The following is a 51,623-nucleotide window of genomic DNA, read 5'->3' as shown; positions in this document are numbered from 1 at the left end:
TGTTCCATCATCATTGTTGCTATCACTGTTTTTTTCATCATCACACACCATCTCAACTCCTTTCTTACAGGATGCATGTATTTTTGCTCGATGTGTGTTTGCATTTTTAACTGATATAAATGGTACTAAGAGATTTGTTTTCTTTTCTTCAATGTTGTGTTTTAAATATGTACCTGTGACATCCTATAAACATCAAGTTAATGCTTCAGAATTCATCCTGATATTCCATTATAATCCTCCACTGCATTCATTTATTTATTCTCTGGTGTTGGATACCTAGTTACCTCCAACTCTCTACTCCCACAAGCACTTGGTAGGGATCTCTATTTCCCCATATATTTCAACAAATTTGCTATTCCTCTACTTTCTAATTTTTGCCCATCTGATAGACATGAAGTAGTATTTCATTGCTGCTTTAATGTGTATTTCTTGAGCATCTATTCCTATTTACATGTTAACAATTTGGATTTCCCCTTCTGCAAATTGCCTGTTATATTAGCCAAGATATACTAGATTATGCTGTTCTAGCAGACAACCCAAAACACTGTTGGCTTATAAGAAGAAATGTTTATTTCTTGTTCTTGTTAGTGGTCGGAGAGGTTCTAGTCCTCAGCCACTAGGGGACCCAGGATGGTGGAGCAGCCATAATCTTAGAGATTGCCAATCATTATCCCAGAGGAAAAGAAAACTTGGTTAATCGTGTATTGACTCTGGAGCTTCCATTTGGCAATGACACACTTTATTTCTACTCACATTTCATTGCCGTAGCTAGTGACAGGGCCATGTTGAACTTTAAGGGTATGGTAAAGTACAAGCGTACTATGTGTCTAGAAGGAGGAGAACTGGAAATATTTAGTGAACGTCCCTAATGACAACACTGGTCTGTCCTTCTGGTCAAAAAAAGTATTCAACTTGTTTGTTTCCACTCATAAAAACTACACTCCCTCCCCACCTAAGGCAGTTGTCTAAACATCTGGAGGGAAGGAAAATTTTTTTCTTTCTACCCTCTGGGGGACCCCTATAACAAAAGACAGATTAACAAGAGAAAAATAAAGAAAAGGTTATTAACACTTATATTTCATATACACATGGGAGAAACTCAGGAAAATAAGTCAAAGAGGTGGCTTACAATGCAGGTTTATATAGCATCTTCAGCAAAGAACAATACGTTTGTAGACAAATGATGGGACCAAAAACACCCCACACATTTTTAGGCTTCCAAGGGTGACAAATGGGGGAAGGCAAATATATGGGAAACTAATGGGGGCTAGTTCGTAAAGTTCATATGTAGATTCCAGGCTCATAGGGTCTAAAGTTACCTCTGGTGATTAACTTTCATTTTTTCTGGTAGAGAGGGAAAACTTATGTCCTACTTTTAAGCAAATAGGAGAAGGACAGGGAGATTTTCTTGTATTTGCTTTTTCTCAATTGCCTTCAGCTCAATACATTCCTTATGCCAAAGTGGCATATTTCGGGGTGCGTATTCTGGTTTCTTTCACATTCCACCCAGTCATCCACACTCTGTATCCCAGGAATGCATATGTTCCTTGTTTCAGCCCCAATTCCCTGCTCTGGGAGTAGCTTCTCTGTCCTTTGTTCTCCATAACCCTTGGCTGTACCTTGTGGAAGTTTCTTTTTTTCCCACCATCCTCTTTGGCCTAATCTAACATAGACATTAGCACATTTCCTGCCCACTGATGGTGGGGGCTCTAGCATCATTTTAAGGCTTTAAAAGTCAGAACATTTATGCTCATAATTTCTTTGGCCATACAATGCTTCCTAAAACCTTAGTAGCCTTCTTATTTATTTTATTCTCATTGATTCTGTGTGACAGAGCTCATCCACAGCCATTTTCTAGATGTACTTCTTGGATTTGCTAGGTTCCTTTCTCACCCTATTCCCCACCCTTTCCTTTTTACATAATTGCCTGGTAAGGTATTGAGTTTATCAGGCTGTTGTGGAAGAACGGCACGTTTAGTCTCTTAGAGCCATTTGGTCAAATTTAAAGGAATTACTGATACCTCACCTTTAGTTGAACCCTCGCCCTGAGACATCTTTATCCATTCAAAGGTTTTTATCGATGGATAAAACAGTTACAGACTTGACACGATCCATCAAGAGGCTGAGATTTTAATCAGCCTTGTCCTTCCAAGCCCTTAGCATTTTTTCCTTTTACTTGTGAGAGTTGAGAAACAGTTACCTCTTCCAACTGTGCAAGACCCCAATTTTCTGGTCCCTCTCAATCTCCTTCCATTCCTGCTTGGAAATGTGCCAATAACTTTCTGCTTATTTCCAATGCAGTCAACAGAAACTAATGCTCACTACTCTCTTCCTTCCCTCTAGGGTTAAAAGTTTATTAGGTATAAGACCTACCTTCCAAGTTATTGCAGACGACAGTTTTATCCAATATTCTGCCACTACATAACATAAAATGCTATCTCTCCAACATCTGCTCACAGGTTCCTTGCCACCTGGTGACCAGCTCCTAAGCCATTGCCACATATTTTAGATTATGTTGCTATGGTGGAACCCCCTTTCTATATCAGATAGGATAGATTAAATTAGGCTTGGTGACGGACAACCATAAAATCTTAATGGCTTGAAACCACGAAGGAGTACTTCTGGGTCACTGCAAGTCAACAGGGGCTCCACTTATCACAGCCACTCAGAGACGCAGGTTAATGGAGTGACTACCATCTCTAACGTTGCTTGTCATCAGGCCAAAGGGAAAGAAAATATGGTAAACTGCACAATGATTCTTAAGCTTCTGCTTAGAAGCAATACTTGTCACTTCCACTGAAATTTCATCTACTGATCAAGCTACAATGGCCACGCCTAACTTTAAGGAAACGGGAAAATGTAATTCTACCATGCATCTGGGAGGAAAACCAGAAATATTTGATGGAACAAATAAGGTCACAAGATGTGATCATATACTTTCTTCTACTATGTCTATCTTATACTTTCCACATTTAGATTTTTAATGCATCTAGAGTTCCCTTTTTTAAAGAGTTATGCAGAACTAATTTATTTTTCTCAATATTATCAACTATAAAATTCATTATTTCTCCTCTGACTTATGATTCCATCTTCACCAATTTCAAATTCATGACATCTATTTTTGTTCCATTGACCTACTTGTTTGTTTCAATTCTGCTTCTACATTATTTTTAGTACTATGGCTTTGTAGACTGTGTTAATATGTATTAGGAAAAATCTTTGCTCTTCTTCAAAGTTGTCTTAATTATCTGTGAACTAGTCTTCCCTATAAATTTCAGAATCAATGTAATGTTTCTAATTTATTCTTTTAATGTTTATTTATTTTTGAGAGAGAGAGAGAGAGCATGAGTGGATGAGGGGCAGAGAGAGAGGGAGACAACAGAATCGGAAGCAGACTCCAGGCTCTGAGCCATCAGCACAGAGCCCGATGTGGGGCTCGAACTCGCAGACTGCAAGATCATGACCTGAACTGAAGTTGGGTGCTTACCCAGCTGAGCCACCCAGGTGCCCCAAGTTTGATAAGTTCTTTATAGAGTTTGGATATCCCCTTTATCAGATATGTTGTTTACACATATCCTCTCCCATTCTATAGGCTACCTTTTCATTTTGTTGATTGTTTCCTTCGCTGTGCAGAAGCTTTTTATCTTGATGAAGTCCCAATAGTTTATGTTTGTTTTCATTTCCCTTGCCTTCAGCGACATGTCTAGTAAGAAGTTGCTCTGGCCAAGGTCAAAGAGATTGCTGCCTGTGTTCTCTATGATTCTGATGGCTTCCTGTCTCACATTTAGGTCTTTCATCCATTTTGAATTTATTTTTGTGTATGGTGTAAGAAAGTGATCCACTTTCATTCTTCTGCATGTCTCTGTCCAGTTTTCCCAACACCATTTGTTGAAGAGACTATCTTTTCTCCATTGGATATTCTTTCCTGCTTTGTCAAAGATTAGTTGACCATATAGTTGTGGGTCCTGGATTTTCTATTCTGTTCCATTGATCTATGTGTCTGTTTTTGTGCCAGTACCATACTGTCTTGATGACTACAGCTGTGTAGTATAGCTTGAAGTCTGGAATCATGATGCCTCCAGTTTTGTTTTTCTTTTTTAGGATTGCTTTGGCTGTTTAGGGTCTTTTGTGGTTCCTGTATTTTTTTTTCTTTTAGCCCCTTAAACTTGTCATTCCATTTCCTTCTAGTTTCTATAGTTTTGGTGCAAAATTATCAAATCTTACTGTTGCTTCATTCTCTGGATGCTTTTAAGATTTGCTACTTTGCTTGCTTTTCAGCTATTTGACCATTAAGTGCTTAGATGTGGCTTTTTTTTTTTTTTTTTTGGTATTTATTCTACTTGGGTTTCAACAAGTGTCTTAAATCTGTACATTGATATCCTCTGTCAGTTTTGGAAAGTTCTTGATCTTTCTATCTTCCAATTTACTTCTTTTTTTAAAACTTTGTTTATTGAAAGAGAGAGCATGAGCAAAGGAGAGGAGCAGAGAAAGGAAAAGACAATCTTACGCAGGCTCCACACTCAGTGCAGAGCCTGACATGGGCTCAATCCCACAACCCTGGGATCATGACCTGAGCCAAAATCAGGAGTTGGAAGCTCAACCGACTGAGCCACCCAGGCATCCCCTGAATTTTACTTCTGTTTCATTCTCTCTATCCTTTAAGATTCTAATTGCACATATGTTTGAGCTTTTGATTGTGTCCCACATGTCTCTTGTGCTCTGTTCTTTTCATTCTTGTTTCTCTGTGGGCTTCAGTTTGGATAATTTATATTGATATTTGAGTTCACTACATCTGTCTATTGCTGTTAAACCCAACCAGTGAATTTGTAATTACAGATATTATATTTTGTAGTTTCAGAAAGTCCACTTGATATTTTTATAGGTTACAATTCTCCATTGAAAGTATTCTTTTTTAACGATTTTTTTCAAACTTTCCATTTTCCTCTTTGACATATTTGTAATGGTTATTTAAAATGTCTTATCTATAAAATAAAATAAGATAAAATAAAATAAAATAAAATAAAATAAAAGTTTCTTGTCTGCTAACCACAAAATCCGGGTCATCTGTAGATCTTCTCTTATTATTATTTTTTGTCCTGAGGATGTGTGATCACATTTTCCTGCCTTTTCACATGCCTTATAACTCTTTATTGTCCACTGGAGATTGTATATACATGAATTGAAGCTGAAGAAGATGATATTTTCCCCCAATAGGTTTTACCCTTACTTCATTAGGCAGATAAGGTAAGGGGACAATCACAATATAGTTTGGTTAGTTTCTACCTCTTTGGCTATAAGACACTGTGGGAAATTCCTTGATGCCTTTCAGAGGTTTGAACTTAGCTCTTTAGCCTCCAACCAACACAGCTTCAAAATTTGGCAAATACCATAAGAGAGAGCTGTATATTTGACAACCTCCCCCTTTCTCTAGCAGGACTTTGTGTCCTAAGCACTGTGAGCCTGTGGGAAATTTCAGTTTGTTATTCCACACCCTCTCGCCCCGACCACCATGCCCCCAGCTTCCTGTGCCACTCAAGCACTCAGCAAATGTTCTGTGGGAGAAAACTGAGGGTCACATTGATTTCCCATCTCTCATCCTTATTACTCCATTGTCGCCTCCTTCCCTCCAGCCCCAGGAAGGGATGCCTCCCCCCAGGCTCTGAATCCTGTCCCTTTCTGCTTTCTCAGAAATCTTTATGTACCATATATCATACCCCTTCTCCCCGTGCAACTTGTCTTCTTTCTTTCTTGGTACCTTACCATGAGCACATAAGCTCAGGTCTCTCATATCTTGAAAAAAAGCACTGCAACCTTATTTCATCTGTGTGCTCTTCAGCTACTGGTCCTTCCGTTCACCCATCCACTTATTCGGCAAACTTTGACTGAATACCTACTACGTGCCAGGCAGTATTCTAGGTGGAATATACAGCATGAACAAAAGAAAGTCCTGATTCTTACGGAAATTATATTCCGTGGAGGGATACAGAAAATAAATGCATAAGCGAGTAACATAGTCAGAAGGTTAATAGGTTTTAAGGGGGAAAATCAGGCAGAATAAAAGAGTTGGAGATGACTGGGGATGGGGGCTAGGTGCCTATCACTTTATATAGGGTGGTCAGGGAAGCCTGCCATGATAAGGTAACATCTGAACAGAGATATGGAAAAAAGTAAAGGAAGTTGCTGTATGGACACCTGGAGGAAGAGTGTCCCAGTCAGGGGGAATAGCAAATGCAGAGGTCCTGAGGCAAATGTGCCTGGTGTATTCAAAGAACAACAAGGAAGGGAGCATGGAGAGGAAGCAAGGAGGAGAGTGGCAGATGGGGTCATATGAAGAGCAGAGGGTCAGGTCATGTAGGACTTTGTGAGCCCACATAAGGACTCAGCTTGTACCTTGGAGAAATCTGGGAGGAACCAAAATTTACCCATATTTGAAAGGACCATCTAGCTGTTGTGTAGAAAGTAAACCACAGACAGAAAAGGAAGCAAAGGGACCGCGTAGGATGCTATTGCACGTGACAAAGATGGCTTGCACCAGGGTGGTAGCAGTGGAGATGGAAAAGGGTCATCTGGTTCTGAATGTATTTCGAAAGTAGATACAGTAGGATTGCCAATATGGGATTTGCAAGGAAGAAAAATCAAGGATGACTGCAAGACTTTTGGCCTGAGCTACCAGAAGAACAGAGTTGTCGTTACCTGAGATGGGGAAGGCTGCAGGAGAAAAGGGTTTTTTTTTTTTGGGGGGGGGGGTATTTTATTTTATTTCCATAATGAGGGGTGGAGGTGAGTAGAAATGATAAGCTTGATTGGAGACAAGTGGAGATGTTGAGAAGGCAGACAGATACACAGAATTCAAGGGCACATCCCAAGCTAGGGATTTAAATTTGAGAGTTACCATCGCATAGATAATATTTAAAGCGATTGGAAGATGAGAGGATGAAGGGAGTGGGCATAGAGCCGAAGAAAAGAGTTCTGGGTACTAAGTCCTGGTGTTCCCCATCACGAAGGGGTCAAGGGGAAGAGAACCACCCAGCCCAGGATATTAGAAGGAGCAACCAGTGAAGGGAGATGAAAAGCAAGGGACGGAATGTTCTAGAAGTAGAAGTGCTTCAAGAAAGAGAGTGAATAAATCAGGGGAGAGAGTGAAAAGACGGATGATGCAAGAGAGAGGGAGCGTGACTGGAGTAATGTCCTCAAGTAGGTGAGAGGACACATGTGGGGGCCGGCCTCCGTAGAGCACCCAGTCTCACCCACAGCACCAGGGGCAGGCAGAGCACGTGGGCCCAGTTGTTCTTTCTCCTCTTCTAGCTCTGCTGTCCTCAAGGGTGGCTTTCCCCTTCTGCCTCCACCACCTGACCCTTTTCTTGGTCTCAGATCCATGAGGCACACCCCTGGGGTAGTCAGATCAGGGTCTTCCCACCCTGTGCAGTGGGAGACCAGTGCCAGACCCGGACAGCCCCTGGTGTTATTCACTTGTCAAATTCTTCCCATTCTTCAAAGTCATCTAGAAGCCCATCTCCTCCTGGTACCCTTGCCTAACCTTTGCAGCCCCAGCCCACACTGCTTCCCCCTCCCCAGCCCTCCCACTTCCTCCTCCAACCTCAAAGCTGGCATCGAGGAGCATCCTTGGAGACCCAGGGTGGAGGGAGGATGGATGCCCCTTCGTGTGCATTTCAACGTTATCACCAGGAGGGGGCTCAGTGTAGCAAGTGCAGTTGTCAACCACAGTGGGGAGAACTTGCAAAAGCGTGGTGAAGCTGGGGGCCATCTGTGAGTCCCTTCCTGACTTTGCAGACGGCTTGGACAAGTGCTAGCCTGTTTCATCAGTCCTGCCGGCTTCAGGGTCCCCGGGGGACATCCTTCAGGTGCTCTCAGTGAGAAACGATCAGGTGACTCAGCACACCCTGGAGGGGACTGGGCAAGACCCTTTCAGAGGAAAATGAGGCAGACACCCAGAACAGCTAACCCATTTAGCCTGGTCACAGTCCTCAGCAGGGCTGGGAGGGGGGCCCTGGTGTCCTGGTTTCCAGCCTACTGTCCTGTCTGCACCCCGTTCCTCCTAGCCTGGGTTAAGGCTTTCACTCCAGAGTTCGAGCTTTCTTTCAACTACAACATGAGAAGGGGTGGGGGTGGGGGAGGGGAGCCTGGCTGAGGAGCCTGGAGGGGAATGAGCTGGGGTCCGGCCTTGAGGAAGTCTCCTCGAAATTACGTGGGCCATGCAGAGAACACGGGGCAGCTGGGCACGTGCTTCTTGAAGGAGGGAGGGAAGTTAAGTGGATTTGTCCAGCTTGAGAGGCCTACCTCTGATAGGCTCCTTTTCCCTGAGGGACACTGAGGGAACTGAGCTGTGCGGGTATTTACGGAGGCACGGAGGGTGTGAAGGATGATAAAGTGAGACCACATTTTGACAGCAATGCTGCCCCCAACAGAATGGTGAAGGGCTGACCAGGGAGTTTCTAGGGTGAGTGGAGACCCCCCCTGGGGGTGGTTGGGGTCATTCCTCAGAGGTGGCCATGCATCTTCCTGAGTGGATAAAGTCAGTGCTGTGGCTAAAGGCCCGGTTTGGAAAGCCAAGGCCCGGCACGGGTTTGTCTGTGGAGGTGTCGGGTTTCCTCTGAAAGTCTGGTTGTAGAGATTTCTTTAGAAGTTATATTTGTGATGATCTCATCGTGGGAAACGAGGAAAGAAGAGATGCCAAATATGTTATTGTGCTGAAAATCCTGTTTTAAGAAAACAATCGCAAGATTGTATTCATTAACAACTGCTAACCACAAAAGTGGAAAAAGCAGTTAGGCCAATAAGAAATAATCCCCACATCTGATGAAGTGAGTGTCCTTGGGGACTGGGCCAGGGGGAGAGAGCCCACTTCTGGTGGCAGAAGCTGGGTGGGAGGGCTGACTGGGGACACTGCAGCTCATACAGCCTGCTTGCCTCGGACTGGGCTTTTCCCCAGGATCAGTGACCTGAGTGGCCACCGAGCCACAGCCAAGGCATGGTCCAAGAGGGGCCACTTCCATCAAATAACACGTATCTCCAGATGAGAGGGAGAGCGGCAGGGGGGAAGCCAGCAAGAGAAAGGGGCTGGGTTTGACTGTCGTCCTGCCTCAGAAATGAGGGATTGGCATGAAAAACCGGCAGATGGGGGCGCCTGGGTGGCTCAGTCGGTTGAGCAACCAACTCTTGGTTTGGGCTCAGGTCATGCCCTCTCAGTTCGTGACTTTGAGCCACACGTCACATGGGGGCTCTGTGCTGACAGCGCAGAACCTGCTTGGGACTCTCTCTCTCCCTCTCTCTCTGCCCCTCCCCTGCTCTCTCTCTTTCTCTCTCAAAAACAAAAACAAACAAACAAAAAACCTGGCAGAAGAAAAAAAAAAAAACAACAAACACAACTCCCAAATGTTACGGAAAATGTCTCCTGGCACCACAGTGCCCTTTTACTCTTGTTGCTTTGTTTCTTAACTCCATTCCAGCCCTGCCGTTCAGAGAACCTCCCCGACCCTCCAGCAGCAGGACAGGCTCCAAGATGGATTCCTGGTAATGGGAGCGCTGTAAGCCTGGGATGGAGAAGGAAGAGGAGAGGGGGAGGAGGCTGAATGGCTCCACCAGGGTTAGGGGAGGAGGACAAACACTGGAGATGGTGATCAGAAAAGAAGAGGGGACCGCGGGTCAGACGGGGGCACAAGCTGGTTACACAAGCTTGGTTAGAAGATGTGCTGTTATTTTGCGGTGTGTATGTTGGATGGGGGGGGGTGGGGGCGGATAATCTTGAAGGATCAGTTCCATGCTTTTTTGCAGGCTGCTCCTGTTATTTTGCCGGCCAGATGCTTCCAGCTGGAAGTATTTGGATCTAGACACCTGAAATCTACTCCAACACTCAAGAGCCAGGAATAAGAGAGCAGAGAGCAGGAGAGCTGTGACCATCTTCAACCCGATACTGGATCCAGTCATTTAGGGGAAACCTGGTTGCCTTAGACAGTCTGGGCTGGCTGGCTGGCTGGCTGGCTCCAGATGGCAGCCCTTTCAGCCCTAAATGAGTGGGTGGGGCTGGGTAGGGTGGTAGCCTTTGCCAAAACATCAGGGACGGGAGGCCTGAAAACGCAAACAATTCTGGAGGTAATGTGCAGCCTGAGCAGGGGGAGGCCAAGGCCAAGATACTGGTAAGCTTCACAGAGAACTTTGAAAAAATGCCCCAATGGGGCCTTCAGTCCCCAGCATTGCCTAGACTGGATTTTTCTTTCTTATGGAAATGAATAGTTCTGGGTATTGTTCTTAGGTGAGGCATGCCAATGTCCCTGAGCTGCTTTCTGAAAGATGGGCTGCTAGGCTGCTCCAAGGGGCCAAAAAGCCCCTACCTTAATTAATGCTGGGTTAAGGAATCCAGTTTGCTTGATTTAAAAGTGGATTGAAATAGACGAGGAAAATTCTTGTCCCTTTGTATGTTAAAGGAGGCAAAAGGAAGTTGTCTCTGAATTTTACCAGCAACTCAGAATTTCTGTTCTGAGGAAAGTAAGAAGAGGGTCAGATCACCCCGTCCCTTCACCAGAATGATGGTCCTTACAGAAAGCCTGGGGAGGACAGGACTGTTGAGGGTCACCATTCATCGCTCAGTCAATACTGAATGAGCAATGGGGGCAGGCCAAAGGCTGGAGGCAATCCAGCCTGGGGTGACAGCTCCACAATGCCTTCAGGAACCAGACTTTTTCTGGCTTTCTCCACGGCCACCCTTAGCTTTTGTCTTCATAGTTGCAAGATGGCTGCTTTACAAATGGTTTTGTGTCTGCACTTTAGGCACAAAGAAAAAGAAGAACACAGGCAAAAGGCAGAAGCACATGCCAGCTAAGCCTGCTCCTTTTTATCATTTTTTAAAATATTTAATTGTTGGGGGCGCCTGTGTGGCTCAGTCGGTTCAGCGTCCCAGTCTTGATTTAGGCTCATGTCATGATCTCATGGGTCATGGGTTTGAGCCCTACGTCGGACTGTGTGCTGATAGTGCAGAGTGTACTTGGGATTCTCTGTCTCTCCCTCTCTCTCTCTGCCCCTCCCCTACTCATGGGCACGCGCTCTCTCTCTCTCTCTCTCTCTCTCAAAAATAAATAAATAAACATTAAAAAAATTAATTGTAGGGCACCTGGGTGGTTCAGTCGAGTCAGTTAAGTGTTCAACTTTTTTTTTTAAAAAAATTTTTTTTTTTAACGTGTATTTATTTTTGAGACAGAGAGAGACAGAGCATGAACGGGGGAGGGTCAGAGAGAGAGGGACACACAGAATCTGAAACAGGCTCCAGGCTCTGAGCTGTCAGCACAGAGCCCGACGCGGGGCTCGAACTCAGGGACCGCGAGATCATGACCTGAGCCGAAGTCGGACGCTTAACCGACTGAGCCACCCAGGTGCCCCTCAACTCTTGATTTAGGCTCAGGTCATGACCTCACGGTTCATGAGAGGGAGCCCTGAGTCAGGTTCTGTGTTGACAGTGAAGAGCCTTGGGCTTCTCTTTCTCCTCTCTCTCTCTCTCTCTCTCTCTCTCTCTGCTTCTCCCCTGTGCACATGCGTGCTCTCTCTCTCAAAATAAACTTAAAATATATATATTTAATTGTGGTAAAATATACAGGAGAGAAAACGCATCATCTTAATCATTTCTAAGTGCACAGTTCAGTAGTGTAATGTACATTCACATTATTGTGCAACTAATCTCCAGAACTCTTTTCATCTTGTAAAACTGAAACTCTGTATCCACTAAACAGTAACTCCCCATCCCCTCCTCCCCCAGCTCTTGGCAGCCACCCTTCTACTCTCTGTCTCTATGAATTTGACTACATTGGGTGGGTATTTCATGTAAGTGGAATCATACAGTATTTGTCTTTTTTGTTTATTTATTTATTTTTGAAAGAGAGAGAACACAAACAGTGAAGGGGCAGAGAGAGAGAGAGAGAGAGAGAGAGAGAGAGAGAATCCAAAGCAGGCTCCAGGCTCTGAGCTGTCAGCACAGAGCCCAAAGGGGGGCTTGAACCACAAACTGTGAGATCTTTACCTGAGCCAAAGTCTGAAGCTTAGCTGACTGAGCCACCCAGGTGCCCCTGTCTTCATGTGACTGGCTTAGTTGGCTTAGTATAATGCCCTCAAGGTTCATCCACATTGTAGTTTGTATCAGAATTTCCTTCCTTGCCAAGGCTGAATAATTTTCCATTATACATGTTGCCACATTTTATTTATCCACTCATTTATTCATTTATCCACTCAAACAACTTGAGTTGTTTCTACTTTCTGGTTATTGTGAATAATGCTGCTATGGTTATACAAATATCTCTTTGAGACCTTGCTTTCAATTCTTTTGGGTTTATACCCAGAAGTGAGATTGTTGGATCCCACAGTGATTCTATTTTTAGTTTCTTGAGGAACCACCATGCTGTTTTCTATAGTAGAAGCCTGTTCCTTTAACAAGTTTTTCCCCAAACCCCAACCAGTGAGTTTTACTTCCATCTCATTGGCTGCAATGGGTCACGTGGCTACTCCTAGCTGCAAGGGAGTCTGGGAAATGATGTATTTTTGAGTAGACATAGAATAAACATTCTCTCTGCACTGAGGAGATTGCTGTATACTGGGATAGTCACACTGGCTGTTTGTGTCAAGGCCAGGTGTCTGAGTCTCAGCTGAGCCTGTCCTGCAGACACTCTGTCTATTCCCTGCCCTAGCTGTTTCCCCTTTCAAGGGGATCAGCATCCTCTCAAGCCACTGCTTCCAGTAATGAGAGGCAATACTCATTTCCTTCCCATTTGACCTGATCTCTGAAACAATTAAGGTAAAAGTCTCCCCCCTGCTCCATGCCAATATAAATTGCCCTGTGCTGTTCCTTCACTGTCCATCATGGCTGAGTCATATGTCTGCAAATTATGAGTTCTCTGGGACAGGACCTGTGTCGCCCCTGCAGGGCACAAGGCACAGGGTTGAATCTTGGTAGAGGGAAGGAGAGTACCTTCTAGATTCGTTCAAATGCCACCTCCAGGGTCCTGCTGCAGGGATCCTGGCTCTCAGCCTAGGGACAACACCTCTTCCTTGGATGTTTCTCCCCAAATTGTGGGGCTTGGTGGGGGCTGCTCATCCTGATATCTACGAGGCCAGGCCCAGGCTGGACATGCCCTGACAGGGCAGGGGGAGCAGCATGGGTTGGCAGGGAGGCTGATGACCTCCAAGGACCCTGGACCAGATGGCCAGGTCTTGAATGCCTGCTCTCTGCCCGCATCCCTAGAAGCAGTTACACAGACACACTGGCTATCAAGTTTATATTAAGAAACACAAGTGCACATAGACTCCAATACAGAATTGCTCACAAACACACATATCCATGCACCACTGACACACACACACAGACACACACACACACACACACAGAATTAAGTTTGCATTCAGCACTTAAACTTAAGGAGACAAATCCTGTTTTTCCACTTAACAGTCTTATCCTCTAGTAAGTTATTAATCTGTTTGTGTCTTAATTTCTTTATTTGTAACAATGACGATAATAATGGCGGTATGCACCTCACTGAGTCGTGAAGAGTAAAGGAGATAAAATGGTAAAGAACTTAAAACAGTGGCTGGCACACAGAGACACGTATGTATTCATTCATATTTCCTGAGCCCTTTCCCCTTTTGCTGCTGCCACTTGATGGTGGGCCTGGCAAAAGCACAAGGTTAGAGTCCTTTCATCCAGCCTCAGGTTTCTCATCTGTAAAACGGGGATAATATTATCTACCCCTGGTGGGGCTGCTGTGAGGATCTAAACAGGCCCAGCAAGGAAAGCTAGTAGACTAGACTCTGGCCCAAAGAAACCTGGCTACACTGTAGGTGTTACTGTCTGTAACTGATGAAGAACAGGTCAGAGAACAGGTGCAGGGACAGGATGCGCCAAGGCAAGGGCCTGACCCCCCCTCCCCCCCCCCAAATCTTCCCACGCTGGAGCTGGGTCCTGTAAGGACAGAGCCCAGGCAAAGTGTTGGGGGTGGGGGTGTCAGAGCTGCTCCCCCTGTTGGAGCCTGGCCTGGGGCTGGGGGCAGGGCTGGTCGGGTGGCTGTGGGTGGGAGGGAGGAAAAGAGGAAAACCAGCCCAGTGGAAATTACCCTGCGGTTGGCTCAGGCGCCCACGACACTGTATTTATAGAGAGCTCCCTGCAGCTCTTAATTCCTCGCAGTCGAGTTAACCCTTTCCAGGCCGCAGTACCAACCCGGGGCATAGGGAGAACACTGGGCTGGGGTCGGCCAGCGGGATCTGGGTTCTGGCTCTGCCGCCAGCAGTCTGGAGGGTGGGGGTAGTCAGCGGGCAGTCACCTGTCCCCTCTCGCAGAAACTACACGTTGGATCTTGGGAGTGTGGGAACGGGGCGGGGGGATGGGCACGATCAAACCAGCGCCCCCTGGCCCGACTCCAGGGTACGGACTGGGGTCTGGGGCGGGGTCCGGGCCGATGCCCTGCCCAGCGGGCGGGCTCAGGGCTCAGGCCTCTGCCGGCCCGCCGCCGCGGGGCCAATCCCGCCTCTGGGGCACACCCGGGCTGCCTTTCCGGGCCCGCGGCTTCCTCCAGCCCGCCCCGCCCCTCGGCCTCGCGGGGCCGCCCCCGACCCCGAACTCCGGCCCGGCCTCGCGGCGGCGGATACTCGACAGCGCTCTGCCGCGTTCCCGCGTCCCCCCCCCACCCCGCGTCCCCGCGTCCCCGCGTCCCCGCGTCCCGAGAGCCGGCGCGGCGCGGTGAGTGCTTGCGTGGCGCGGGCCCGCGCGGGCGGGGGCGGCCTTTGTCTGCGGCCGAGCGGTGCGGGGCCGCGGAACCGCGTGCCGTGCCCTCCCTCGCCGGGCGCCCGCACCCGGCCATCTCCTCGGGTCCGCGGCGCAGCCCGGCTCTGGGCCCCGACGCGCGGGGGCCGCCGGAATCCAACCCCGCCCCAACCTCGCCGCCGAGGGGGCTGGGGTACTGAGGGACCTGCCCTCACCCGGGAGGCCCTGGAGGAGGCTGGTGGGTGCTTGTGATTACCGGAGGCCCTGGGCGTGCAGGGGCGTGGGGACAGATCTGTCACTGTGTTGATTCTGGAAGGCTCAGGGAAGCCAGCCGGAGTTAGGAGGGAAGCGGGGTCTCCCGGGCCTGTAGAAGAAAACACCGAGTCCCATCCCCGAGGAGGGAGAGCTGCCGGGGAGGGGAGGGGTGGAGAAGGGAGCCCCACTCTGCTTGGCCCTGAAGGACCGAGTAGAGGACTTTCACGGGCAGCAGCGGGAGCAAGGGGGACAGATTCCGAGAACCGGTAGGGACAGCTGACCAGGGTGAAAGGTTGAATAGGTGTTGGGGGTGGGAGGCGAACACGAGGGAGCAGGGATGGGGCGGGCAATTTGGGCTCGGGAAGCGTCCAGGAGATGGTGGTTGAGGTGGGACGGAGAGGAGACGGGGAACTCGGTGGCGGGAAGGTGGGGACCGGGGTGGGGACACACTAGAGGAGAGGGGGTTGAATCTCCCAAGGAGAGTCCAAGGCCCTCGGTTGCTGTTTAGGGAGGGAGTTGGCAGGTTTGGTGGCCTAAGGCAGTGAACTGCCAGAAAAGGGGATTTATTTCTAAGCCAGACCTTCCCTAATGAGAAATGCGTGACAGATGACTCAGATATGGATGGATCTATCGCTGAGGGAAAGAAAACGTTAGGCAAAATAGTAAAGCAGAAAACATTGGGGGAAGAGGGAAAGGGTTTGTTTGACTTAATTGAGAAAAACTATTTACCTTCAAATTGGATGTGGATAATTGTAATGAGTCAATTTCATCATTAAATTAAGGCCCCAGGTCCCTTTTTACACGCATGTCTTTAGAAGTTAGCTTCTGTATTAGAAAGTAATGAAGCTGTTCTGTCTTTAAGAGAGTTATTCATTTAGTTTGACTTCCTCTCATTCCCTCTGGCCTCCCAGAAAGCCCTAGGAAATCTGATGCTGTGCAGCCTTCCTTGTAGTTTTGGGGGCTGAGGGAAATTAAAGTCTGAACTTGAAATTGTAGTCGAAACTTGTCTGATGGGTTGGGCCCATCTGAGTGGCAGGGAGGGGTGGAGGGCTCTGGGGCTGTAGGCTATGAGTGATGGCTCATATTTCCAGCTCATTTGGGGATGGGAATATTTTGGGGTGAGTACATTTCCCTGATATCTGGAGTTCTCAAGCTTTAGCACTAACACTTATGTTTAACTATCGAGCACGGAACCCTTTCTGTCTCATATTACATACATCATAGTCTGACATTAGACACGTCTGGCATCAGTGAAATTTTTCTTCTTGACTTTGGGTCAGGGCTGTGAACGTGGGTTTTTGAGCTAAGGGATTGTAGGGCAAGGGGACTTTTGAAGGAGTGAGCTTTGCACCAAGTGGCCTCAGCAATGCTTTTATTGGTCCCATGACTGATGTTTGGAGTTCTTCCTCTCTTCAGTGACATCAGTAGTGGTTTCTCCTGCTTGCCTTCAGTGAGCTTTCCAATTTACTCCAGACTCCTGTGCTGCAAGAACTCAGACCATTGGGGGGCTTGGCTTGTTAGAGGTGAGAAGCCTGTGTTAATGCAAGCCTGATGGTGGGCATGAGTGCTGGGATTTGGGGACCTGTTTTTCTGTCCTGTTCCTGGCCCTCTGCAGTCTGACCAGGTACCCAATGGAGGCAGGTTGGTTAAATGTTGGAGATGCTCCAATGCCTGACAGCCAGGTTGGGTGCTTGAATGTTTGTGGAAAGGACATTTATGGAAATGTCCCTTCTGAGGAGGCTGTGTCCTTACTCTGGTGAGGGTGACTTCGAAGCCTTCCTGGGAGAATTCCTCCACCCTTCACCTGTAGTCTTGTCTTGTCTGGAGTTATAAATCTTCATTCTTTGGGGCAGGATTTGGCCTTGACAGTGAGCTGGGCAATACCGTTTGGGGTCCGATTGTCAGGGTGATCACAGAGCTGTGATTCCATAGCACCCAAGGAGATTCTTAGACAGTGTTGTAGAACAAGTCTCTGGCCTGCTGCTGGCTGGTTCTTGGTTGGACATGTGGGATTTTAAATGTGAAGAAAATGATCCAAATCCAAGCAGCCTCCAGGATTATGACCACATGGGACCTGAGGCTGTGGACCTGAGTCATGGGGTCAAGGGAGGAGGAAGAAGGGCAGGCAGGATGATGTCACTGCCCATGAGCTTATCCTCTGGGTGGGGGTATCCACTTCTCATTGCTGTCTTTTTTCCACACCCCAGGCCAGGAGTGACAGGGAGGTTCACTAGCAAATGGGGAAGCATAGTCTGGGCTTAGGGGAATAAGAGGGTGGGAACTGGTGGATGTGATCCTTGAGAAATTTCCTTTGGTCTCAAGCGGATCAAACATTTGGGAGAGGGCACATGTGATTTTATGCAACCCTTGGCTGCCGCATCCTGGTTTGGCCACCCCTGCAGTATGAAGTCCCAGATAGGAACATGGAGTTTTCAGGTTTGGGGTGGGGGGAGGTTTGTTCTGGATGTTTAGTAGATATCATCTCATTGAATCATATCAGTCCTGTGGAGTAGGGTATCATTAGCTGTATTGTATACATGGGCAAGCCAAGGCCCAGAGAGGGGAAGTCACATGTCCAAGGACACACAGCTAGCAAATGCTGGCGCTAGAATGCTGTCTGTCCCTAGAACAGGTTCTTTCTGCCACTCTGGAGGCAGGGAAAGGCTTTACCCCTGCTTCTGGAGTCTGGCAAGACGTGCTAAAGGTCCCGACGGCAAGGCAGAGGGGACTCATTCGGGAGGCTGGGGAGAGAGCAGGCCTGACCTGGGTATCCTAGCCGGGGCCATTGCTGAGAGTGCTTGCTTCTCCAGAGGCCTAGTCCTCAGCACTCTCGTGCCTCCAAAGCCCCTCCTCCACTCTCCAGTTCTGACTCGTGTTCCCTGCCAGCTGCTCCCACTCTCCCTCTCATTCTCTTTGTGGTCCAGAGAATGGATGCCTCCTCCACGCCCCTAATTCCTTTGGGCATCTGGCCTTCCTGAGGCATAGGGAGAGTATCAGAGGGAAACCCACTAGGAGTGGGGAATGAGAAGCATTTTTTATTGGGATCCTGGGAGTAGGAAGAGATACTATCTCTGGGCTCCCAGGTTACCCTAAAGTCAACATGGCTTCCCAGGGACTGGGCCTTCCCTCAGGGGACACTGGGGTTTGTGCCCTGTACTGGGGGATATGGTAGCAGCAGGGGCAGTAGGGGCTGGAGCCCATGATGCTTGGTGCTGTGATCTTGTATTTGGGAGGAGGAAGGGGGAGAGAACCGCTAGGGATGAGCCAGACACAGAGATGGGGCCAGATTGTGAGTCTGCTGCTTTGGAGCTGGGGTGCAGGTGGGATTCTTGGTGGAAAGGGGGTCATAGAAGGAGTAATGGTCTCAGGGACCTGATGTATAATCCAACAGAGGAGCTCCTGGCTGGGGAGCGGGGATGATGCTCAGTGCAGGGGGTGCAGGAGGCCTTATCCCTATGCCTATGGCAATAATCGTGATAGGAATAACAATTATTACTGCTGTTTGTAGGTGCTGGGTGCTTTCCCAAGTCCTTTCTGTATATTGTCTTATTTTATTCTCATAGCAGCCCTTGTGGGGTAGGGATTGTGACTCCTGTTTTAGAGATGTGGAACCAAGTCTCAAAGAAGTTAAGTCATTTATACTTGATCATGTGCTTAGCAAAACTTTTGAGTCAGAATTTGAACCGGGAGCTGCCTGCTCCTAAGCCCAAACTGTATCCTGGGGCAGACAAGGTGGCCTCACGATTCCATTTAACAACACAAAAGGCCCAAACTGACTCAGGTTATCAGGAAAAGGGAAGGTCAACAGGGGGGCCGTTCGCAGGCTGTCCTATAATCATCCTAGAAGGTAATTTATAATCTTTATTTTATAAATGAGCCTCAGAGAGGATGTCTTCTGAAAGTCTCATGACTAGGAAGTGGGGAGTCTGGATTTAAACCTGTATCTCTGACTCCAGAGGCATCTCCTTAAACACCAGGGCTCACTTCTTCCATGAAGTCTCTTCTGACTACAGCAGCTCAACCTGTGATCAAGCTTATAGCACGGGATGGTGGTGGGACCTTCCTTTGAGGACTGAGGAGATAAAGACCTGGAGAGACATGGGTTTGCCCTAGGGAGCCTAGCAAGTGAGTGACGGAACCTGGTCTAAAATCTATACAAATCTTTGAAGTTGCTGTTTTCTTTTTGTTAATTGCAAAGGAATTACATGCTCATTGTCAAAGTTACAGAAGTATATCAAGAAGTGCACATAGACGCTTACCCTCATTCCCATGCCCCGGAGTTGGGTTCACTATCACACTTCCAGACCCTTTTCTCACATACAAACATCCATCTCTTACTATCTATCTAAACACACACGCACTCCTTCATTTATTCAACAATGCATTGAGCACTCATTATGTGCCGGGACTTTGTAAGAATTAAGGATACAATAGTCAATAGAGCAGATGCTGTTTCTTCTCCGGGAGGTTCTAGTATGACATGAGGAAAAGAAAGCTGTGCAGTGAGTAACAGGGATTTCCTTGGAGTGGCAGATCTCTGCCTGGCTTGTCTGCCAAGGTGACTCTCAGGATAGAGATGTTACCTATGTCATGCATGTTATAGGACGTAGAAGAGGCCGCTGCGGCGAGGGGCAGATGGGAGGAGGTGAGGCTGGGGAGGTGAGCAAGGCCGGACCGGGTAGGGCTCTGTGGGCCATGGAGGAGCTGATTAAATATTGAACGTGTTGGCCTGATGCAATTTATGGTTGTTTTTTTTTTTTTTTTTTTTTTTGCAATTTATGTTTTTATAGCAGTTATTCTGTTTGCTGTGTAGAGTCAAGACTGGAATATACAACTGGGTGGGGGGACGAGAGAGAAAGTAGAGGGACCAGTGAAAAAGCTTTTGTGGTCATCCAGGCAAGAGATGATGACGACTTGGCAGACCAGAGAGAACCGCACAGGTGGAGAGAAGCAGGAGTGAAACTATCAGAAAAGTCAGCAGACTTGTTTTCTGCAAAGGGCCAGAAAGTAAATATTTTAGGCTTTGTGACTATTGCAACTACTCTGTTCTGCTGTTTGTAGTGCAAAAGCAGCCACGGACAATACGTAAATGAAATGTGGCTATGTTCCAATGAAACTTTATTTACAGACGCTGGAATTTGAATTTTGTGTGATTTCCGTGTCTCATGAGATATTCTTTTGATTTCCAACCACGTAAGAAAGTAAACCCTTTCTTAACTGGTGAGCTGACCAACCAGGCAGTGGGCTGGATCCGGTGCTCAGGCCATAGTTTGCCGACCCTTAAAATATATTTTGGGGTTAGGAATGGTTGTTCTTGGTGATGGATTCTCGAGGTGAGAGAAACTCAGGTTTCTGGCTTGAGCAGAGAGTGGAGAGCGGTGCCTCTCCCATGTGGGAAGAGCTGGGGAGGAACAGGTTTGAGGGGTACATCAACAGTTTGAAGAGGGACAGGTTAAAAGTGAGTCACTGGCACAGAGATGTTGAGGGAACAGTTGGAGCTCAGAGAGAGAGGTGTGGGCTTGGAGAAGAAAATCTGGAAGTTGCCAGCATATAAATGATATTTAAAGCCACGGGAGTGGATGAAGTCATCTAGGAAAAAATAGTAGAGAGATTTGAGGAGAAGGCCTAGGAGCCAACCCCAGGAGGTTCAGTGCTGGAGAAGGAAGGACCTGTACTGAAACATAGGTGATATTGACACAGAGAGAGAGGACCATGGGACCATTTGTTAATATAGAAATGAGATCATACAGTTGACAGTATACTTTATTGACATGATATATGCCGTGGAATTATTTCCATATTAGTACACATTCTTTTCAAAAGCTATGTGCTATTCCCTTACGTAGATGCACCATAATTAATGTACCAGTTCCCCACTGTTTCCCATTTTTGCTGCTAGCTGGGCGTCTTTGAGACTGGAGCTAGTGGATCTGTAATCCAGTTCCTACAAACTGCAGCCCGTGGGCCAAATCTTCTGCTGCTTGTTTTGTATAGCCCACAGCTAAGAATGGTTTTTACATTTGTCATGGTTGAAAAAAAAATCATGTGATTCATGAAAATTACATGCAATTCAAATCTGGGTGTCCATAAATAAAGTTCTGTTGGAACACAGCTCTGCTCATTCATATATACATTGTCTATGACTGTTTCCCTGTACAATGGCAGAGTTGAGTAGTTGTGACAGATATCAGATGGCCTGCAAAGCCTAAAATATTTACTATCTGGACCTTTACAGAAAGAGTCTTTTCCACTAGCTCTAGCAGAACAGCTCTGGGAAGTCTGATGGGGTGTGGTTTGGCTCATAGGCCTGTTCCAGAGCCAATCACTGAGGGTTCTCCAATGAGTCCGTTCTGGACACCCGCCGAGGCCCCACACTGGGGGTCAGTCCCACCAGCACCACATGGACTAGGTTCCGTGCAGGACAGGGGAGCCTTGTTTTTAGAAGGAGCCAGTGTAGAACAAGAGAGAAGCACTCTAGAATGAAGGATGTGGAGGAAAGTGACAGAGTATCAAGACTGACTACTGAAGGCAGAGAAGGTCTGCTCAGTATCTATTTTGTTTCTTTGTCAAAGAAGGAAGTTGCAGAAGCTGTGAAGAAGGTGTTCAGGCCAGGTGGGGAGGTGATAATCTGCTTCACATGGATTTATCTTCTGGCCCCTGTGATTGTCCGACCTGGTGCTGAGTGAACTTGGAGATAAGGTAGCTGAGAAGCTGTCCGGGAGATTTCAGGACAACTGGAGTAGACAGAGGGGGTGGGGGTCATAGCCTTCTACGGTTTCCCACAGTGTACAGAATCAATCCTGAACCACCCCCTGACCACCTCCCCTGCCCCATCTGCCATTCCTCAGAGCCCCTGTCTTCTCAGAGGGTGCTGTGGGGGCCCACTCTTTGCTCAAGCTGCCAGACTGCTGAAATCTCTCCTCCTCGGAACCTCCCCACCCCTCCAGGGAACTGCTGGACCCTCCACCCCCATAGTACTTCTTCATGTTTGTTGCATGAATGGAGAAGTGAATGCCAGGATGCCTGAGATGAGCAGATGGCCAGTTTTAGGGGAGAGAAGGCCAATTATGGGAACAACAGATTGGTGATCGTGTCCTTCACCCCTGACAAAATCCTGGAACCAGTCATTAATCGAGCACTTGAAGAAGAGTACATCTTCTTCAAATGAGCCTCTTTTTTCCCCCTGGTTCTCCACATTTGACCGGTCGTCTGCCAGAAGTAGTGACACCTTGCGGATAGGACATGTGATGGGCAGCTGGGTAGGAAGACTCCTAATCGCAAAGCCCTGAATAGCGGATGGATGTTGATCCAGGGACAGAACCTAGTGCTGCGGGGTCTTCCTGTTCCTGTCCTCTTCCTGAGGACCTTGATGACACGAGAAACAAAGCACGGAGAAGAGAGCAATTTTGGGGGGGTGATGTTCATTTTTCTTGTTTTCATCCACCAAAAAATTATTGATTGCTTTCTGCGTACCAGGAACTGTCAAAACAGTACTTGAAAAGATCACGATGGTTACACAACACTGTGACTGTATTTCACACCACCGAACTGTACATTCAAAATGGTCAAACTGGTAAACCTCACGTTCCTTACATTTTGCCACAATTTGAAAGAGAAGATCGTGACAGTTGGAGTGATGGACTCAGCTTAGCTGGCTGAAAAGTAACGGGAACCCTAATGAAACATCCCATAAAGTTCCACCCCTTCCCCAAGTCCGTCAGAAGAGGATGGCAGAGATGAGAATCAGCAGCAATGTGACTAAATGGCTTCCGGTCATTGGCCACAACTTGGCCTCTGTTATTTTGGGTCATATTGGTGAATACTATTGCATGGCTGCCCAGTGTGAGCTCGTCAAGGGAGAAGAAGATCTAAAACTTGCAGGGAGGAGGCAGACTTGTTCTACAAGGTCAAAGGAGGACTGTATGGGAGACAGATTTGGGCTCAGGATAGGGCAGAGCTTTCTACCGGTGACAGCTGCCCCAAAACCAGCGGACTTCTTTGGGAGGTAGTGGGTGCCCATCACTGGAGGGGGCAAATGGGTCATGAGGGTGGCCAGAGAGAGGTTCCCTGTTCTGATACCTGACCATTAACTTCTGCAGTTTCTCCAGAATTTGTTGGGGGACCTGTTCTCTTTCCAAAATCTTCTTCAATGATCCCAACTTTGGCTCCCATCCCTATGAGCGCGTGCATATCTCCCTGTCCTGTTCTGAGTTCCAGCTCTGTGTGTCCAGGAGTCCATGTGACATTTGGCACGGGTGACCTGTAGCTCAAGCCCGGTGGGAAGCTCCCTCTTAAACATGCTTCATTTCCAGGTCTCCCCATCTTACGATGGGTGCGCACATGTGCCCATTTGTTCAAGCCTTCAGGATGTCCTTGCCTCTTTCAGCCCCTCCTTCCCACACAAACAATCCCCAAGCCAGGTCACATCTACCCTTGAAATATCTCCTGAGCTGGGCCCAGGCATCATTAAGTGACTGAAATGACACAGTGTCCAGTTCGTATTTTGAAACACCTATTTTAGATGTGGTTTCCTTTTGCTGCTCTGAGCAGTGGCAATTTTCATGGGGTGGGAAGAGCTGGGAGAGAAGGATGGAAAGGAGGGGAGGGATGGCTCCTTAAATTAGTCACTTCAGATGCTGTTAAGAAAGACCCAAAATAACAGTGACGCTAGAGTAGATGCTTATTCTCACCCATGTGACAGTCCGGGTATGTCCAGGGCTGATACTGCAGCCCCTCAGGGGGCCTTGTGTCTTGCTGTTCTGAAGTCCCCAGAGCGTTGCCTTTGGCAGCGTGGCCTCAGATGGCCACCCCAGCTGTTTCAGCTAGTGGGAAAGGGGAGGAGAAAAGAGAGGGTATGCGCCCTCAGTTCCTCTCTTACCCGGTTAGCCGGAAGATGGTCACACGGACACACGTTTCCCCTGCAAGGCAGGCTGGGCTCTGTAGTCTTTAGCTGAGTGGCCATGTGCCTAATTCAAAATTCTACAGAAAGGGAGAGTAGGTATAGAGGGAAACTGGTGGTTTCCGCTGCAGTCATTTTGTACATTTCAATGTGACCTGCGTGGTAGTTAACTAACTGGCTATACCTCAAGGATACGGTACATGCAAGTTTAACGTACTGATCAAGTTCCACGAGGGTCCAGCAAAGCATTTGTCGTACTTTGTTTTTAAGTTTATTTATTCATTTTAAGAGAGAGAGAGAAAGAGAGGGTATGCGTGTGGTAAGGGGCATAGAGAGAGGGAGAGAGAATCCCAAGCAGGCTCTGTGCTGTCCGCGCAGAGCCCGACATGGGGCTCAATCCCACGAACCGCGAGATCATGACCTGAGCTGAAATCAAGAATTGGATGCTCTGCCAACTGAGTCCCCCGGGTGGTGCCAGCAAAGCATCTCTTTTATACATAGGAATACTGAATTTAGAGAGGGGAAGTCATCTGTTAAAAACTGCACAGCAGTGTCAGAGCTGAGAGCAGAACGCCAAACTTGGAACTCATTTCCTACTATTTCAAAGGGATCTGGGCACATAGGCAGTGCCAGGAGGACAGGTCACTTGGGGCTGGGGAGGAGCTACCCTTCCCAGCCTGTCTACCTGGGGAGCTGCTCGTCATTTTTCAGGACTCACCTTTAGGGTTATTACGTCTCTGAGGTGCTTCCAAGTAGTTCTTACAGTGTCTTAAATAATATACTATATTGAAGTGCAGTGATTTACATGCACTTCCCTATTGGAATGCAGGCTCCTTGAGGACAGACACAGCTTAGTCATCTCTCTGTCCCCAGATCTGGTAGGCCTGCCTACCAGGTACTCAGTGAGTGGTTAAATGCACTACTGAATATACAAATGAATGTATATTCAAGGAGTCCTTCAACTGCAGATAATAAAAACTTAGCTGAAAGTAGCTTGAGTTAAAAAAAAAAAAAAAAAGATTGACTCAAGTATCTGGGCAGTCTAGGTGTGCTTCAGGCATAGCTTGATCCAGGTGCTAAACTGCTGTTTTCAGAAGCTCTGCCTCTGTGCTATGCTGGTTAGCACAGATTGACACTAGTTATGCGGTTTGACTCTTCTTGCCCTCTTGGTGGGAAGCATTGTCCAAGTGGCCCCTGAAGAAATTGGGAGGAGGCAGGGGGTTAAGAGAGTATGGGGTGGTCATAGTGGGGGCAAGGAGTTCCTCTTGAGCATCCCTAGGTTCGAGGTATCTTGTTTTTGGTTTTGGCTTAATGGGGGCATATCTTGGGTCCTCTCTTGGGAGCTTCCCTGTGGCCACACCTCTGCTGGGGTTGGATGAACTTCCTGTACTGTCAGGCTAAGGGTGGGCTGGTCCCCTCAGTCCTGCTTCTCCGGGAAAGCCAAGGCACTCTGTGTTCTTTCCTGGCAGGGCTCCTTGGAGTTCCCACACTGGGCTGAGACTGGGATGAAGGAAGAGGAGGAGGGAGGGCTGGCTGGTGACTCATGGGGAGGGGTGGTGCATGCTGACTCCAGGGCCCGTCCTGCCAGGGGATGAGAATTCCCCTTTGTAGAGAAGGTGGGCAGGGCTGTGCAAATGCAGCATGCGATCTGTGCGTCTCCATGAGGCTCTGAGACAGGGGCAGCTCGTCTCTCCCAATGGGCGGTGATTGGCTTTCTGTTTCCAGGCCAAGCCCCTATTCCCTGTGTGGCACCTTGTCTCAGAGATGCATTTCTCCCTCGGGCCCTCAGCCCCTAGGGGCCCAGCTGTTGGGGTAGGAGCCTCTTGGTGCTGTGGAATTCTCAGGTCATCTTGGTTTTAGACTGTCGTCAGGCTTTTCCCGAGGGTAAACCATGAGGGTGGGAACTTCCCTGGGTTCAGAATCTAGGAAGGTAATCAGGGTGGGCAAGCCCAATGCCCACCCCTGGAAAGCTTCTCATTCTCCCTCTGGAGTGAAGGACAGCTTGGCCCTTGGAGAGCTCTGATAGGTCTGATTAGGAGAGAGGTGCTCCCTGACCTCCCCTACCCAGGAATGGCAGGCATTCCCAAGAGACCCTGGCTTAATGTCTGGAGACTTCATAAGAAAGGTGTTGAGTGCCAGGCAGAGCAAAGTGGCTTTATTTCAGTGGTAAGTGGGGAGCCATGAAAGGTTCTTGAGCATGGGCAAGGATGTGAGCAGATTCCTGTCTTAGGTCCTGAGAGCAGGCATCGTAGACAATGAGGTTGGTGGGGGCAGAGCAGAGATAGCAGGGCCAGTGAGGAAGGTCACAGGTGGGTCAGAGGAGTGCTGACCCCATGAGTCAGGGTGGGAGTGACAGGCATAAACAGAGAGGGAGGGGAGAAGGAGCTGGTCTGGAAAGAACAGATAGGCCTTGGTTTTGTCTGGGGGTGAAAGAGAGGAAGGGAGCCTTGGGATCTGGAAGCTTCTTAATCCTTAGTCCCTGGTTCTTCCTTGGGGGTGGGGGTGGGGAGCAGTGTGGGAGGCCGCTGCCTGCTAGCTTTTCCTGTGGCCAGTGGTTGCCCTTGTCAGCAGGATGTGGTGCCCGCCAAGGGTGCCTTTATGAATGAGCGAGAAGGCTGCTGACTCAGCAGGCGGCGAGGCTTTGAGGCTGCCAGGTTTGGACCGGAAGTGTCTGGGAAGGAAGTGGCTGCTCAGGGCTTCCCCGCTGTGGACAGCTGGGGTGGGGGGGGCAGGATGCACCCGGTTTGGCTGAGGGACTCCCTCAGCCCAGCTGCCTGGTGTGTGTTGGGGGGAAGGGTGGGGGGAGAGGTGCTTGGCTGGGACTGGAAGGCCTGAGGCCAGGTCCCTTGTGACCTGCATGATGCTGACAGCTGTGGGTGAGATTTGCTCCTTGGGAGAGGCAGAAAGGTGTGGCAGGAGGCTGGGCACCCAGACCCTCCTCATCTGCGCTCACTGGCAAATTATATCACACTAACAAAGTCCCCTCACTTGTATGGGCTTTTTTTTTTTTTTTTTTTTCTCTTGCAAAATGGGACCGAGTCAACACCCCCCTCTCCCTGGGTGGTTGTGAGAATGTGAAATCGTTTGTGTTCCTGTTGAACGGTGTTGGATAGACCGAATCCACACTCGTTATGTGGCTCGATAGGACGTGGCATGAACAATCAGGCAGCAGCTGTGGGACAGGGTAGAGGTGGGTACGGCCTGCCTGAGTCAGACACCATGGGGGGCAGCCAGGATTGGGAGCACGGCTGGGCCCAGGGAGGCATGGGCGTCTCTGGCTCAGGTCTCACCTGTGACCACACACATACTTCGCACTCAGTCCTGACTTCAGCCTCTGGGGTCCACCCCAGGCCTGGCCTCTTCCGTTTCCGATTGGTCTCAGGAACTCAGTAAAGAGCGCCAAACTAGCAAATATGCTCTCTCTTGGGCCCCCTGTGCTTACACCAGCTGCCTCCTAGAACTCTCCCCTGAAGTTTCTGCACAAACATTGCTAACTTCACACACCATACAGCGGATGCCTCCATGTTCTGTCTCAGCGACCGTCTTGCCTGCTCACCGGGCTCAAAACTGTGGCCGCTCTGACGGCTCCCTTCCAGCTCCCTTCCTCTCTCCCCACGTCCTCCACTGCTGTTGTTTTCACCCAGACCTGCTTTATCTCTTCTCATTTATCCTGTACATGCTATCAGCATCATTTTTATGGAGCACAGCTCTGACCATATCCTTTCTCCTGTTCCAGAACCTTCAGTGGCTCCCAGTTGCCTTCAGGATAAATTTCAGAACTTTCAGCTTATCTCTACGTCTGGCTCCAGCCTCAGCCCTTACTCTCCCCACCAGCTGTTGTCTAGAGCCAAACTGAGCCAAACTGACCTGTGCACATTCTTGCCCTGGGCCGGCCAGCCTTGCCTCTACTTGCCGCCTTGCCTGTCTTCCTTATAGTTCATACCAACATCTTAGTTCTGAAACGTTGGTCCCAACTGCCCCCATGTGCCCTGGTCTAGCCTCCCCAGTGACTCAGTGAGTGCCCTCTTGCCAGCATCTCTCAAAAAATCCCTCAAGTGGGGAGCCTTGTAGGGTGTGGAGGGAAGACCTGCCAATGGGCAATCGAAACCTTCCAGGAGCTTCCAGGTCCAGGGGGCGTGAGGTGAGGGAGGGCCTGGGGAGGACCGTTGGTTGGAGACAAAGACCTCACTTCCTCTTCCTCGCAGGCAGGGGCAGCCTTCCACTACGGAGAGCCCAGCTGTCAGCTGCCTCTCAGGAAGATGCTGTGTCGCTGGGCCAGCGCGGGTGTGGGTGTGCGTGTGCGTTTGGCCACAGCCCTGGCAGTGCTGTGGGTCTGCGTCACAGGTGAGGGGAGCAGTGTGGGGACCGGATGGGGGGAGGGTGCCCACACCCACCAGGGCTTCTTCTAAGCCTCTGTCTAGCAGGGATGGGGAGGGTTTTGGCGAACGTCCTCCCAATCTCCCCTGTGCCCTGGCCACACGCCTTTCCATCCCTGGGATTCAACAGGCAACTTACTTTGCATTTGTTAGCCTGTCTCCTCTTCTGTAAACCGGTGATGTGAGCACTAACGTGTTTCTTGAGCACGCAGTGTGTGTTCGTTCCCTCCTGAGGGCCTTTGCATGTACCGTTCCCTCTGGCTGGAATTTTCTGTCCCCAGACATTTGCACGACTTGATCCTTTATTTTGTTCAGGTCTTTGCTCCTATGTCACCTCCTCTGCAAAGCTTTCTTGGCTACCTTGTGTGAAATAGCACATCATCTCTCCCTGTCCTCAACCGTGGCATGCTTCTTCCCAGCCTTTTCCTCCACCTGACATGTTATAGGTTTACCTGCTTATTGCCTGCTCTGCTCAAAGAGCAAGGTCTATCCCCAGGTCCGGGATTGGTGCAGCCACACGGTAGGTGCTCAGTCACCACGTTGAATAAATGATGTAAATCTTCCCACACAGCTCTTGGCACAGAGTCAGCATTCAACAATGGCATTACTTTTAATAACCACATCCTCAGATTTGAAATCCTTAGCCTCTGGCACAGGGAGAGACTGCCTCCTTCCGCCATAGGGGAAGACAAAGCTGAGTGTCTCGTGCCACCTGCTGGTCATAAAGAGGAAACAACTCTGTGGTCCCGGCTGCTCTGATTTCTTTAGAGAAAGAGCTTTATCTGGGTGATTCCTCAGGTTTCATCCCCAAATGCCCCTTCCACGGGGCACCAGTTGGAGAGGTGGCCTGGGGCCTGGGATTGCAGCAAGAGATCCAGGGCCAGGTTAAGACCTTTAGAGGTCTCTACACACTACAAAGATTATGATCCCCTCGCCCTGTGTATAATTCGCAATAAAAATACGAACCGTAAAGTGTTATTTTTCTAAATGCAAGAAACCTTTAATGGGTGCTATATCCCAGTCAGCTTTGGGTCATGACTATTTGATCCTTACACTTTTTGAGTGTGCCTGCTTCGCTGGTGTCCGTCTTACAAGGACCACTGAAATAGTCCGTTCTCCACAGAGGAGCCAGAGTGAGTTGTTAGCATTATTATAGCCAGATTATGCTGATTAACACCTCCCCCGCCACCCCGTGACTTCCCATTACATGTAGCACACCTAAATTCTTTACTGGTCTTACAAAGCTCTCCCATCCAGACTCTCCTGCCACACTGGACAGCTACCTGATATTTTCACATAGGGAGCTGAATCTTGCCTCAGAGCCTCCGTACCCACTGTTCTGTCTAGCTGGAACACACTTACAATAGCTCTTTTTTTTTTTTTTTTTAATGTTCATGTATTTATTTTTGAGAGAGAGAGAGGGAGAGAGAGAGAGGGAGAGAGAGAGAGGTCATGCGCAGGGGAAGGACAGAGAGAGAGGGAAACAGAATATCCCAAGCAGGCTCCACACTGCGAGCCCAGAGCCAGACTTGGGGCTTGAACCCACGAACTGTGAGATCATGACCTGAGCCGGGTCAGATGCCCAATTGACCGAGTCACCCAGGCGCCCTGACACTAGCTTTTTGTATATCAAGCTCTTTTTCATTCCCATTAAATCTCAACTTAATATCCTTTTAGTGAGAATGTGACTCACCACCACCTTGAAAGGTATGGGCATTCTTTCTTTCCAGTATAAAAGCTAATCAGGTCTTTTTAGAAAAAAAAAAAAAAAAAAAAAAAACCAATGAGAAAGTACCTGTTATCCTTTCTCATCCAGAGAAAACCACTATTTAAAAAATTTTTTTTACATTTATTTTTGAGAGACAGAGACAGAGCACAAGTGGGGGAGGGGCAGAGAGAGAAGGAGACTCAGAATCCGAAGCAGGCTCCAGGCTCCGAGCTGTCAGCACCGAGCCCAAGGCAGGGCTCGAACCCACAAACCGCGAGATCATGACCTGAGCTGAAGTCAGACACTCAACCGACTGAGCCACCCAGGTGCCCGAGAGAAAACCACTATTAACATTTGATATACACTCTCCTTTCTGATTAATAAAGATAACATATACTTATGAGAAAATGCGGCTAGCTCAGACAGGTATAAAGTACCTGTCAAATTTTTGAAAAGCTACCACCTCTAATCCTTCGGGGTATGGATGAGCCAACAAGGAGCGCAACAAGGACCTGCGGCTTTCCTACTCCTAATCCCACGCTAATGAGAACTTGTCTTAGTTTGACCCTCTCTCCCACTAAAAGGTAAGCTCCGTAAGGGTGTGACCTTGGTCTTCTCTGTTGCATTTCTAACCCTTATGTTTGACAAATAGTAGGTGCTTACTATATAGTCTCGCTGACTGAATGGGGACCACAGATAATAAAGTTACTTTGGGTCTCAGGCCTTAAAGGAGGGTTGGACCGGCCTGGGGTTAACATGGAAGCTGGAGGAGAGCTAGGGAGGCTCCCAGTGTCTACACCCTTCCTCACTGCCCCACCCCACTGCCCCCAGGCGCACTGGAGGTCCAGGTCCCCGAAGACCCCGTGGTGGCCCTGGTGGGCACCGATGCCACCCTGCGCTGCTCCTTCTCACCCGAGCCCGGCTTCAGCCTGGCGCAGCTCAACCTCATCTGGCAGCTGACAGACACCAAACAGCTGGTGCACAGCTTCTCCGAGGGCCGGGACCAGGGCAGCGCCTATGCCAACCGCACCTCGCTCTTCCCCGACCTGCTGGCTCAGGGCAATGCGTCCCTGAGGCTGCAGCGAGTGCGGGTAGCTGATGAGGGCAGCTTCACCTGCTTTGTGAGCATCCGGGACTTCGGCAGCGCTGCAGTCAGCCTGCAGGTGGCGGGTGAGCGCCGGGAGGGGGCGCCCTCCCCTGGATGCACGCCTCACTTCCCGCCGCCCCTTACCTCTTGTGCCATCACGAACCCCATACATAACTCAAGCCCCATTAATGACCCCTGTTCCTCCAGGTGCCCTATCCTGCACCGCGGACCCCCATCCCCATCCTTGCCTTACCTCGACCTCTGCCCTCTACCCTCTGCCCCACTCCAGCTCCTTACTCGAAGCCCAGCATGACCCTGGAGCCCAACAAGGACCTGCGGCCCGGGGACATGGTGACCATCACGTGCTCCAGCTACCGGGGCTACCCGGAGGCCGAGGTGTTCTGGCAGGACGGGCAGGGTGCGCCCCTGACCGGCAACGTGACCACGTCGCAGATGGCCAATGAGCAGGGCTTATTCGACGTGCGGAGTGTCCTGAGGGTGGTGCTGGGCGCCAATGGCACCTACAGCTGCCTGGTGCGCAACCCTGTGCTGCAGCAGGACGCTCATGGCTCTGTCACCATCACGCCCCAGAGAAGCCCCACAGGTTTTTGGTTTTGGTTTTGGGTTTCGTTTGCTTAAATCTCCCGTGAGGGCGGGAGGTTTGGGTCCTATCAGCAGGGCGGGAGGTTTGGGTCCTATCAGCAGGGGCCGCAGGATTTGAATCTCGCTCCCTGTCTTCAGTCTCCCAGAACAGTGGCATTTTTGTAATGATAACAGGAAAGATAAACAGGATGGGGAGGCGGGGAAACTCACGTTGGTGGTGGGGGGTGAGGACAACGATCACAGGCCTTCTACCGCTCTCCGGGTTTCCTGACTCCAAGGCTCAGGAAACCTCTGGAAAGGATGGAGAAGCATTCAGATCTCAGCAGAGAGCGTACGGATAGGAGAGGGAAACGGATCCATCTCAGGGGAGGGGGGTTGTGCTAGGGTTGGATGCTGCCCTAGGACTGGCCCCCGGGGACAGGCATTATCAGGCCAAGGCCAAGCTGCTGTGGTTCTTGTCATAAGATTAGGGTGACTCCACGTCTGGGAATCTGGAAACTCAATCTGCTTTTGGGTCTGGAGAGAAACTGGGAAGATGGAACAGGAACTGGGAGTTAATAGAGGAGGAGATCTGTGAGGCTGTGGGCTGGTACCCCGGCTTGTCCCCGCCCCTCCTTACCGCCTACCCAACCTCGCCCCCAGGCGCCGTGGAGGTCCAGGTCCCCGAAGACCCCGTGGTGGCCCTGGTGGGCACCGATGCCACCCTGCGCTGCTCCTTCTCACCCGAGCCCGGCTTCAGCCTGGCGCAGCTCAACCTCATCTGGCAGCTGACGGACACCAAACAGCTGGTGCACAGCTTCTCCGAGGGCCGGGACCAGGGCAGCGCCTATGCCAACCGCACCGCGCTCTTCCCCGACCTGCTGGCTCAGGGCAATGCGTCCCTGAGGCTGCAGCGAGTGCGGGTAGCTGATGAGGGCAGCTTCACCTGCTTTGTGAGCATCCGGGACTTCGGCAGCGCTGCAGTCAGCCTGCAGGTGGCGGGTGAGCGCCGGGAGGGGGCGCCCTCCCCTGGATGCACGCCTCACTTCCCGCCGCCCCTTACCTCTTGTGCCATCACGAACCCCATACATAACTCAAGCCCCATTAATGACCCCTGTTCCTCCAGGTGCCCTATCCTGCACCGCGGACCCCCATCCCCATCCTTGCCTTACCTCGACCTCTGCCCTCTACCCTCTGCCCCACTCCAGCTCCTTACTCGAAGCCCAGCATGACCCTGGAGCCCAACAAGGACCTGCGGCCCGGGGACATGGTGACCATCACGTGCTCCAGCTACCGGGGCTACCCGGAGGCCGAGGTGTTCTGGCAGGACGGGCAGGGTGCGCCCCTGACCGGCAACGTGACCACGTCGCAGATGGCCAATGAGCAGGGCTTATTCGACGTGCGGAGTGTCCTGAGGGTGGTGCTGGGCGCCAATGGCACCTACAGCTGCCTGGTGCGCAACCCTGTGCTGCAGCAGGACGCTCATGGCTCCGTCACCATCACAGGTAGGTAGTGGGCAGATGAACAGATGGGGAGGACGGAGGGAGCCGCTGCCTTTTTTTCTAGATTGAGAGCTGCAATTTAGGTAGGTTTGGGGGGTCAGAAGCCTTTTTAAAAACATTCTCATACATTTCAGCTGTCTCAAATTCTTCACCAAGAAGTCCTTAGGGGACTTTCTTTAACGAGCTGATAAAAGCCATTTGTAATATTCGCCCTCCTAAGAACGCCTTAGGTGGTACTTGTGCTTCTTACACGGGGGAGGGCGTAGCTGCCTGGAATCTGGAGGTGTGGGTGGGAGCTCCAGAGCAGACACAAGGCATGGTGAGGCAGGGCGATGGGAAGGTGTTGCTGTGATCTGAGGCCCTGAGGGACAGCTGGGCCTGTCAAGGTGGTCAGTCCCCCACACCCCATCCGTGGCAGCTCTTGCACACGGGAGCTCTCAACCCAGGCAGCAGTTGTGGGTGGGGCGGAAATCTCTGCTGCCCCCATGTGGTCAAACACCAGATTGATGCCGCCCTCTTGGTGATTCCCTCTATCTGGTTGGGGTTTTGTTTGGGGTCCGAGCCCAAACACCCTCCCTTCCTGTAGTGTCCACATCAGTGGGTGCTCCTTGTGTCTCGGGGTGTGAAGAGGGGGCCTCCCCACATACTCTGGTGTCAGGATAGCAGGTTCTGTCTGTCTGGTTGTCCTCTTTTCCCTTCCCATGACTTTCCCTTGCCTGGTGTGTTTCCAGAGAGGATAAGAAATACCAGGTAGAATGAGGTCAACGGAGAAAGTGAAGCTTTCTGAGAAAGGAGTCAGGAGTCAGAATGGGCTGGAGCAGTCAGGAGAGGTCTCCAGGGACAGGCAGGAGTTGAGAGGGTCTTGAAGGATTGGTGGACTTTGTGATAATTGGCACACTGGGCTGAACTGGATATTTGCCACGCCGTGCAGAAAGGGTCTATGGGTGTGAGTGGAACTGTAGGGAGAATGCTTAGCCCACCTAGGAGGGGGAAAAAAAAAAAAAACCTTTATTTTAAACTTTAGTAGGTAACATTGAGAGTGCTTTTATTTCAGAGATGAGGAAACCAAAGCCCAGTGAGGAGAGAGAACTTTCCCAAGTCTACAGACCGGCAAAGTGGCTCTATTTGGGGGGTCAGGCACCTCTTTGAAAATTGGATACATGATAAACACAATAGTTTGCATTGACGTTTAGAGGGTGCATGGCTCCTCTAAACCCATCCGTGGGGTCTGTGGCCCTTGACTCCAGCATCCTTCGGTGAGCAGATGAGCCAGGACCAGAATCCAACCTTTAGCCTCTCAGCCTAATTTTCTCTTCTCCCCACCACCCAGCCTCCTGGTTTTGTAAGAGCAGGTCTGGCCTACTTTGGAGCCCTTGGCCTGTATTTCACTCCAGGCAGCTTTATGCCTTGTAAAACATTCTGGGATTCAGGCTGTCAGTCCTCCAGCCTGGTCTCTCCCACACCTGCTGGAGGTTAGTGAAGTCGAATGTGCTGTGCATGGAGGGGGCTTTACGGAGCAAGCACTGGAAATGGAACCTCAACACCCAGGTCTGAGCCCTGCTCTTTACGGTTTGAGTGAGGGCATGTCTGACCTGTGTTCTAGGCACTGACACCAGTCAGGGGGTGAACGTAGAAAGGGGTCCTCCCTCCTCCTTGGTATTTCTGTGGCTCTGTGCCCTCCTTTGCTACAGGAGCCCCGCTGAGGATCCCCAGGGGTTTCCTTCCCAGGCTTCGTGGACTAGCCTTCCTGGCCCTGCATGTCAGCTGCTGCCCTCTCCTGCTCTCCTGGGTGATGTGTCCCTTTGCTTGCAATGTCCTGAGTGTCAGCTCTGCCAGCCATGCTGGCCGAAGGGAACATCTGCTGCACATGCCTGTGTCCCTGCCAGGGCCTCTGCTCGCTGAAGGTCCTCCTGGCACGGCTCTTTGCAATGACGGTGACTTCTGCAGAACCAGCTGGCCCCCTAAGACTGCCGATGCCCTGGGCGCTCAGGGTCTCCAGAGACCAGAGGAAAGCAGCTCTGTCTTTTGTTAGATTTGACATCCCCAAGGCTTCTGCCCAGGACCCAGCATGGGCCCAGGGCCTGGGCGGATGGCTAGCGTGCTCAGAACAGCTGCTGGGGCTGATCCAGGTGCGGGCGCCTCAAGCCCTTCCCTCTGCTGCGAGATAGCTCACAGGAGGGCCCCCACGCTTCCCAGAAACATTCCCCTGGCAAGTCTCCTCCTCTTGGGTAAACCCAGAACCCTCACTGGGCACCCTTAGTTCCCACCCCCATCTATGTGCAGGGCTCCCCCAACACTTTCTGTAAAGGGCTGGATAGTAAATATTTTAGGCTTTGTGGGCCACGTACAATCTCTGTTGCTGCTGCTGCTGCTGCTTTTCCTTCCCCTTCTGCGCCTCCTGTTTCTTTTTTTGTAACCCTTTGCAAATATAAAAACTATTATTAGCCCACAGCCTGTACAAACACAGACCACAGGCCAGATCTGGCTCGCAGACCATGATTTGCCGACTCCTGATCTGTAGGATGGGGCGTATCACCAGGTGGGGTTGGAACAGTCAGGGAGGGCCTCCTGAGGAGGGGAATCTTAAACTAGGTGAGAGTTTGGGAGCACTTTTTAAGGTAGGGGAACCTGACAGCAGTGGTGTGGAGGCTGGAAGGAACCAGTTGTCTGTGCAGAGAATGGTCAGGACACCAGCTCGGCTGGAGCAGAGGTTCCTGGAGTGGAATTGGAAAGGAAGGCTGGGGGAGGGTAAGCGGTAGCCACATGATAGAGGTCCTCCAGAAGGTTGAAGCATTATTCAAGTGTCAGTGGGGAGCCGTAGAAGGTTCTAGAGCATCATCAACTTCAGACTCTTCAACCCTGCCGGGGTTGAAGCATTTGCACACCAGCCATGGCTGTGTCAGGGTTTGGATGTGTCTCAGTGTGTGGGGAAGGGGCGTGGGGACTGAAATGAGGTCTCTTCATAGTGCTGGAGCCCAGCAAGGGTGGGAGCTCCCTTCATACCTTGTGGCCCCAGGGTGTGCTGTGCTCGGGGCCATGGGTGCTGGGCATGACCGTCTCTTCCCATTCTCTCCACTTCCCCTCCCAGGGCAGCCCATGACATTCCCTCCCGAGGCCCTGTGGGTGACCGTGGGGCTCTCTGTCTGCCTTGTCGCCCTGCTGGTGGCCCTGGCCTTCGTGTGCTGGAGAAAGATCAAGCAGAGCTGTGAGGAGGAGAATGCAGGTGAGCGAGAGAGAGTGTGTGCATGCACACACGTGTCTTTGGGCATGTGGGTGTGTCTGTGACATCAACAAGCGGGTCGCTTCCTAGTGACAGAATGAGCATGAGTGTGCCCATGGGGTCGGACTGCACGCGTGCGACCTTGAGGCTGAATATGGCTTGTGTGTGTGAACAGGTGCACGCCTGCCTCTCAGGGTGGGAATACAGCAGGCTGAGCGTGTGTGTGAGTGGGACTGGAAGAGAGTGGTGGGGACTTGTGGGGCTCAAGTGCGGTGGTGAGGGTGGAGGTCATATGAGCGTGTCTGCAAGTGGCGGTGTGGGTGTAGAGCGTGAAAGTTTAGTGACACGTGCGTGAATGCTGCATGGCTTCGGGTCTCACTGTGCAAGGGTGTGTCCGCCTCCTGGCAGGCAGAGTCTGAAGCAGCTGCCGTTAGCTAGGCTGGGGTCAGTGTGGGTTGACTTTGGTGACCGGCAGGTGGTGAGTTGGCATTGGTAGATAGGTGGTTTGAGCTTGGCAGGTAAGTATGACCACTCGGGTGCATGGTGGGAGGTGAGCACACACCGGTGAGCGGGGTTTTGGTGCCGGCTGGTGGCACGCACAGGCTTCCAGGGGCGACCGTGAACGTAGACGGTGAGAGGTGGGAGCTGGCTGGGCATTGGGAGGGAGGGTGCAGATGTGGAGGAGGAGGGACAGACAGGTGGGTGGTGCTTATGTTGGAGGCTGGTGGTGGACGGGCTTGGCGAGTGAGCAGATGGGGGAGTGATGGGGTGGATGGGTGGGTGGGTGGAGGGGTGAGAGGAAGGTGCTTGGCTGGGTGAGTGGTGGGCGCTCTCAGATGGGGAAGTGCGGTAGTGACAGTGGGTGGCAAAGGTCTCTTGTTCGCTGAGTCCTTGTCTTCCAGGTGCCGAGGACCAGGACGGGGATGGAGAAGGATCCAAAACAGGTGAGTCTGAGCTTAGAGCTGGCCTTATTGGCTGAGAGGACACAGGGACGGGATGAGGACTCTAGGAACTGGAGGAGCCACATTCACTTGAGGTTTGATGAAGTGTCTCGTGGACTGTGGCCTCCTACCCGGGTGAGTCTGGTCTTTGCTTAGCGTTAGGCCTGGATCTGGATTTCCCTAGACTCCCTCCCAGGGGCTGCTGCATCTTTCCTGCCTGCCTTGCCTTTCTACCAGGGCCAGGTCCCCTCTGAGTGACCCTGCGCCATGGGGTCTGGTGGCTTCCTAGCAGCAGAGTGAGGACTCAGGAGAAGGGCATCCTGGGTTGAAGTTCCAGCTCCAGCCTGTAGGCGGAGTGGCCTTGAGCAAGTCACTTTGCTTCTCCAGGCCTCCGTTTCTTCATCTCTGAGTCTTGGTTTCCTCCTAATGACTGCCTCCCTTCATAGGTTGTGTGGGTTAATTAAATGAGATAACGTATGTAAAGGGCCTAGTGCCATACCTGGTGCCTGGTAAGTGCTCTCGATATCTTGGAGTCGTGTTAGTCGGCAGTTTAAGACAGTACCATTCTGGTTAGAGGCTGTGCGACTTCAGGCAAAGTGCTTTGCTGCTCTGGGCTTCAGTTTCCCATCTGTAAAGTGTTATCCCGACGCTGCCTTGATGGCACCAGAGGGCTGTTCTGAAGCTCTTTCAAGTGACCAGATACATAGGTGGTCTGCAAAAGGGATGGGACTTTGGGGACACAGACCTGGAGCCCAGCTTGGGGCCGGTGCCCAGGCACTGGTGTTTCGTGGCCCCCGGAGGCCTCACTGCCCTCCCTTCTGGGGCTCCTGGCTGGGAGAGGCAGGTTCCCGCTGAATCATTTGGGATGGTGCCAGTTGACACCGGTCCCCTCCCCACCCCCGAAGAAGGAAGAGCAGGAGACGGACACCTGGGGACTGCCGCAAATTATGCCAATTAATTTTCTGCCTTTGGTGTGGAGACAGCCCTGGGATCAGGCCTCATTTTTCTTGCTCAGAGGCAGATGTAGTTGAGAGAGGGAGGGGTGGGGAGAAGAGGGTGGCCTAGAGATTTGTTCAGTGTCAGGTCTGCATGACCCCAGGCCCACCTGGGATCGTCTGCGGCCTCCTGTAGCTTCTTACTTGGCCCTTATTTGCAGGGCAAACTCGGTGTCCTTCCACGTCTCCAGCTCACTGGAGGGCAGGGTAGCTGTTCCCATTGTATAGATGGAGAAAACGGAGGCCCAGATGGGAGTGACAGGCTACAGAGCAGAGCCAGGGCTCGGGACAGTGGCCTAAGACCCTCCCCTGGTGCTGGGATGTTGCCCTCATCCTCCCAGCTTCTCCCAGTCATCCAGGCCCGTCTTCTTCCCCGGCTCTCGTCCCTCTGTGGGACCCCGTCCCCCTCCCCTTCCCGTGGTTCCCCCTCACCATGTGCCCCTTCCTTTTTTGCAGCCCTGCGGCCTCTGAAACACTCGGAAAGCAAAGAAGGTAAAGACACGTGGTGCTTGAGAACATGTGTCTGTGTGTTTGCACATCTGTGTGTAGGAGGCTGGAGGAGGGTCCTTGGTGGTGGGGGTGGTGATCACCTTTTCACCACCTGGTGACCTGAGGCTCCCTCCCTGGGGGAGCAGCCTTGACTCCCCGCTGGTGCAACGGCAGCAGGCAGAGTAACCGAGGTCCTGGCTGCTCTAATCGGTTGCAGATATGACAGAGGCATCACAACGACACGAATTTATTTCTCTCTCCTGTAACAGTCTAAGCATTAGGTGATCGTAAGGCCACTGATGTCCTGGAGCCAGGTTCCATTTATTGGTGTCTGCCCCCTTCTGCGCGGAGTTTCCACCCCGGTTCCAAGGCTGCTCCAGCTCCTGTGGCCCCGCGCCCCTCCCCTCCGGAAGGGGAAAGAGGAAAGGGAGGAAGGTTTTTTCCCTAGGGCTTGACTGGAAATAGCTCCTGTTACTCCGGTTTCCACCATCCATCGATCAGAGCCTAGTCACACGACGCCTACCTAGCACAAGAGAGGCTAGGAAATACAGTTTTCAGCCAGGCAGTCATGTTCCTGTTACATGGTAGGTGGTTAATCAATGTTAACAATCATCGTTATTCATATTATACGGCATCAGCGGTTACATCGAGAAGGGGTTGGTTAGAAGTAAGTTTGAGATTCATCCTTACTGAAAGTAACCAACAGCGACATCTGAGTACGTGTGTTTGTGTGGAGATACCCGTGTATCTGTGTGTGTGTCTTGTGAACAGAACGTTCCATGGGGCAGTATCGCTATAGATCTGAATGGCTTCCGCCTAAAAGTCCAAGTTGGCTGCTAACAGTTAAAGGAAACTTAAATCTTCTTAAGGGTTCCTTGGTGTCCCTGTCAGGAAATAAACTTTCACTGAGCTCCTGGAGGCTCACCCCTGCATTTAGGGGAGAGGGGAAGGACATAGGCCCTGGAAACTTCCAGAGGCAGGGGGCAATGGGGCCCTCTGAAACCTGCACAAAATACATGTACACGAGGGCCATAGACTCAGACTTTCACGAAAGGCAGCAAGAGGTGTTTAGGAAGGCAGCCTTGTGCAGAAGGTAGATGCCCCTGGGTTAGGAGGGGAGACCTTGGGTCTAGTCTCCGCCTCTGACCTTCCAGGAAGTTTCCTCATCTGCAGAATGAGCCCCTCACTTACAGATGGTTGTGATAGGATTAGACAGGGGACAAATGCAGAAGTGCTCTGTCAAGCAAGTCTTTTAAATGCTGTAGAATGCTCCATGGCAGTAATGGAGGCCTGTGCTGAGGTACAGAAGGATGGAGATAAGTGATCTGCCTCTCTGTTGTTCTGAGCCAAATGAGGCATAGAAGGATCGAGCAGTTGGAGATGAAAATGTCAGCCTTGTTCCGGAAGAGGGCTGCAGAATGGCCCGGTCCTGCTCTGAGTGTGGCAGCCTGGCCCCCCAGTCTCTGATCACACTGGGTGAACCCAGAGGCAGGATCCGGAAGGGAAGACTACTTCCCTGGGACACACGGAGCCCCAAGGGTGGGAGCGGAAGGATCACACATGCCCTGGTCCTCCTTCTAAGCTCCCCATTCAGGTCGGGGAGTGGGGCGAGGCCAAGGGTGTGAGTCCACTGGGTGCCCCCCCATGTAGAGATAAGAGCCAGAGGGAGGGAGGTTCCCCACAGCACTGCTCTTGGGGAGCTCCGTGTGGGAGGGGGAGCTGGGAAGGATTTTTTGCTAGTGGAGGGGAGGGTATGACGGAGGGGGAGAGAAAGGGAGGTGGTGGTGGGAGGGGACACGTGTGCCAGGGAGAGGGGACAGTGGATGGGAAGGGTGTGGGGCGGGTGGACTGGGGAAGATTAGGCAGCCTCCCTCAGGGACTTCATGGTCCGTCTGATGCTCAGCTCCCGTGTCGGGGTCAGTCTGGGCCTCCAGGGCAGTGCGTAGCACAGGGAGCTGCTAGTCAGACTGCGGCGGCCACCGCCAGACATACTCCGCACCCGAAAGTGTGTGACCATGTGCCTGGCCCGAGAGCAGAACTCCTGCATTTAATGCCTTTTCCCCTGCTTTTTCTTTCCATCGTGAAATGTAGATGATGGACAAGAAATAGCCTGACGGCAAGCACCAGGGGGCTGCAGCCCCTGCCTGGGGGCTCCCACCTCTGGCTGCACTGGGGCCTCCGGGTGAGCCCTGCCTCCGACAGATGCCTCCCACTCTGGCAGGTCCTGCTCACTCTCCAAAGGACAGAGAGGCCACCCTGCAGCCTTATTTCTCCGATGGACGTGACTCCCAAGTCATCCTGCTGCCTTATTTCTCCAGTGACATGATACGTAAATCATCCTACTGTCCTATTTCTTATGGACATGACACAGAGACCACCCTGCCACCTTATTTCTCCAACGGATATGCTGCACGGACCATCTGGCTGCCTTTATGTCTCCAAAGGACTCAGTATTCAGACTGATGCTCTGCCTTATTTCTCCAAAGACAGGATACACAGTCACCCCCGGCCTTGGTTCTCCAGTGGCCCTGATATACTAGTTATCATTTCTCAGCCTTTTCTTCCACCCACCTGTGAGCCCGTCTGCTCGGACAGGGACCCTGAGCCTTCAGCATCTCCTCAAGTCCAGAGGCGGCTCCCCTCCTGCCCGCCCCTCCTCTGGCCCCAGCGTCGGCCTTTCCCTCCCTCGCTGACTGAAGACAGCGCCCTTCCCCCGGGCCTGTGGAGGCACACAGGCGCATGTGCTGGGTCACGTGCTGGGACACGTTCGGACCTCCCTTAGCCCAGTCTCTTCCGTGGTGCCGTGGGCTGTGCCCCGTGAGCTCCCCCTCCACGGGAAGCATGTGCTGGTCACACTGGGTCTCCGGGTGTCCGTGTGGGCCCCCTGGGGGTCAGCTTCTATCCCACTGTTTTCCCCCCCTTTCCTTTTGTTCATCCATTCTAGTAACAGTCACTGAGCATCCGTGGGGTGTCAGCACTGTGTTAGGTACCTGGGACCCAGCGTGAGAGGACAGGCCCCTTCTCTAAGGAGCTTGCCCTTCAGCTGGGAACTGTCAAGAAACCTGCAACTGCCTGCTACAGCCTGCGGCTCGTGCGGGGGCTCCTGCCCTGCTCTCTACTGTACCCCTTTTCTGTGCCCACAGCTTCCTGGATACCTCACTCCCACCCCCTCCCTAATCCTTACCCAGAGCAGGGGCTGCGGGCAGAAACCTGGAGAGAGGGGCAGAGCCTCTTGCTAGACCTGAGAATCTGATGGTTTCCAAAGTCCTTCCAGGCGTGAGCAGGTGGGCAGGTGGCCATGGCACTCTGGACCCCGAAGAGCAGAAGCCTAAGTGAAGCCTGGGGATGGGGCAGGAGGGCCGCAGGGACACAGCTCTTCCCCTCTCACCCCCCCCACCCCCCGCCCCAACCACGGTGCTATTCTGGGTCTGGGAAGACATCTCCTGGCTTGTCCTTTGCTGGCCTCCAGCCTCCGGAAAACTTCTGATGTCCTCCCGCTGACATTTCTTCCTTCCCCAGGAACGGAAGAGGTGGCATGTCTAATTTAAATGTGGGACTCTGAGGAATTTTGTTAACTGGGGGTGTATTTTGGGAAAAATAAATGGCTTTGTAGAAAGCTTTTTCTCCGAGAAGTGTGTGGAAGCAGGTTGGGCGCAGTACTTGGCAGGAAGGATTCCCTCCCGGACATTTGAGGCCAGAGTGGGATGCCTGTATCTCCTCCCTCTCGCCGTCCTTAAACCGCTGGATCTCTGTGGCCAGGCCATGCAGCCCCTCCCTGGCCTCAGTTTCCTTCTTGGTAAAGTGAAGTTTGCTGTCCAGAAAACCAAGCTTTCGGTCAGTGTATGGGACGCCTCCCACTTATGGAAGCATCACCTAATTTCTTTGTCTCCAAAGACTCAGCTCTTGGGCTTCTGAAGGGCCACTTCTAGTGCCCCCATTTTACAGATGTGGAAGCTGAAATGTGGTAAGAAGCTGATGCCAGGGAAGGAGCTCTGCCTGCTGTTGTTGGCTGACCCCGTGGAATGGGCACCAGACTTGAATCAGAGATCCAGGTCCGGGACCTCCTTCTGCCCTGTGACTCTGAGCAGGAAATTTACCTTCTCTGGACCTTACTTTTCTTGTATGAAAAATAGGCCTGAGGATTTCACCATCTTCCACCTCCAAAGACTGAGAAGAGAGGCAGCAAACAGGTTTCCAGAGGACCGGGTTCCTTTGGGATGTGGGACCCTGCAGGGTATACTGTGCCCATCTGCCCCTGGGTGACAGGGTCTCAGCACCTGGCCAGCCAGTCATTCCTAGAGCCCCACAGCCCCTGGGGCAGCCGGAGGAACCTGGGCTGGAGGTCAGGACTTGACTTCTGTTCCCAGCTCTACTACTGACTTGTGACAAAGACCTTCATACCTCTGAACCTTAATTTCCTTATCTATGAAGTAGGGTGCTGAGCCCTCCCCTGAAATGCATGTGGCATTCTTTACCAACCAGGGCACCTATTATAAAGTCCGAGGCCCCAGCACTGAGACCGGTCACCTCGTTTGAGGTGAGCACCTCCCACTGGTGGTTCTCGGGTATGTTTTAGAATCAAAAGACTCATACTGGGGCTCTGCCTTTGCCCCTTACTACCCCCTGCATCCTCAAACGTGTTGCTCACCTCACTAGGCTAAATGCTACCTGCAAGGCGGGGACGATGGTAGTTCTTGTTTCACGGGATCTCTCTGAGAGTTGGACAAGACAGTGGGTGAGAAGACACGGCACACTATAAAGCGCTGGGTGCATGTGAGGGGTTATTTTCCTTCCCCCGCGGCCGGGGCTGCAGGCTCTCACTCCCTAGGCGATTTTGCAGATGGGGCACAGTGACCTCAGTTTGCCCATCTGTGAAATAGGCATGGTAACCAGTGCTTTTTCTTTCTGACAGGGGCAGGATAAGCCTCAGACACTGGATCAAGTGCTTGCAGGAGGGAGCCAACAGGGGTGGGGCGTTCCTGGGGGCTGAGGGGTGAGGAAGGTGGCCACGAAGTCCCGTGTGACAAGTGCCCCCAGAGAGCAGTATTTTTAGCTGCCTTCCTGGGCAAAGCTCCAACTTCTGCATTTTAATGGAGAAATAATTTTCACAGTGCGACAAGCTGTAGCCTGCAGGTGTCACATCCATATTAAAGAGGGGACAGAGCAAGGGTTCATTTGCCTGGCTCGAGGTGTGACCGGAATTCACCTCCAGGAGCATTTGTAACCATGGCTGTGAAGACCACTTAGTGGAACTGATCACTCAGAGGAGACCGGGTAGGCGGTGAAAATTGCATGGCTGGGGGGGCCCTGAGTCATCCTGCCTTTCTCTACCTGATTGTCTCCTCTTTCAGAGCATTCTGCTTCTGCTCACAGGCAGGAGCCATGCCTTCCAGGGGTCTGTTCACAGGGAGGACCTGACATGGCTTGTCCCAGGAGGCTGTCGTTGAGTATGCAGGCCAATGAGCAGAGACCCTGGCAGCTTCCGAACTGGGCAGTGTCCAGAGGTCCTTCTGCAAAGCCCAAGTCTTAAACTGAGACATGAAGCCAAAGTCTGCCCCAAGTAGCAGAATCCCAGGCCTCCAAGGGCAGGGGTTTCCCAGGGAAGCAGGAACCAAAGGAGCCGTGAAGTAATGTGCTGCATTGGGGCGGGGGGACAGGGGGGAGCAGCCGATTAAACAGTTTAAATGCGAACAATACTGTGTTAAACAAATAAGCAAACAAACAAAAACAAAATGCCACAGGCCTGACATGGCATCACTTAGGCCAAGTCCCTAAACCAGGACTGAATACACAATCTAATTGCACTTTCGACCTCCCCCAGAAATAACAGTCTTAGTAGGGATTTCCTGATGGTGGTCAATGAATCTGCCACGTGGGACCTCTCCGTCCCCCAAAGGAAGATGAGGTCATCCGCACGGTAAGATCCCTTGCTCTTCCCGTTGCTCTACCCCACCCAGAGAAAGCAGCCTTGCCTGGAACATCCTTTTCCCAAAAACTTCCTTGCCCCATCCTCCTGTAAACCCCCCCCCCATTTTGTACAACTCCGGGGAGCTTCCCTCTACTGGTTAGAGGCCCCGAATCATTTAAGAAAGCCAATTAGATCTTCAGATTTACTTGGTTAAATTTCCTTATTTAACAACGAAATGTATAGAGTTGTCTTCACCTCCAGTCCCCCCACTCAGAGGGAAGCATTATTAAGGGCTTGCTATCCTTCTAGACTTTTCCCTAGGCTAACACTTCTCTACAACCGAAACTGTCTGGATTGTCCTGCTATGTTTTCTGTTTTCATTCCCATTTTCCCCACACAGTTCTTCTTTTTCTTTACTTTCTATATTGAGGTGTTACATGCATCTAGTGTTTAAAAGATGCTGGTCCTCAATGTATGGCCCCATGGATTTTTCCACATTTACCCAGGTAAGGTACCCAGATCCAGATATAAAACACTTTCAGAATCTAGAAAGTTACCTTGTGCCCCTTCCCACTCGATGGCCCCAACTGCAGCTATTCGGGCTGCTTTCACCATGGGTGGATTTTGCTTGTCCTTGAACCTCACGTGAATAGAATCCTACAGTACGTACTATTTTGTGTCTAGCTTCTTGCAAAGACATCCCTCATTCTTTTTGAAGGGGTACGTAAGTATCTCATAGTACTGCTGTTCTAGAATATATTTTGCCCGTTCCTGTAGTTTGGATACAAATACTACAAATTTGTGCTTGAGTTTCTGTAGTATGGGAGCACTTCTGGGGAGTGAGATCTCAGGGACACAGGCCTGTGTCTTTTAAATGTTGGTATAGTTGCTGACTGTTTTGACAGCCTGTTTCACCAGTCCCTGTGGCAGCAAGAATGAGCAGGCAAAGAGCACTCAGGGCCACTAGCAGAATGGATTCTAGATAGGGCAGGAAGGGTGCTGGGAATTCCCAGATGGGCTTAAAGGAACCTCAGGGATGGAGCCCCACCCAGGAGTAGGTGGGGGTCTGTGGTCATCTCTTCCTCCCCAACCCACTTTGGACCAACCGCCTTCCCCTTCAGCATCTGCCTTGTGGCAGCCCGCTGCCTCTGTCTTCATGGTTCTGGGACTCCAGTTCTGGAAGTGAGTGTGTCTGCCTCCTGCTGAATGGGGTGGGAGCAGCGTGGAGGTTTGAGTGTGTGCTCGGGCTAGGCTGCCTCCTACATCCTATACCCAGAACACCTGGGTAATGGATAGGGGGATATTTATCAACACCTCACCGGATGCGGATGCCTCAGGGCAAGTTAAGTCTTTTGCACTTTGTATCTGAGGATGTTCATAACCTGCCGTTTGGCTCCCCTACCTCCAGGTAGTTATGGTGACTATTTCACCACTAATGAGATGGTGCTCATCAGAACACAAAAAACACAGGATCTCATGGGGTAGATACATCCCAGCCCTCAGAGACAGAGGGTCTCCGACCTTTGCTCCCAGCCTTTCCCCAGTGTCTGAGCAGCAAAACATCCTCTTCTCCTCAACCTTCCTTGGCGGGTATGATTTCTCCACCCCCACTGCCCTCCCCTGGCCATGTTTCATCATTGTCCTTTCAGAGTGAGGCCCTGGCCTGATAATGTTTCAGCTCATAATAGATCGTTCTCTCACCTCCTTGATCCTGAGCACTATGCTCCTGGTGATACAACTCCAGATTCCATTAGTCCAGTAGTTTTGAACCCTGGCTGCCCATTAGAATCACTTAAGAGACTGCTGCCTTGGCTCCATTCCTAGAAGTTCTGATGCCACTGGTTGAGATCATTGCTAAATATTTGATATGTGTGACCCAGAGGCTCTAGCCTAGCGTACAAGTTAATGCAAAACAGGGCTCAGAGGGACAATCCAGGGCAGAGACCTTTGAGACAAGGCACCTGACACAAGCCAACCGTTCTCAGTGATCACTGTATCAGACCAGGGGGCATTTTTTCTCACTACAGGAAGTGCAGAAAACACAGGTGCAAAGAAGGTTGAGGGAATCTGTGATCCTATGTGCATGAAGAAAGGGGGCCCTGTGTTGTGGGGCCCAGGGGAGAGGAGGAATCCTGAGTCCTTGCTCTCAGACCAGGCACCCAGGCTCTGCGGGGAGAGGGGGGATGAGGGAGGATGGGGTGCCATGGATGATGGCTCAGACCCTTCAGCTCAGTGTAGGAAACAGGGCCCCTCCCCTCTCCTCCTCCCACTGCCTCCCTTTCTCCCCCCCCACCCCCCATCTCTGGTCGCCCCCAGGCCTCCAGATGTGCACAGCCACGTGGCTGGTTCTGGCTCCCTCCCTCCCTTGAGCACCGCATTCTCCACAGAGGGAAGGACCATCTGTCCCGCTCCCTGCGCGCCTGTGCCAGGCTCAAGGAAGCAGCCTTGTACTCTTCCAACTTCCTTCCCTTCGTGTCTCAGACTTGCTTCTGCACCAGGATATCCCAAGCCTCCGCTATACTGCAGACCAGCCAGATCTAGCATCCTTCCTCTCCCACTGCCCCCCACCACCCTCTTGTGGGGTGTCTGGCCTCCAGTCCTTCCCGAGTTTGCCTACCTGGTCCCCTAATTCCCTGGGCCATTGGGCTCTCCGGGGGGCCTGGTCCGCACCCTATTCTGCTCCCTTCCTGCTCTCATTTTTAGGTATTCTCTCCAAAATGGTTCCTGCAGAATGTGACCCCCATTCTTAGGGTGTTGGAGGAAGGACCAACATGAGTCTCTGCCAGTCGCTGACCTGACATTTTGCCTTATTCGCTAAGATAATCAAGTGTAATTTGCTGCTAATGAACGAACGCACGATTTTTTTTTTTCCCTATAGCTTTCGTAATTGCTTTGAAGTCCATGTGCTCACTGATGGCACCTTCAGAGAACCTTCCAGGAACCCGAAGGGGCCCAGGTTGCAAGATGGGGCTCAGCCTCCTGGGGTGACCATGCTAAGGGCCTGGGTGACATGGCTGGGGTGCTGATTTCCTTGGCGTCTCTATCCATGCTGCCCTTCTGGGCGTCCGCCGGCCCGCTGCAGCTGGGAGGATCTGGGTCAGCACAAGAGAATGCTGGCAGCCAGGGATTCCAGACCCAGGGCATTTGTGGAATGGCCTCTGCAGTGCTGAGACAGGAGTGAGTGCGTTCTGCTCTGTGTGGAAGACAGAATGGGTATTGGGTGATGAGGGAGAAGGGGACAGAGATGATTGATAGAGTGCCAGAAGTTGCATGCACCACATTCAATCCTGTTTACGAGCGTTTGCTCAAGATCCCCCCCTCCCTGCCCCCATTCCCAGGGGATCTGCCCTCTCTCCCCTCCCTCCTATGCAGATCTCCCCCACCTCCCCATCTCTGACGGCACCTCAGTGTTTCACTGGCTCCTTCACCATTCTCTGGGAGTTCACCTCCTCCCCAGAGCAGGTCTGGATTCCCCCACCCAGCCCTGGGCACAGAGCAGACCCTGTGCTTTGCAGGCCAGGAAGCGCCCAGACCACCTTAATCTGGTCTCCGAAGGGAAAGGACTGAGGCTGAAGTTTACTTCTGCACTGTCCCTGAAAAAAGAATTTCCCAGCAAATGAGTAATGTAAATGAGGCTGCCAAAGGGTGCTTAACCTATTTAAGGGAATAATCTATTTTAAAAATCTCTTAGAAGTACCTATTTACCCAGAAACAATTGATATGGTAATTGCAAGTCATTTTCTTTTTTCTTTTTTTTTTTTTTTATTTACCAGAGAAGGTTCCCTAAGCTCCCTTCGCCCACTCCCATGTTCTGTGTAGAAAACACTACCCGCTAACCCTTGGGGAGCTGGGTACTAAATGCTCTGTGTCCTTGTAGGCTATATCTGTAAAATGGGGTGGAGAGGAACACCCTCCTTCCCTGGTTGACTGAGACGGAGACAGATCACCCGAAGGACAGGGGCTTCACGGGGCCACCTGCACTTACACAGTGTGAAAGGAGAAGTCGGCGCCGATGGCATTAGGCTCAGGGCAGATAAAGGAGACAGTTATGACTTGAGACCAAAAGAGAGGGGACAGACAGTCAGACAGGGTGGGGGTGGGGTGGGGGAGGATGGAGACAGGGGCGGGGAGGATTGCTCATTGCTCAGCTGAAGATGGCAGTTGAAGGAGCCCCAGGTGCAAGGGAGAAGCAGCCACGGCCCCCTGGGTACCAGTATTGTGGATCAATGTAATCCTTTGGCCTGCCGATCAATCCTGCTTTCTCGGGGTTTAATTGGCTTGTTGGCTTTGGCCTGGGGAAGAGAAAGAAGCTCTTTCTGAGGAGAGAGTTGCATCGGAGGCAGCCATGGTGCCTCCATTCCTGTCCACCCCCGCGAGAGGGATGGTGGGGCAGCAGGTAGATACCATTCTTACCCCCTCCCCAGACCCTGCCCCCTGGAGGGGGGTGAGGCAAGCCGAGACTTGCTCCGGAGAAGGGGGGTAGTCTGGCCCTGTGCACCTGCTCTGGCCCCGCCGCTCCTGGTCCGACTTGGCCTTGGCTGGCGAGGGCGGGGTGGGGGTGTTGGGGGAGGAGAGCAAAGGACAGCATCCACAATCTGGGTATGTCAGCCTGCCCAGGAAGGGACCCTCAGCCTTTCTCCATTGTACTGTTGAGCTCAGAAGAGGGGAGCAATTGCCCAGCAACTAGCAGCAAAGCTCAGAGGAAAACCCAAGAGGCCCCTGCCCCCAGCTCAGTGCTGTGTCCTAGGACTCTGTTATATAGCCCTACGGGGTTCAATCTGAGGATAGGAGCATGGTTTCTGAGCAGCTGCCTCCTGCAAGGGGTCGGCTGCCCAACAGAGTGGCCTTCTCTTTGCAGCCCCCACAGGCCAGCCCCTCAGAAGGAGTACATGTTTCACTGGTGGTGGTGGCAGTGGTAGCTGAGACCTTTCGGGGCATCTCTCAGCAGCCGGGCCTCAGCAGCCTCCTCTCCACTCCTGTAGTTTTCCTAATAAACACCTTTGAAATATTTATGAAGGCAACGTCAATGAAGTAGCACAACATTGCTTTAAAATTATTTTCTTTTGCTCATAGGTAGCTTTGGCATGAGCTCCAAGTCCCAAACTCCCGAGGGCAGGCCCATCAAGGTAAAGGGTTCTCTTTCAATGAGCTAAGCAGCGGGATCCCTTCCCTCTCTTGGGGGGCCTGGCCTGGTGGCAGGTGTGGAGCTGTGACAGTTTCACAGGGCACAGGGACTGGCATCTGGCATCTGGGGGAATGGTTCAAGGGAGGGAGGAGACTGGCAGAGGCTCTTGGGAGAACTGACAAGAGAGAAGCCTGAAAACTGAGTTTCTCTGGAACCATGGACAGCACCTCTGACCTCTGCTCGTGGGGGTCTGAGAAGCCCACAAGCTAGCACTCTTGATTCTATGCCCCACTTTGTTGGCCCACAAGCTAGCACTCTTGGTTCTATGCCCCACTTTGTTGATAGGAGTGGGGGAAGGCTGTGCTCTAGAAGGAAATGATGGATGCCATGGGCTGGTGGGGTGGGGCCAGGGGCGCCTTGGCCCCTGAATAGTAAGTAGCTGAGCTCAGCGACTTCCCAGCAGCCCTGTGGGGAAAAGATATGATATCAACACTTTGTGTGTTCATGTTGGGGATGGGATTCGGCAGCTGGCCTCCAGATTTGTCTGACCGGCCTTCGAAACCCCAAGGAGCCCCCACCGGCTCACCTTCTTGCACAAATCCCTGTGCCACACTCTCATGTCAGCTAGGATGGCACCTTGTCCTACCTCCTCCGGTACAGATGGAGACACGGATTGCCCCTCCCCACGCCCCCACCTGTCCTCAAGCTAAAAGGAAAGCCTCTGTCCCTCTCTGTCTGGAATGGAGGGGAGGCCCTGATGGAGAAATTTGAAGAGAAGGGTTCTATCCTTATCCTGTTCATGCCCGGAAAAGTGTCTTTCTAACAAGAACTGTTTTCATCACCATCGCCTAAAGCCTGGAGCTGCTCTAATTATGTGTCAGGCTGGAATCTGACAGGAAGCATTTTAATTATTAATTTGAAGTGTGCTGAGTGCCGGGATGGAGGAGGGCTGGTTCCTTAAGCTCACTCACGCCCAGCTCCGTCTGTCGGGACCTCATTAGCGACACCTCAGGCCTTCCAGGCCTCCCTGCCCGGCCGGAGCCTCTTTCCTGCCATGGCCCAGGGCCTGCATCTCCCACCCCTCTGCCCTTCCTGACCCCTTGCCTGGCACAGCTCTTTCTGGTTTTCCTTGTTCACAGAGTCCTTCAGCACAGAGTCTACAGCTCCCACTATAGATATGCATGACCCTGCGAGGGCGGGGGAAGGCGCTGCCCGATGTCACAGCACACAACAGCTGCACGCAGGGCAGAAACTTTGGGTTTTCCAGTTCAGGCTCTTTAGTTCTCGCCTGCCAGTGGAGGTGGCCTTCTGGCAGGCGGTTCCTCCTCTCTTGCCCGATCGTCATACTTACCTCATCTGTGTTGGCACACAGAATTTGATTTGATACTTTAAGGACCATTTTCTTGCTCCATTTACACCCAGGCACGGATGTCCCCTTTTGGGTTCTGGGGATAGACTGCTTGTCCCGTCCCAGGCAAGGTAGAGTCAGGGCCTGCCATGGACTGGGGACATCACTTGGCCTGTTGCTTCTTCTGCACCCCAGTGAAGGGAGACGGGTCCTCTGCTCACTGGTATCTTTCCTAGATCTGCTCACTGGTATCTTTCCTAGATTTGACCCTCCACACTCTTCTGGGTATCAAGGCCTTATCCTCCTGTCCCATGTCATTATTTCTGCATTTCTGGACTCAGGGCCACAAAGGCCCAGACTGGGCAGCAGCTCTAGAGCTGAAGAATGTACTGCTTCACATGTGTCCGCCTACCGATTTGCTTCTTCGATATCTGAA

At 51.2% G+C, this 51,623-nt stretch overlaps 1 protein-coding gene across 3 annotated transcripts; it reads left to right on the top strand.

Moving 5' to 3' along the window:
• Positions 1–14,553: 14,553 nt before the first annotated feature.
• On the top strand, positions 14,554–42,422 carry CD276 (CD276 molecule). 3 transcript variants are annotated; one of them, XM_078448873.2, is made up of 10 exons: positions 14,554–14,728; positions 28,112–28,250; positions 30,822–31,160; positions 31,367–31,681; positions 32,323–32,661; positions 32,868–33,164; positions 36,250–36,384; positions 37,284–37,325; positions 38,774–38,809; positions 40,898–42,422. In XM_078448873.2, the coding sequence occupies exons 2-10, from the start codon at positions 28,166–28,168 to the stop codon at positions 40,918–40,920; spliced, it is 1,611 nt and encodes a 536-aa protein (XP_078304999.1). In that variant the 5' UTR covers positions 14,554–14,728; positions 28,112–28,165; the 3' UTR covers positions 40,921–42,422. The 3 variants fall into 3 exon arrangements, with proteins under 3 accessions (XP_078304999.1, XP_078305001.1, XP_078305000.1); XM_078448875.1 differs by lacking the exon at positions 14,554–14,728 and adding an exon at positions 14,738–14,990; XM_078448874.2 differs by lacking the exon at positions 14,554–14,728 and adding an exon at positions 26,818–27,096.
• Positions 42,423–51,623: the final 9,201 nt, after the last annotated feature.

The sequence above is a fragment of the Panthera onca genome, chromosome B3 (assembly GCF_046562875.1).
Source record: "Panthera onca isolate mPanOnc1 chromosome B3, mPanOnc1 haplotype 2, whole genome shotgun sequence".
Classification (NCBI taxonomy): domain Eukaryota; kingdom Metazoa; phylum Chordata; class Mammalia; order Carnivora; family Felidae; genus Panthera; species Panthera onca.
This window is presented reverse-complemented; position numbering and strand designations above follow the sequence as displayed.

Bases quoted from the DNA above. Each gene is read 5' to 3' on its own strand.
- CD276 (XM_078448873.2), top strand. From the start codon at position 28,166: ATGCTGTGTCGCTGGGCCAGCGCGGGTGTGGGTGTGCGTGTGCGTTTG. The intron at 28,251-30,821 runs GTGAGGGGAGCA...CACTGCCCCCAG, and splicing joins GCTGTGGGTCTGCGTCACAG to GCGCACTGGAGGTCCAGGTC. The intron at 31,682-32,322 runs GTTTTTGGTTTT...CCTCGCCCCCAG, and splicing joins GCCCCAGAGAAGCCCCACAG to GCGCCGTGGAGGTCCAGGTC.